At 42.8% G+C, this 72,089-nt stretch overlaps 2 protein-coding genes across 5 annotated transcripts; both read right to left on the reverse strand.

Annotated features, from left to right (window-relative positions):
- Nucleotides 1-29,997: 29,997 nt before the first annotated feature.
- On the reverse strand, nt 29,998-42,584 carry LOC112218725 (bromodomain-containing protein 1). 4 transcript variants are annotated; one of them, XM_024380084.2, is made up of 13 exons: nt 41,000-41,147; nt 39,301-40,673; nt 39,054-39,210; nt 38,419-38,550; nt 37,242-37,370; nt 36,791-37,103; nt 36,355-36,624; nt 35,703-36,200; nt 35,490-35,616; nt 35,145-35,275; nt 32,311-32,405; nt 31,823-31,971; nt 29,998-31,665 (listed from the first exon to the last, which is right to left on the reverse strand). In XM_024380084.2, the coding sequence occupies exons 1-13, from the start codon at nt 41,027-41,029 to the stop codon at nt 31,482-31,484; spliced, it is 3,588 nt and encodes a 1,195-aa protein (XP_024235852.1). In that variant the 5' UTR covers nt 41,030-41,147; the 3' UTR covers nt 29,998-31,481. The 4 variants fall into 4 exon arrangements, with proteins under 4 accessions (XP_024235852.1, XP_024235770.1, XP_024235680.1 ...); XM_024380002.2 differs by lacking the exons at nt 32,311-32,405; nt 41,000-41,147 and adding an exon at nt 42,052-42,584 and having other exon boundaries at nt 31,501-31,665; nt 39,042-39,210; XM_024379912.2 differs by lacking the exon at nt 32,311-32,405 and having other exon boundaries at nt 31,501-31,665; nt 41,000-41,145.
- A 24,868-nt stretch (nt 42,585-67,452) lies between these two features.
- Nucleotides 67,453-71,493, reverse strand: LOC112218921 (serine/threonine-protein kinase pim-3). Its single transcript, XM_024380197.2, has 6 exons — nt 71,107-71,493; nt 70,682-70,791; nt 70,520-70,570; nt 70,046-70,409; nt 68,875-69,051; nt 67,453-68,746 (listed from the first exon to the last, which is right to left on the reverse strand). Exons 1-6 carry the CDS (start codon nt 71,189-71,191, stop codon nt 68,556-68,558), a joined length of 978 nt encoding a protein of 325 aa, XP_024235965.1. The 5' UTR covers nt 71,192-71,493; the 3' UTR covers nt 67,453-68,555.
- Nucleotides 71,494-72,089: the final 596 nt, after the last annotated feature.

Here is a 72,089-nt window from a genome sequence, read left to right on the forward strand (position 1 = left end):
TTTTGATGGACAGAGCGCCAAGCATCAATCTCCCTCTCTCATTTCCATTCCAATCTTAAGCTCTCAATCACAGGGAATAATCTCCATATCACATCTACGATTTATCCGATTTAAATTAAGTTTGGGCTCAGATAAACGACTGGGTAGTTTTATAAAAAGATGGCTGAGTCGTTTGTAATCTTCGACAATGCCTCGGGATATTTGACCTATGTCTGTCTGAGTACGGAGATTGCTTTAAATATCACGCTATTATCTCACTGGCTAATGATCACTATCAATTATTAACAGGTGGATTTTTGAGAAGAATAATTGTGCAGGCTTTATATATTTCAACATGGCGCCATTATATTTCAACAGTGGATTATTTCAGAGTCATGTACTTGGATTACTCAAGAGTGCAAAAGGACAAGTCTTGATGAAGCGGTCATTTGTTCCAAGCACCCTCTCAGGCTTGTCAGATTGAGGGATTTCAGGGAATGGATCTTGGGTAGCCTTCAGTGCTTTGGACAGTTAGCAAGCTTTTATTTAAATCAGCTTGTTTGTCATTGTCGTGGCGACGGCTCCCAGGGTGTTTGGCGGTTTGAGATCTCCATTTTGCTGCCAACAAACCCTCGACACTTTCCAAGACGCCTTCTCTGTGGTAAATAAACGGCATCCGTTTCGTCCCATAAGTCCTGCACTCATTTGGAACACTTACTTTTCCACTGATATACCTTGCTTCACAAGAAGAGACATGTAGAGACACTCTAGTTATTACACACCCAGAGGTGTCAACGATTACAGAAACCTCAAACGTACTGGAGGTCAACCTGCAGTCCTTTAAAAGGCATTGTCCATCTTGAAACTAATCACCAGGTCTCCCTGTCATATTTATTCCATCAGTGATCTGCCCTGTTTGGCTGGTAGCATTCAGTCTATTTCTTCATAATGGAGTAAAGTGGAGTGCAATGCAAAAAGCACAGTGTCCTCCGTGCATCACAGAGGCCCCTGATGAGAGGATAATCAAATTGCTCATTTTCAATTTTTCATTTCTTTCATCATTTAAAAGGCCCTGTCAGGGAGAAGCACTCGGCCAGCTTCGACCTGACCTTTGCTGATTATTTGTGCAACTCTTTCTCTCTCACTCTCTCAATCCCCCTTTCCATCCCTCTATCCCTCCCCCTCCTTTTATTATCTATTTTATTGACCTGTCAAACATTAATCTCTGCACGAAGAAATGAGAAATAACTAACGCCCCACCATTTTGTTGATATAATTCTCCCCGTCATCAGGTATATCAAGCCATATACAATGTGACATCGAGAGTGTCATGAGACAATACAATATACTTTGAAAATAGGTTTGTTTAAAGGATTCCCTCTGATCTGGTGCATTTATATTTGTGAATTTCCCAATAATACGTCTTTGTTGAATTACTTTTACTAACAACAACTCAAACTCTTTCAAATAATATCCTGTCTCGTTTAGTTTAGTGTGCACTCAACATTAAATTGCTTGGCAGTTATTTTTCACAGTAATGTCCTCAGATGTTCTCTCTGTCTCAGTCACAGCTCAGACATAAGCACAGCGCCAATGAATAAATGCTTTTGTAACCCCACTTCTCTGTGTGTGGTGGCCCGCCTGCACTCCTCTCACCTTTCTGCGAAGCCTGGAATCCTAGTGATTTAGCGGAGGGAGGAGAGGTTAGATTGAGAGGGATACAGTTCATCAAACCCCAAAGAGTGATACGAGACAGCAATCTGGCGGAGAGGGTAAGTCTGACATCAGTATGGACCATCAGCCTCTGCTCGCTCCCCGTGGATCAAATTCTATTACAGGCGGGAGATGAGAGGGAGGTAGGGGAGACTGGGGGGTCCAGGATGGTGGGGAAAGTAGTTAGTCTGTTGCTTACGACAGTGGAGAATAAAACAAAGGGTGGGATGAGAGGTTTGGTATTGTTTAGACCTTTTCTTTGGCCCAGATTGTCTACAATTGTGATGATCTGCAGGTATTTGAATGGAGAGCAACTCTCAAAAAATCTACATTGACTGTGAATGACAGATGTGTGTAGTTTTTACAGATAGAAGCTACAGGTGCTGGTTGTCACAAGGGTTGGTTGGTTCTCACATTGCTACCAACTGAAAACCTGCAGAAGGCTTAGCGTTAGGCATAGAAATGTGCAAATTCCTACGTTTAGGTTGTCAAGGCTCACTGAAAAGCATCCAAAATGTAATGGTTCCCAAATAATATAAGTTTGGTGAAATGATACCTTCTCTTTAAAAGGCATTTATTTTCCAAACTATCATTTCTGGATATTTATTCTGCTGCACAGTAAAGCCTAATGACATTTTTAGAAAGCAGAAAATACATTTCCGGTCTGAAGAAAATCCTTGTTTTAAGCCTACTACTTTTATGGCAAGTATTTACAAAAAGCTATTTGTTTTACAGAGAGGTGATTTGGCTTTAATTCAGCAGAACAATACAATATGATTTCAGCATATGTGGCTCTCCACAAAAATATCTTCTTTATTTATCTTCTGGAAGGTTGCTGTTTCAAATTTGTTGACTCCAAATCAAGCATCCTCTGATCTTACAAAAAGTGACCACATTAAAACATTGTACCAGGTTAAAATGTACAGTGGGAGATACAGGGAGAACAAGCAGCAACATGTTTTACAGGTGTTAGCCATTAGTAGAGTTTCTGTATGAAAATGCACAGGGTCAAAGGTGTCACGCCAAACACGTCCCTGACAGGGAGGTTATAGAGAAGAAATGTATCTCTGCCTGTATCTCATGTGCTCTGCCTACCACTCCCCTCTTTCTGTTTTACTCCATCTCTGACAGTTTTCTCGGTTTCTTGACTATTGCTCGTTCTGTCACTTCCATACTGCCTTCTCATCAACAAAACAATTTTATATTTAACTAGGCATGTCATTCAAGAACAAATTCCTATTTACAATGACAGCCTACACTGGCAAAACCCAGAAAACACTGGGTCAATTATGCACTGCCCTATGGGACACCCAATCATGTGCAGTTGTGATACAGGCTGGCTTTGAACCAGGGTGTCTGTAGGGACACCTCAAGTACTGAGATGCAGTGTCTTAGACCACTGCGCCACACTGGAGCCCAGAATCACTCTCTCCTTATTACCAACAATACTGATGAGGCATTGATGACTCAGAATAACTACGCAGATGTCACTCCTTGACATTGACCACTAATTAACAACATGTTGATTCATTTGTCAAAAGATACATGGTTTGGCCAGGAGCAGAATGATGACAACAGTAATTAGTTCTTCATCATAGTCATCTAACAACCACATCGTTACTCCCCTTGAGGTTTTCAATCTGTTGAGTTCCAATAGCGTGTGAGATATTTTCCTTCAAGCAAAGCAAAAACTTTTAGGACAATATCATGCTCTATTTATTTTTGTCTACACACACTGAAACATTTTATTATAATTTTCATTTTTTTGATATTGCGAAATTATGCTAGGCATTTTGTACTTGAACCACAGATGCAAACTCAATGTCTTAGACAACCAAACCAAGCAAAGGTACCTATTGAAAGAACTGCAATTTATGGCCCTGTAAGACTGCATTTAGACAAGCAGACCAATTTTTATATTTTTTTCTCACTAATTGGCCAATCAGATCACTTCTGAAAAAGATCTGATGTGCAAAGATCTGATCACATTGGTCGAAAGACCAATTAGTGGAAAATAGATCAGAATTGCTCTGCCTGTGTAAATGCCGCCTAAATGACTGAGCGTATAATTGGTTCATATATTAGAACACATACAGATCAGATCAACACTCCATCTTTAATTATGGTATAGTAGCACAAACAACCAACCCAGAGCGTAGCGGACGAATAGCCTTATCAATGTTGTCTCTGTGGAAATGGTTCATTTTCTCTCTTGCAGCTCAGCGAAGATGAGGGATTATCAGAAGCGAGTGCTACGTGTCAGGGAAATGCCAGCTGTCTCTGTCACACGTTACCGTTAACAACCGAAGTGAGATTGATGATTCCCTCAACAAGACCTACTCCTCCATGCTCCTCACCGGCTGAGTTCCCTCACAGATAAAGTAATGGAACCTGTCCGTCAATATTCTGCGGACACCTGGGCCTGAGTTGCACCAGGAAGTGTAGATACGGTTGGACGGCGACCAGAAAACAACTAATAAATACAACAGAGAAAATGGTCAGGGAAAGACCATATGAGGGTTGCTCGACCTTGGTCCTCATTGCAGACAAGTGTAATAACAGGCGCTAGAAACTGTGGATATTAGTTTCTTCAGTGTGAAAGGAAGGTTACAGAAGTTATTGTTGAGTGACTGGAGATGTAATGGAACCTGTTGCAGGGGTCTGAGCACATCCAGTTGAATGGAAATGCAAATGTACCAACATGGCAATGATGACAAATGTAGGAGGTCAAAAGAGTAGAGAATCATGACCAAGTAAATACCATAGATACGTTAATTATAAAAGTAATAAATACAACTAACTATAGCAGAGTTCAGAACCTCTAATTGTTTCCTTTACTACTAGACCACAGATCAACTAAAGATCTGGATAGGTGTCCACAGTAATCATTTAACCAAGTCCTGAGTTTTGGGGGTCAGGAAGGAAAGGAAATTAGGAAACGTTAACATTTAAGACAAGAAAATAGCTTAAAAGACTATAAGAGAACACTGTAGAGGCTTTGATTGTCAGGCTGCATCCACATCCACTTCCCTTGACACTTGACTCCCCTGGTCACCAAGACCACCCTTGAGAAAATATCAACTTTGTGTTCCCTTATGAATAAAAGAGTGATGCCCATCTGTGCAGGCTGTCAATGAGAGGGGAACAGGGTGGAAGGATACAACCAATCCCTCAGGGGTTTGGATAGGACATGATGGCTCACTGAAAGAAAGGGCCACGAAAAAACACCCTGGTTTAACAAGAGTAGGGGGTGGATACAATCAAACTCCTCAGGACAATGGAGCCTGCTGTTCACGACACAACAGACAAAAATCATCTACTGGATCAGTAATCTGAGAACAAAAACATGCTGTCAACGTTTGAAAACATATGTTCATTGGCATACTATTCCATTACTACAATACAAGTCTCTTTGTTTGATATCAGTAATGTAAATATCCATCATCTGAAGATTCTACAATATGTTAATATATTAAAGACCATTAGCAGATGCAAATTGTCATGAAAACACATATCCCTACAGTAAAATTATTTTCATGTGGAGGACTATTTGCCTGCTAATACTAAAGTTTTTAAAAATTCAAGCAAAGGTGTATATTACGTACCTGGTTTGAGGAGTTAGCGAGGTAACTTTGGTCACCTTTTAGCCAGGTAAATGTCTATGGAAATGAATCCTTCAGAACTATGCTGCTCCGGGGGCATTCTAACTCAGGACTAACTCCATTGAGGACCAACGAAATGAGATTCCCTCCCTCTCGCAAAGACTCATTTGAGGAAGACGACTGATTCAATATTTTATTAATCAAATATATTTTGACATTTGTGAAAGGCAAACCAACAGTGGCAACCAACCATATATATATATAATCCATAGATAGCAGTTCCCATTCAAGTCAGGACTGGCAGCCATTGCTAGTGTACCCATGAGATTAAACAGTCTAATTCCCAGGGTTAGGGGTTCCCAAACCCTACTATGGATTATTTGTCTATGGCTACAACACAACAAGCAGTTCCACAGATAGAAGAATGAGCGAAAGGAGTGCTTGTGCATTGATAAGCACACCAAAGATGGCATTACGATAAGTCATAAACTAAAGACGGCACTTCTAAAAGCCTATTTCACACCACAGCCTGCTGAATTTGCTATATACCTTTTCTTCCATTTGAATTTTGGCACAAATGAAAACGTGCCACTGATTCGCCCATGGATTGATGTTTCAGCATTGTCTCAATGAAGAGTTTGGTGTTCAACTAGCCACATGCGACATGCACAATCCGTTACAAACCTGCTAGAGTTAGCTATGTGCGGATGGGCAATATCCACTGTTGTTGTACGGATGAAGCCTGAGCTGGATTGTGAAGCTAACTGAAGCTAGCTAGCCTTAGAAAAGCATGAGTACATCTAGCTTGCTTCGCAGTATACCACTGATGTATCGAACATAGCGTGAACTCCATAACAATCTTTTGCCCAAGGCAAAATTATACACAGGTTTGTGTTCTTTTAACAGAGTCATGAAATCACATTATTCAGTCCCTTATATGATTTGTATCTCTTCTAAGATTAAACATAAAGCCCCAGAGTTTAATTGAATAGTTTTTGTTTATCAAAGGATCGATGCTGCTACATAAAGGTATTGATCCAATGACCACTGCAGACTTTATTCAAATTACATTGTTCACATTTTTCTCTAGTATGATCAGCATAATAAATCTGCAAAGTCTCCATGGGATCTTGTTATATTAGAAAACTGGTACACACACACACACACACACACACACACACACACACACACACACACACACACACACACACACACACATTAACTCATGGGCATTTGGGACCTATGTACAAGGTATTCCTCCAGCCATACCCTACCTACAGTATATATGCTCTCCATTATCCCCGGGCAACATTGTGTATAGTGGTTCCATGACAGCCGGAATACATTTTTTTTCAATTGCTAACAAGCATCGGTCAGTACTGAAGCGACTTTTTCAAAACTCTTCAAACAGTCTACATTACCAACATGCATCTTGGCCAAACAGTTGATCTCACCTCCAAAACACTTCATACATGTCTCAAAATAAGCCTGTTCGACCATAACACTGGCAAAAATGAACTCAGAAAGCATACATTGTCATTCATAACACACTGACCTAAAACAAACTAACAGGAAGCATTACATAAATTAACTTTTGAATGATTTTTCACATAAATCAGAATTTCATTATATAATAAGAATAACAGTGTTTCACTTTATTGACTGTACTAAAGTACAGTTGAAGTCGGAAGTTTACATACACTTAGGTTGGAGTCATTAAAACTCGTTTTTCAACCACTCCACAAATTTCTTGTTAACAAACTATAGTTTTGGCAAGTTGGTTGGGACATCTACTTTGTGCATGACACAAGTCATTTTTCCAACAATTGTTTACAGACAGATTATTTCATTTATCATTCACTGTATCACAATTCCAGTGGTTCAGAGGTTAACATACACTAAGTTGACTGTGCATTTAAACAGCTTGGAAAATTCCAGAAAATGATGTCATGACTTTAGAAGCTTCTGATAGGCTAATTGAGATCATTTGAGTCAATTAGAGGTGTACCTGTGGATGTATTTCAAGGCCTACCTTCAAACTCAGTGCCTCTTTGCTTGACATCATGGGAAATTCAGCCAAGACCTCAGAAGAAAATTGTGGACCTCCACAAGTCTGGTTCATCTTTTGGAGTAATTTCCAAATGTCTGAAGGTACCATGTTCATCTGTACAAACAATAGTACGCAAGTGTAAACACCATGGGACCACGCAGCCGTCATACCACTCAGGTAGGAGACACGTTCTGTCTCCTAGAGATGAACGTACTTTGGTGCGAAAAGTGTAAATCAATCCCAGAACAACAGCAAACAGGTACAAAAGGAAACAGGTACAAAAGTATCTATATTCACAGTAAAATGAGTCCTATATCAGTATAACCTGAAAGGCCGCTCAGCAAGGAAGAAGCCACTGCTCCAAAACCACCATAAAAAAGCCAGACTACGGTTTGCAACTGCACATGGGGACAAAGATCGTACTTTTTGGAGAAATGTCCTCTGGTTTGATGAAATAAAAATAGAACTGTCTGGCTGAAAAAGAGAGAGGCTTGCAAGCCTCAGCATCATGTTGTGGGGGTGCTTTGCTGCAGGAGGGACTGCTACACCTCACGAAATAGATGGCTTCATGAGGGAGGAAAATTATGTGAATATGTTGAAGCAACATCTCAAGACATCATTCAGGAAGTTAAAGCTTGGTTGCAAATGGGTCTTCCAAGTGGACAATGACCCCAAGCACACTTCCAAAGTTGTGGCAAGATGGCTTAAGGACAACAAAGACAAGGTATTGGAGTGGCCATCACAAAGCCCTGACCTCAATCTTATTGAAAATATGTGGGCAGAACTGAAAAAGCGTGTGCGAGCAAGGAGGCCTTACAAACCTGATTCAGTTACACCAGCCCTGCCTGGAGGAATGGGCCAAAATTCACCCAACTTATTGTGGGAAGCTTATGGAAGGCTACCCAAAATGTTTGACCCAAGTTAAACAATTTAAAGGCAATGCTACCAATTACAAATTGAGTGTATGTAAACTTCTGACCCACTGGGAATGTGATGAAAGAAATAAAAGCTGAAATAATTAATTTTCTCTACTATTATTCTGAAATGTCACATTCTTAAAATAAAGTGGTGATCCTAACTGACCTAAGACAGGGAATTGTTACTTGGATTAAATGTCAGGAATTGGGAAAAACTGAGTTTAAGTGTATTTGGCTAAGGTGTATGTTAATTTCCAACTTCAACTCCATATGTAACAAGAATGAATCAGAAATGCAGCAATTTGCTTCAATAGCCTTTATTTCTTTCTATATCTTTGCATATAGTAATTTACTTGTGAAAAATAAAAAGTTTAAACAAAAAAACATATTCCAGGCCTGCAATAATAATAAAAAACATAAACAACATGTATAGTATAATCACTCATACTGTACAGTTCTCATCAACATGTATAGTATAATCACTCATACTGTACAGTACTGTGAGGGTTCTAGTTCTCATCAACATGTCTAGTATAATCACTCATACTGTACAGTTCTCATCAACATGTCTAGTATAATCACTCATACTGTACAGTTCTCATCAACATGTCTAGTATAATCACTCATACTGTACAGTACTGTGAGGGTTCTAGTTCTCATCAACATGTCTAGTATAATCACTCATACTGTACAGTACTGTGAGGGTTCTAGTTCTCATCAACATGTATAGTATAATCACTCATACTGTAGAGTACTGTGAGGGTTCTAGTTCTCATCAACATGTATAGTATAATCACTCATACTGTACAGTACTGTGAGGGTTCTAGTTCTCATCAACATGTATAGTATAATCACTCATACTGTACAGTTCTCATCAACATGTCTAGTATAATCACTCATACTGTACAGTTCTCATCAACATGTCTAGTATAATCACTCATACTGTACAGTTCTCATCAACATGTATAGTATAATCACTCATACTGTAGAGTACTGTGAGGGTTCTAGTTCTCATCAACATGTATAGTATAATCACTCATACTGTACAGTACTGTGAGGGTTCTAGTTCTCATCAACATGTCTAGTATAATCACTCATACTGTACAGTTCTCATCAACATGTCTAGTATAATCACTCATACTGTACAGTTCTCATCAACATGTCTAGTATAATCACTCATACTGTACATTACTGTGAGGGGTCTAGTTCTCATCAACATGTATAGTATAATCACTCATACTGTATAGTACTGTGAGGGTTCTAGTTCTCATCAACATGTATAGTATAATCACTCATAATGTACAGTACTGTGAGGGTTCTAGTTCTCATCAACATGTATAGTATAATCACTCATACTGTACAGTACTGTGAGGGTTCTAGTTCTCATCAACATGTCTAGTATAATCACTCATACTGTACAGTACTGTGAGGGTTCTAGTTCTCATCAACATGTCTAGTATAATCACTCATACTGTACAGTACTGTGAGGGTTCTAGTTCTCATCAACATGTATAGTATAACACTCATACTGTACAGTACTGTGAGGGTTCTAGTTCTCATCAACATGTCTAGTATAATCACTCATACTGTACAGTTCTCATCAACATGTCTAGTATAATCACTCATACTGTACAGTTCTCATCAACATGTCTAGTATAATCACTCATACTGTACAGTACTGTGAGGGTTCTAGTTCTCATCAACATGTATAGTATAACACTCATATTGTACAGTACTGTGAGGGTTCTAGTTCTCATCAACATGTATAGTATAATCACTCATACTGTACAGTTCTCATCAACATGTCTAGTATAATCACTCATACTGTACAGTACTGTGAGGGTTCTAGTTCTCATCAACATGTATAGTATAATCACTCATACTGTACAGTACTGTGAGGGTTCTAGTTCTCATCAACATGTATAGTATAATCACTCATACTGTACAGTACTGTGAGGGTTCTAGTTCTCATCAACATGTCTAGTATAATCACTCATACTGTAGAGTACTGTGAGGGTTCTAGTTCTCATCAACATGTCTAGTATAATCACTCATACTGTACAGTACTGTGAGGGTTCTAGTTCTCATCAACATGTATAATATAATCACTCATACTGTACAGTACTGTGAGGGTTCTAGTTCTCATCAACATGTATAGTATAATCACTCATACTGTACAGTACTGTGAGGGTTCTAGTTCTCATCAACATGTCTAGTATAATCACTCATACTGTACAGTACTGTGAGGGTTCTAGTTCTCATCAACATGTCTAGTATAATCACTCATACTGTACAGTTCTCATCAACATGTATAGTATAATCACTCATACTGTACAGTTCTCATCAACATGTATAGTATAACACTCATTTTGTACAGTACTGTGAGGGTTCTAGTTCTCTCTCTCGCCTGCATTTGGCCACAAGTTCTCATCGACATCACATCTTATGTCTTCTCTGGCGATGCATCTTGGAAAGTATCTTCTGGAATGTCTAATCCAACGCTGGCAGTCTTAAGGAGAAGTGTCTCCACACCCTGGCAGTCTTCAGGAGAAGTGTCTCCACACCCTGGCACTTCAGGAGAAGTGTCTCCACACTCCGCATTCATGGCATCCAGTAAGGACATCTGGTCATGTGGATGGTGGTCATTAACCTCCACGCAGAGAAAAACTCCTCTATGGGGTTTAGGAAGGGGGAGTATGGAGGCAGGAATAGTACTGACATCCTGGGATGTGCAGCAAACCAGTCTGTGACTGCAGCAGAGTGGTGGAATGCCACATTATCCCACACAACAACGAAGGTAGGGGAGTTTCTTGCCCCTCTCTCCTCTGCTGGCACAAGTCGATCATGCAGGTCATCCATAAAATAAGTGAGCCTCTCTGTATTGTAGGGGCCAATGAGTGGTTTGTGTAACAGCATACCATAATTGGACAGTGCTGCACACGTTGTGATGTTAGCTCCTCTCTGGCCTGGGACATCCACAGTTGCTCTCTGTCCAATCACATTTCTTCCCCTGCGGTGTGTTTTGCCAGGTTGAATCCAGCTTCATCCACAAAGATGAATGTACTGTATGTGCAGTTTGCCTGGCTTCCATCTCCTTTACTCTCTAACATACAGTAAATCCACAGTTTTATGGTACTTTACATTATGCATAGCTGTGTATGTACCCTGTTTGGTTATTGAACAGACATCTTACATGGACATATTGATACCAGAGTTTTTTCACACGTTCACAGTTTCTCTCAAAGCGTACCGTGTACAACTGCTTCATCCTCATGTTATGTTTCTCTCAAAGCGTACCGTGTACAACTGCTTCATCCTCATGTTATGTTTCTCTCAAAGCGTACCGTGTACAACTGCTTCATCCTCATGTTATGTTTCTCTCAAAGCGTACCGTGTACAACTGCTTCATCCTCATGTTATGTTTCTCTCAAAGCGTACCGTGTACAACTGCTTCATCCTCATGTTATGTTTCTCTCAAAGCGTACCGTGTACAACTGCTTCATCCTCATGTTATGTTTCTCTCAAAGCGTACCGTGTACAACTGCTTCATCCTCATGTTATGTTTCTCTCAAAGCGTACCGTGTACAACTGCTTCATCCTCATGTTATGTTTCTCTCAAAGCGTACCGTGTACAACTGCTTCATCCTCATGTTATGTTTCTCTCAAAGCGTACCGTGTACAACTGCTTCATCATCATGTTATGTTTCTCTAGGACTCTGGCAATTGTTGTGCTGACCGTATTCACATTCCCAAAAGTGATATTGTCTGCCAGCACTCTGTCCCGAATTTCCAGCAGTTTTATTGCATTGTTGCCAATTACCATGTCAACAATGGCAAATTCCTGCGCATCTGATAATATTCTGCCTCTCCCTCCTGTGGGAGGCAACCTTTGGATCCTACTGAAAAACACAAAACAATCAATATATTTCTAAATGTCAGTACATGTAAAAATGTGAAAATGCTGTACTGTACTGTAATATGTAGTTCAATTATCATTGAAGGATGCACATCTCACCTGTTGTTTTGCCGGAACATTCGTGCTATTGATGCAACTGTTGAACACTGCAGATTCGGTTGCACCCTTAAACCGGCCTCTCTCAAAGAGAGACCATGGTTTACAACATGGTCAATAATTGTGGCCCTTATCTCATCAGAGACCACCGCTCTTAGTCTTCCTCTCCATTCTCCTCCACGCATTCTCCCTCTCCCTGCCACTCTTCTTTCCCCACCAAACCTGTCTTCCTTGATCCATCTTTCCAAGCTAAATAATTCCGAAGCCGTCCTCTTTTGGCTGTTTTAGCAAGACTGAAAACAGGACACTTGGGTAAGCTTTCAGCTGAAATTGCAATCAGCTGTGTTTGGAATTATTAATATTCTGCTGAGATTTTCTATATGTTTCTATCTGGTTACTGCAGAAATGCACGACATTTGCCATCATTCTGTTTTGAATGTGTTTTTTACAGTTTTGGAAACAGTGTGTTAGCATTTGAAAACGTGCTGTAAATATATAGTTTTGCAGGTGGTGGAGTATGAATGAGAAAAGAAATCATGGATTTCAGAGAATGTGGTCATTGAATGCCTTTTGTGTGTGAAAGCAATGAAAAATTATTCACAGTTTGGCCCACATACACTTCTGTTTCGCTGACTGTGTGAAGAGTTTTGACACTGTGACTTCAGTTTTGACCAATGCATGTTAGCAATTGAACAAAAACTGTAATAGAAATGCTAAATTAAGGCCGCTATCACGTTCATGGAAGTTGTTGCTTCTTGACACCTTGTGAACTTTGACCTTTGTAAAGGAACTGATTATGAGAGCAAAATATGTTGAAAATACATTGAAAATATGTATTTTTTGGTTAAAAAGACATTGAAAAGATGATGAAAAGACATGGAAAAAACGCTTAAAAGATGTTTTGCTCACTGGGCATGGGTCGTGTCATTGTCAACAATCTACATGTCTTGTAATTGGAGCCGAATGGTCCTTTTAGGTACAAATGCTGTTTATTATTATACAATACATTATGTAGACTGTTAGAGAAACCACAAACCACAAACATGATGTTGTGAAACAAATGCATGGACAGTCCTGCATGGATAAAGATGTGAAAAGTCAAGTTTTGAGGGATAAAGAACATAAACTGGTTGTGCTCCGGTATCAGACTAGTAGAAATATTCACTGTCCAATGTGACATCTCCTCCGGTCGACAGTAAATAAATAGGATTGAGAATGTCACAACTGTCACGAGGGGACATGGAGGATTTGTCAGTGTCATTTCAATCCCTCCTCAGCAAATCAGGTACAACAGCTTCGGAATGACTCCTTATCGTCTTGCTTTTGGGAAGGGAGAGCAGGAATGGGGGAGGGTGTGTGAGGAGGGGGACACATACTGTCAAAACATTCTAGGCTGTGTGTTTGAGAAGGTGTAGGTGGGTGGAGGTGGTGGTGACATATTACCCCTACCACTGCTAAGTCATTCAAGTCATTTTGTCATTGACTCATACAGTCAAGATTACTCTCATACTAGTTCAGTGCTAAGGCCAGAACTGTAGAAATAATTAAGAAATGCATCTTTCTTGTCCTGACAGGGTTTCCATTCTTTGGATTTTTCCAATCATATTCACTAATGATCTCTTTTGAGAAGGGGAAGGATTAATGATGATGAGGAAGAATGTATTTCTGGCTGTGCCCCAATATCTTCCACTAACTTTGCCCCCTCCCATCCTTTCTTTGGAGAATACTGGTAGAAGAACGGATAGATATCACTGTTCTCACCTAACAAACCTTGTCCGATCAGTGAAGGACAGGAAACAAGAAAATGAAACTTTTTAAATCTACTGGAACAAGTAGAGATAGTCCACCAACATTTCCCTCTCCTCCAGTACCATCAGGAAGAGCAGCCACCTCTGCATGCAAACGCCACAAGGAGAGACAGACTGAGGGAGGTCCAGTGATTTTCATTAAGATAGACTCAGAGCGCTTGTCTTATTACTGGGCCATTAGGCTCTCTATCGCTAACAGCTTGGCTCTAATAGGGAGCAGGGGAGGCAGGCAGAAGGTAATTGCGGTTGGACTGACCACACAGGTGTCGAGTCCCCTCACTCCCTGATTGGCTAATTAACACATTGTCAATCAACCCCCCGAAGTGCTTCCGCAGATGAAAAGTAGTTAAAAGGTGAGAGAAGGTTTTAATGAATGCTGAAACTTTTTTTCATTATGCACTATTTTGTCATATTATTGACCAATAAAATAACAGTGACTTGTCTTCTAAAGTATGGTCCATTTTAGGGTAATATTTGCTTGGTATTGAGGCAACTAATTATTTTGTGATTTTACTTCATTTTTGTTGAATATAAGGTGGGAATTCATTCGTTTCAGATTCCACACTGCTCTTTCAGAAGCCACGGGACAATGTGTTTCTAAATCAAGTGTCAACTGGCTCCATCCAGGGGCATGCTGCTGTGCAAATCAAATACATTTCTGAAAGTGTGGTTTATTCTGCTGCTGTATTCCTGCAGGGAGGTGAATGAGAGTGGATGACCAGATGGATCATGGAGGTTGGGCAGTAAACAAGTACTGGGGATGAGGGAAAAGTAGGGAGAGCTCCAGCATAGTGGAGCCTCTAACACGTAAACAAAGAGTTTAAACCCTCATCATGTGTAGGGGAGAGGCGAGCGATCAAAGACAGAGCCCCGCGTGGTGATGAGCCAGCCTCTTATCTATGCTCAGCAAAGTTTCCATCGATCTCTCCCCTCCCCAGCACCCATTCTCAAGTGTGCATCCATCAGCTTGTTGGTCCAAACATTACCATTCTGCCCTAACCCGGGAGCTTCATCGATCCGCCGTGCCATCAGACCAGGGATCAGTCAACGCGAGGCACTTTTGTGTTTCCTAATGAATTAAATAAACAGGGGGTAGGTGGATGAGGGAAGTGCTGCATGGCTGGTGGATGACTGCTAGGGTGAGGGGCTAACAGGAGCATTACGTCTAAGTCACAGGGGATTGGCTGCAGCAGGGGAGTGATTTGAAAGATACCGAATACCATTGGAGTCCAAATTTGGAATAAACTAAATGTACAATATCCATTGTTAAAGGCCCAGTGAGGTCAAAAATGTGATTTCCTGTGTTTTATGTAGATACACTATATTCAGTGGCTTCGGAAGGTACTCAGACATCTTGGCTTTTTCCACATTTTGTTACGTTACAGCTTTATTCTAAAATTGAATAAATCGTATTTTTCTCTAATCAATCTACACGCAGTTGTCCATAATGAAGAAGCAAAGAAACTTTTAGAAACTGAAATATCACATTTACATAAGTATTCAGACCCTTTAGTACTTTGTTGAAGCACCTTTGGCAGTGAGTCTTCTTGGGTACGACGCTACAAGCTTGGCACACCTGTATTTGGGGAGTTTCTTCCATTCTTCTCTGCAGATCCTCTCAAGCTCGGACCTTCAAAGCTGCAGAATTGTTTTGGTACCCTTCCCCATATCTGTGCCTCGACACAATCCTGTCTCTGTGCTCTACGGACAATTCCTTCGACATCATTGCTTGGTTTTTGCTCTGAAATGGACTGTGAACTGTGTAAAAATTACTTGAGAAATTACTCTTTACTAAGAAGCTATTTTTTTGGGGGGGGGGGCATATTAATTGAAAACAATCATGGTAAAGTACTTAATTGTTACACCAGAAATGATTTTGATATTGAGATAAAAACAGATGCATGAGAACTTTAAAAATATATTTATTAGAAATAACAAACATATTTTAAGGCTCGGCAAAGTGCATCCAGAAGTGCAATTTCAAGAAAAGATGTGTGACTGTTTGGCATATTATTTTCTACTTTGATACTGTACACAGATTTCCTTATCTGAAGTTCATTCTATCTACAAAATATACACATTCAAATTCTGTTGTTTGTTAGCTTTGGGATTGTCTCTGCCTTTCCTTCCATTGTTGTTTAGATAAAAAAGAGCTTAAAAAGATTATCTCCGGGGCCCGCATGTCATTATCATTAATCTGCATATTGACTGCTTTGTCCTGGTGGTTTCAAGTTCAGTAGAGGACTTAACAGAGGGATAACGTACATGTTTCCTTACCACTTCCCCCTCAATCTCCCCTCTGGTAAGGACCAATCCCATTTAATGGACCAGTCTCTACTGAAAGAGTTTCAGTAAATACAGTTTAAAGGGTTAACAATGTTTAGCCTGTGTTGTTCCTTCTCAGCACTTTGATGCAAGTCCATGCTGAGATGTGACTGTAGATAACACCCTATCTAACAGATCAAATCCAAACCGCCTACAGCAGAGGACCTTAAAAAACAGACACATTCCCCACACTATAATTATACGAAACACAAACCACCAAAGTCATGTCCTCAACATTTCATCCCCTGAATGGCGAGTGTACCTGCTTTTCAGCATATACCTTTGTGCTCTGACCAATTAAGTGGGCAGCCTCAGTTTGAAAAACAATGTTTTTGTTTCCATTACAAACTGATCATTAGTGTGTAATTACTCCTCCATTGTGGTCTCTCATTGCTAAGAGCAGCGGTGATAATAGTATTAAACCTCAAATCCATGGATGGCTGTGTGTGTGTGATTACTTTCTTCGGGGTATGTTATCACAATATTGCTCTAGCAGTGATTCAGTACATTCTTTGAACTGAGTGTTATAAGTCTGAATGACCCTTGGAGCCCATCAGCTCTGCTCTGGGGTCAGTAGTACTGGTAACCACCTCACAGCGCTCGATCGATAACCCTCGGCAAGGAAAGGCTTAAGAGTATCAACTCTGCCTTGACCAAATCCCAAGCCATGACACTTCTGACACTTGTGAACTGGAAATGTAAACACATAGGCACATAGGTGGCAGCAGGTAGCCTAGCGGTTAAGAGCTGACCAGTTGAAAATCTACTGATGTGCCCTTGAGCAAGGCACTTAACCCTAATTGCTCTTGTAAGTCGCTCTGAATCAGAGTCCCTGCGAAATGACTTAAATGTAAATAGGTTATGACTGACGTGAGGGGGATTTTGTCCATCAATCCACCTCCGTGTCATTTGTTTTCCTGTGCTGTCAAACACAGCAAAGGAAAGAGCGCTGATAATTGATAGTTTTATTTGACTATGAAGATGAAAAACCATACATCTATATAAACTATGACAATGTATACTATATTACTGCTTTGGTTGGTGTATCAACATTGGGTATGTTGTATTGATGATCTGCCTGTTATGTTTGAGCCATAACTCTGAGGTATTCTTCACTCAGTTTTTATGGGTCTTGACAAATGGTTACCATTTTTTTGTCAGGTTAGGCCCTGTTCCCCCTTCTCGTCCACCAAGGCGTCATAAGCTTCTCACTCCCGTCATTTTAATTGAAGCAGACAGAGACAGCTACTGTAATTACACGGAGATAATCTTCCCATCTGACTAATTACATTTCTCATTAGAGTCCAATAATGCTCATTAGATTAACTTTCTCATGGAGAAATTAAGAAATAATCGGACAGAGGCGAGCTCATTGGATTCTTGTGTTGGACAAGCAGGAACAGCACTGCTGGGAGCCTGCTGAATAGTCAATTTATTGACCAGAGAAAAGAGATAGGACATACATTTGATATAAAATCTTAGGATTTTGATACCATTATACTAAAATAGTTAATTTCAGCAGTCTTATTTTTCATCGGGGCTATTCTCACACTAACGTGTCCATCTGGGACCTTCTATATCTACTCTGCGAGACATGACCACCAGTGCTTCAGAGTCCTCTTTGTTTGCTTGGATGAGGGGAAAGAGAACTGCTATTTGGAATCATACTTTAGGAATGGGAAATGTGTTTGCCTGAATAGCAATCCCACTGGGCAGAAACTGGTTGAATCAGCGTTGTTTCCAAGTCATTTCAACCTCAAAAATCTATGCGAAGAAGTTGAATCGACATAGAAAGCTAATAGGATTTGCAAAAAGTCATCAATGTAAGGGCATTTTGTATTTTTTATTAACTTTTAAACTAAATCCAATGACATGATGAAATGTTTTATTGATTTCAAGTTGAATTCACGTTAGTTGACAACTCAACCAAATGTAAATTAAAACTAGATGTTGAACTGACTGAAGTCTGTGGCCAGTGGGATGCATCTGCATTTGGAGGGAAGAAGGTTAATAACATGCAGGCATTGTGGTGACTGAAATGATAGGCAAGGCAAGAACATACTGATCCTGTCCTCTCAACAGTGTGGTGTGATCCAAAGACAGGGTGAAGTGACTTCAGCTGTGTAATGTGGCAGTGATGACATTCTCTCAACACTCGTGCTACGACTGACAACCCCCAAGGCTTAAAATAAGTCTGCTCATCTGTTCGCCTCCTCCCTGGGTACAGCTGCTGCCATTTGTTTGTATGTGTGTTTTTATGTGTGTGTGTATGTTAAGGTGTCAGCATACTTCTGTTCGGCTGGCGCCTAGATGAACCCAACGAGTGTGCCCTTAAAAGACCTTCAGGGCACTGTACTACTGTCCTCAGAAAAACAAGAAAAAGCGGCGATAGTACTGTTTGTCCATTTTGAGACGCCATAGCCAGTATACACTTCCTAAAAATAGTCAGAATTAATCTAAAATAACTGAAGAAATCTCTCGTTAATTCTGGCTTTGTTGCCAAAGAGATCTTAGTCACACTATTTTACATCTAACTAAGATGTTTGGTGCAGTATTTTTCAAAGAAAGAATTTGCATGAAAACAAGTTGTCTCTCGTTGAATGACAACAAAGATCACTCTGTCAAACTGGAGACTGTGCAGAAAAGTTATGAATGATCAATTACAGCCGTATCCCAGTGCTATCCCCAAGTGCCAAACAATGCATGCAGCACTAAGGTATCTTAAAACCACCTTGATGTTTTGTAACTATAAATTGAAGGGTTTGGCATCTCTCTTGTGAATCACACCTTATTTACCTCCTGTCAAACATTTGCTGATCAATCCAGAGATGTCAGTGATTAATCAAAGGACTTGGCCATACAGCATGTTTTCCCCATCCCAGAGGGAACCAATATCCTGCTTCCTGTCCGTTCTGAAAATGCCCAGCACTATCCCCCTAGCTCAGTGGCTGCTTATGGGCCTTTTAGGTGCCCGCTTTGGAGCCAGCGTTGATGGAACAGTGATTGATGCCCCTGGTCTGTGTGGAGCCGATAGGGAACACCATAGCCCCCTGGGGCTGAGTGTTGGGATGGTGAAGAATGCGCAATGGAGGTCTGCTAGGTGGTCTGCTGTCACCTACCACACTGATAGCAATAGACACAGAGGAAATAGTACCTGCTGTGGAGGAACATATACTACGGCAGATGCCAAAGGTGAAAAATTGTGGCCAAATTGTTCCGCAGCTATCCAGGGTGCTCTGAAGACAAAGGCACCACAGATATCTATGTTGTTCGGTCGGTCAGTATCTTTGGTTGCCTGGACAGGTAATATTAACATGTGACAACATTCTAAAAGCTTAGAAGACGTATGACATGCAAGCTGAAAGACTATAAACCACAATGAAAAAATAGACCCATTAGCTTGTCATTTAATTATTTTACTCTTCAGACAATATGTTAGACTTTCAAATCTGATATTTTTACTCACAATGTTATTTGAGTATTCAATAACACATGGTTAAAGCTGCCTAACTGACAAATGTATGGAAGATTGTTTCTTAGTGAACCCTTCTAGAGGGAATCACCATAAGAAAAATATACTTAAAGGGTATTCTATTTCAAGCTACATTTGTCTTGTAATGCTATGGAAATAATCTTCTCTCAGCATGTGATGCACCACTCCAACCGTTACTGTCAACACAGGCCATCAGATTAGATATGCCTACCCCCCTTCGGTTTGGCCTGGAAAGGAACTTGTTTCTGATAGATCTAACCGTTATGGAATGGTTCACCAACCCCTATTTTTATGAGGCGTGGTACCTTTTCAAAACGCCAAGTAACACCAGCCCTGTTTTAAACTTTTGTGAGGTCAGATGTTTCCTACTGAGACACCTGCTGGATCCTGTTGTGTCTTCACTGATATTTTCAACCTCTCCCTGACCCAGTCTGTAATAACTACAAGTTTCAAGCAGGCCACCATAGTCCCTGTGCCCAAGAATGCCAAGGTAACCTGTCTAAATGACCATCGCCCTGTAGCACTCACGTCTGTAGCCATGAAATACTTTGGAATGCTGGTCATGGCTCACAGATCCACATATGATGCAATCTCTATTGCACTCCACATTGGACAAAAGGAACACCTACATGAGAATGCTGTTTATTGACTACAGCTCAGCGTTCAACATCATATTGTCCTCCAAGCTCATCACTAAGCTAAGGACCCTGGGACTGAACACCTCCCTCTGCAACTGTAGCCGACTTCCTGGCAGGCCACCCCCAGGTGGTGAGGGTAGGCAACAACATATCACACCCCTCAGTGGTGCATGCTTACTGCCTTCCTGTACTCCCTGTTCACCCACGACTGTGTGGCCAAGCACAACTCCAACACCATCATTAAGTTTGCTGACAAAACAACAGTGGTAGGCCTGAACACTGACGACGATGACACAGCCTATAGGGAGGAGGTCAGAGACCTGGTCGTGTGGTGCCAGGACAACAACCTCTATCTCAACGTCAGCAAGACAAAGGAGATGATCGTGGACTACAGGAAATGAAGGGCCGAGCACGCCCCCATTTACATCGATGGGGCTGGAGTGGAGTGGGTCAAGAGCTTCAAGTTCCTCAGTGTCCACATCACTAAGTATCTATCACGGGCCAAACACACCAACACAGTCTTGAAGAGGTCACGACAACGCCTCTTCCCCCTAAGGAGGCTGAAAAGATTTGGCATGGCATTCAGATCCTCTAAATGTTCTACAGCTGCACCATTGAGAGCATCTTGACTGGCTGCATCACCGCTTGGTATGGCAACTGCTTGGCATCCGACCGCAAGACGCTAGAGGGTAGTACAGTGCCATGCAAAAGTCTTCACACCCTTGGCGTTTTTCCTATTTTGTTTCATTACAACCTGTAATTTAAATAGATTTGTATGTGGATTTCATGTAATGGACATATACAAAATAGTCTAAATTGGTGAAGTGAAAAAAATTACTTGTTTAAAAAAAAACAAGGGCCACCCACCAAAACTCATGGACCAGGCAAGGAGGGCATTAATCAGAGAGCCAACAAAGAGAACAAAGATAACCATGAAGGAGCTGAAAAGCTCCACAGCAGATATCGGAGTATCTGTCCATAGGACCACTTTCAGCCATACACTCCACAGAGCTGGGCTTTACGGAAGAGTGGCCAGAAAAAAAGCCATTAATTAAAGAAAAAAATGAGCAAACACGTTTGGTGTTCACCTAAAGGCATGTGGGAGACTCCCCAAACATATGGAAGACGGTACCCGGGTCAGATGAGACTAAAATTGAGCATTTTAGCCATCAAGAAAAATGCTATGTCTGGCGCAAACCCAACACCTCTCATTCCCCCGAGAACACCATCCCCACAGTGAAGCATGGTGGTGGCGGCATCATGTTGTGGGAATGTTTTTCATCAGCAGGGACTGGGAAACTGGTCAGAATTGAAGGAATGATGGATGGCTCTAAATACAGGGAAATTCTTGAGGGAAACATGTTTCAGCCTTCCAGAGATTTGAGACTGGGACGGGGGTTCACCTTCCAGCAGGACAATGACCCAAAGAATACTGCTAAAGCAACCCTTGAGTGGTTTAAGGGTAAACATTTAAATGTCTTGGAATGGCCTAGTCAAAGCCCAGACCTCAATCCAATTGAGAATCTGTGGTATGACTTGCTGTACAACAGCGGAACCCATCCAACTTGAAGGAGCTGGAACAGTTTTGCCTTGAAGACTGGGCAAAAATCACAGTGGCTAGATGTTCCAAGCTTATAGACAACCCCAAGATACTTGCAGCTGTAATTGCTGCAAAAGGTGGCTCTACAAAGTATTGACTTTGGGGGTGGTGAATAGTTATGCACGCTCAACTTTTCTGTTTTTTGTCTTATTTCCTTTTTGTTTCACAATAAAAAATATTGGGCATCTTCAAAGTGGTAAGCATGTTGTGTAAATCAAATTATACAAACCCCCCAAAATATATTTTAATTCCAGGTTGTATGGCAATAAAATAGGAAAAATGCCACCGGGGGTGAATACTTTCGCAAACCACTATAAGTACGGCCCAGTACATCACTGGGGCCGAGCTCCCTGCCATCCAGGACCTCTATATCAGGCGGTATCAGAGGAAGGCCCTAAAAATGTTCAGAATCCAACCACCCAAGTCATAGACTGTTCTCCCTGCTACCGCACGGCATGCACTACCGACCCACCAAGTTTGGAACCAACAGGACCCTGAACAGCTTCTACCCCCAAGTTTTAAGACTGCTAAATAGTTAGTGAAATAGTTAACCAAATGCTACCCGGCCTATCTGCATTGACCCTTTTTGCACTAACTGTTCTGACTCATCACAGACACAGCTGCTACTGTTTATTATCTGTCACTTTATTCCTAGTTATATGTACATATCTACCTCAATTACCTCGTACCCCTGCACATTGACTCAGTACTGGTACTCCTTGTATATAGACAAGTTATTACCTCGTACCACTGCACATTGACTCAGTACTGGTACTCCTTGTATATAGACAAGTTATTACCTCGTACCACTGCACATTGACTCAGTACTGGTACTCCTTGTATAAAGCCATGTTATTACCTCGTACCACTGCACATTGACTCAGTACTGGTACCCCTTGTATATAGACATGTTATTACCTCGTACCACTGCACATTGACTCAGTACTGGTACTCCTTGTATAAAGCCAAGTTATTACCTCGTACCACTGCACATTGACTCAGTACTGGTACCCCTTGTATATAGACATGTTATTACCTCGTACCACTGCACATTGACTCAGTACTGGTACTCCTTGTATAAAGCCAAGTTATTACCTCGTACCACTGCACATTGACTCAGTACTGGTACTCCTTGTATATAGACATGTTATTACCTCGTACCACTGCACATTGACTCAGTACTGGTACCCCTTGTATATAGACAAGTTATTACCTCGTACCACTGCACATTGACTCAGTACTGGTACTCCTTGTATAAAGCCAAGTTATTACCTCGTACCACTGCACATTGACTCAGTACTGGTACCCCTTGTATATAGCCAAGTTATTACCTCGTACCACTGCACATTGACTCAGTACTGGTACTCCTTGTATAAAGCCAAGTTATCATTACTCATTATGTATCCACTATTACTTTTATTATTATGTGTTTTACTTTTCTATTATTTCTCTATTTTCTTTCTCTCTGCATTGTTGGGAAGGTCCATAAGCAAGCATTTCACTGTTAGTCAACACGTTATTTTACAAAGCATGTGACGAATAACATTTTATTTCATTATATTTAAAGTAATTGCTGATGATTTGTAAAAAGTTCAATTTTCTCAACTGTTTTGTGTCTTTCCACAACCAGAATCGTTTAAACTATGGCCAAATTACTCACATTGCCTCAAATTGCTCTCCTTCCATTGAAAATGAATTACTTCCAGCACTTCATAGCCTTCTATTACTTCTGATGAAAATGGAGGGTCGGACACATCATGCCAGATAAACATGCACAGTGAACCATTTCAAATGGCACCCCACGGATTCTTCTGATTTGCTCATTTAAAGAGGAAAACACCATTTTCAACCCCAAAAAAACATAATGGAGTATGTTACATCTGTCTCAGCGCATCTCATTGCCATTACAGATAAAGTGATGGAGATTAGAAAAAGGCAGGAGAGTGCCAGTATTTACCTACATAAACCTGTACTCAAACACTCCATCACAGATAAGAGGGACATCGTCATAAAATACTCAGTAGTTATATCGCAACTGCTGATTTATATGAGCACACATTGGGAATGCAGATAACGTTGTCTTTGCAGCGGATCAAGGGCTGTCAAGGTAATGCCCTGTCCACTGAGAGCAGACTGTTGGTGACACTATTTTATCACACTCTTTCTTTATTCCCCAATTGCAATGTTGCTTAACACTGCAAATGAATCTACACACTGTCTTCTCTTTCTGTTGCATAGGGTAAGCAATGTGAAACAGAATACTAGGGAGGAGTGCCTATACTTGCTGCATGGCTTTTACATGAAGGTGAGCTCCAGGTTTTCTTGTCAGATATCTCCTTCCTCACCTCACCACATCTTACCTTTTCTCCCTGATTTCTCTGGAAGACATGAGTGCATGGTGAAAGATGAAGGCTGAACAAAAGTGTATGTGAGAAAATTTGAAGCCGAGTCGTATTACCTCGTAATCCTCCCAAAATGAGTTGTTCATGACGAAGGGTGTTACACCGTTAATCTTCCCCCTAAATCCTTAACCCCGATGTCTCCTCAACTTAATCCGCGTCTAACCTCACCATTCCTTATCTTTACCTGGACACTTGTTACCTTTCGTTGCAACACATATCCCCCCACAATGCACCAAATAATGCGGCACTCAGAGAGGCGAGTGTCTGTTGGAGAGATAAGATTTTTTTTAAACGAAGTGTTATTCCAGCTATTCTTACTGAGCAGGTGCCTCCTGTTATAGAGCCCCCGTTATAGAGCACCCGTTATAGAGCCCCGAGTATCAAATCTAATTCAGCGGAGAAACACACTAAGCCCTGTCACTCAACACTGGCTGCCCTTGAAGGAGAGGAATGGTGATGAGAGCTAAAAGTATCTCAGGACTAAGGATGAAGCCTTGTCTACCAAATCACGCAGGACCACAGCACTCCCTCTATTCCCACAACAGGATAATTATGCTAACAATAGCAAGGAGTACACAATATAGAAAATGAATGACTTAGACAGCAATGCTAATATACATCCACATATGCATGCGATTAGTTCACACATCCGTTTACAGACACAGGCATGCATGTGCGACTTCCACATACATAAACGTATTAAAACTCATTACACACACACTCACATGCTCACACACACAAAGTAGAGTCTACACCCTGTTGGCATTAAGACTTCTCTGTGTGTTTGCCATGAGCACAGAGTTCTGTGCTTTGCTACTCAAGGGACTAGCTGCTCCAGAGGCGTCAGAGGCATAATTGTGTGCAATGAAAATAGTGTTTATTTATGAGCCGGACATTGCTAATTATCTTCATTGCATAACTAATTATTTCTTACTTCAAAGGCATTTCCAGTGAGACTGAGTCTCTTGGTCGCTGAGGCGGACTGACTCATGACTCTGAAGATATTTATGGCTAATTGGTAGATAATGATGCTCCTTTCGGGAGGGGGTTTGTTCAGCGGTCTCCCAAAAAAGTTAGATAAAACAAGTACACATCTACACACACAGACACACACACACACACATTCATAGTAAGGAATAAATAAACATTCTAATTGGGGTTGGGGTCAATGAAAATGTTCCTCGTTGTTGAATTGAAATGAATAGACCTAATTCACGCCGCGGTCATGGTCATAATCCAGACTAGTGAGGGTTAGTGAAGCGGAAGTACTCCATTAAAGACAACGGAAAATCATGTCCAAACTTTTTATGTTATTTGCCTGCCAACCTAAACAGAGTATGATTAAGCTGATTAGCATAGGAGAAGGTACATCAAAGACGAAGCAGTTGTCGATTAACTCACAGACACAGTCATAAATCACATTTAAAAGATATACTATGCAGGAATTGCTCCGCCATTTCCAGGTTGCTCAAATTCTAATTCTAATTTCAGTTGATGTGACTAAACAAACAGGTATAGTGTAGAGAATATTTGTACCATCAAAACTGCTGTGAAATATATTTTCCATAACCAAAGATATTGTATTTTCAGTTGTCTGAAGCTGGTGCACAAAACCAAGAGTAAAATACACAAACATAAAACTTAAGAACGGGAAGCACAGAAATAGTGCACACAGAACAGATCTATCGCTTCTTAGACCTGCTTTCAATGAGAATGACAGATCTATAACACACTTTTCTATGTTCATTTGGTTGCGGCTTTAAAAGATAAATATTATAGATAAATATAGTTTGGCTTTTTAACTTTTCGGATTACTCTGGTGCAGTATTTATAAAACCAAATTGAGTGAAAAAGATAAATTATCAAATTATCATGTGCCTCAATGTAGTTGTACATTTTAAAAGCATGTTACATTGACAATATGAAAGCATATTGTACATTCTAAATTCATTATTTAGTTGATTTTAACTTAGAAACCTAACATTTGGCAAGGGACTAGCCCTACATCATAAATGTGTGCTATAAATTAATTTATTCATGCTATTTTCTGCTCCTCCATCTCAAGAGAATGTGTCTACTGAGGTTAAACAAGGAATTATAAATGTACTAATTTAGTAACTTATTTCAGTGATTTTGAACACGTTAAGTCAAAACTTTATTTCCCTATGCATGTGCTCCCACCATTGGCCTCTGCACTTGGCTACAATTTTCTTGTATAGCACTGCCCCTCAGCTGACATTAAGGAACACTGCATGTTCAATCCCTGAAAGTAGTTTTTTGACAGCTTTTGACCTATTCAACGATGGGGGTACAAAATCCATTTTAGGACATGCTCAGTTGTAAGCCATGGGTTTCAGTATCACCTGAAAAAGTGTCCTCCTGATCCCTAAAGGCAATTAGCTGGAACAGACTCATCTCTGCCCAAACAACCTTGTGTCCCGAACCTTTGCTTGACGCTATAGGGAATCAGTCAAATAGTAGTCACTCATCAGATCAAATTGCTTCTCATAGCAACTGTAATTACATGCAAAGCTCTACCTACCTCAGTAGAAGCACATAGCACTCCTACACTCACTCTAGGCTTACACATCACATTCCTTCGACTCATTTAACAGTAGCCTTGTTTGAGGCTGTTTAGCAGTATGCGGCATTGTTTTGTTTGTTGTTTAAAACATCAGCTAATGAAATATGTAAGTAGGCTTGGCTTGTGCGAGCCAGAACTGCTCCTAGGGAAGGAGCCTATCTCCTGTTTCTGTAGCGTGAGGCAGCTAGATGTACAAGTACACCCCCTGGACAGGACACTAGTGTATGACAGGGCCATACCCCCCCAATCTATATCTTTATTGCTGAGTGGTAAGCAGAGACAGATCAGCCCCCATTTTTACAGTCTTTGGTATGAGTCAGCCAGGGATTGAACTCACAACATTGCAATCTCAGGGCAGACACTCTAACCATAAGGTCACTGAGTTGGTAAACTCTAATGATGAAATATTGCACCTGATCAACTCTAAATATTCATTTAATCCTTAAAATACATTTGTTTTATAATCCAGGATTTACTTGAAACTTGTCTTTATGTTTCTGAGTTGTCCAGGACCGTGTGGTGGTAGTGAGCTGCAGCACAGCGATAGAGGACGCAATATTGGACAGGGCCATTGAGGTCATCTTCATTTTGAAGTAGTCAATGTTCTTCTTCTACTACTTCTATGAGTTGGTAAACAATCTGAAAGGGAGCATACTGCCACCGGGGAGGTATAAAGCCAAGGTTGGCGATTTACAGCCACCTACAGTTATGGAATGTTTGCTCAAGAATATAATTAATTGGCTGATTGGTGACCTGGATGTAATTATGTGATCCTTCCTTAACGCATAGGAAGTCTCATCCATTTGACTACTTCAAAATGGTGAAAGTCCTCAATGGAGCTACACATGCTAAAACGGGCTTTTGGGCACTAGAGTCATCTATCTATCTCTATGAGTTGTAGGTGCTAGGCAGCTTTTCTGAGAATTTTATGTGCCTGATTGAATGCCTTTTTACTGTGCAGGCGTTACTTTGTACTTGGAAGGTGGTGGTATAGGCTTATTTTTGTTTTGCCAGTGATAAAAGTGCTAGTGGTAAAATCTCATAATTTCTATATTGAATAATGAATATGAAATATATATTTAAAATGTAAAAGATCATTAAAGATTAATTCTGTAAATGTTCATGTTTAAAAGATGTAGTGGTGCAGCTAATGCTGCGTTCGTCACCACGTGGGAGGTGGGAATTTACTAGTTGTGAAGTGGTAAATATCCGTTGGATGCATTCACGTGCTTTGAACTTATTGAGAGATGCCGATTGGCTAATGGCGAACAAGCTGCTTAAACAATAAACAAAAAATATAGCTAGGATGAATGTAAACAAATGATAATGTTCAAAAACTATATTAATAGATTCCTTTATATAAAGAATATTTTGTGGTTGCATTTAACTGCAGAAAATACTGCTATTAAAGTCACTTCCTTGGCATGTGGGAGAAGTGGGAGAAGTGGGAGCTCACGATGATAGTTTCCCACTAGGAATTACCAGTTGGAGGGCCATCAAGTGGAGTTATGTGTTCATTTCCCACTTCCCACTTGGTTACGAACACAGCATTATTACCTGCCTTTGGTATCTTCCAGGTATGGGCGGGGCTATCTGGCAAGATTATGAAAGTCAGTTTGGGCCAGTGTTATCTTCTCACTATCTGGTGAGTTAGCCTTTCGTTATTTAAAGCAGCTGTCGATGTAGCTTTGCTTTTAGTTAATCACTTAATTTTGTTTTACAATGTTTTTGTATTTCGGTCTTTGGGAGCCTTGCAAGCAATTACATAACTTGCCACGACTCCTTCCACTCGACCAACACCTTCTAGCCTCCAGTGCCATACTTTCAAGATTGTGGCCTCTTTCTTACACAACTATCCAACCTTCACATATCTGTTTCATATGTCACTTTTGCAGCATGTCTTTTTGAGACATATTTTTGGTGGTTCTCTGAAGAACTGTTTGACATCTTTGACCAAGTCTTGTGGAGATGTGCCATAAGTGTTTATTAGGCTTGTTGCCCATGACTCAGGGGTCATGACCTGCCTGTCCCACCCATGACCTGCAGTGTCACTGAATTTCATCAAATACAATGTGGTGCAACTGCATCAGTCGATCGATGTGGGCCTTGGGAGAACATTTCCCTTACCATAGTGATAGGCTAATGATCAACATACTGTTACAGTCTGACATTGCAGGCCTAGCACTCTCCCTCTGCACTGCAGGCATCGCCTTCCTTCCCCAAGCAACAAGGTGGCATGCAGAAATAACGCCTTCTCAGACTCACCTGCTGGGGTTCTCTCACGTAATTTCACAGCCGTTTGCCCCACACACACACACACACACATGAGAGGGACTGCTGCCGAACTAGCAGATAATTAGTTCAGTCAAAAGTTCTCTGATGAGGCTGATGCTGGGAGATTGATCTTCACGGTTAGTTGACTTTCTCCGGCTCATGCCGCTGCAGCCTTCCTCCCCAAACAATTAGCATCCGATTGAGGGAGATGTAGGCGGTGAGAAGCCCACTGTTTCTGCATGGACTGTGCTTCCCTGACATACAGTCCTGGAGAAAATCATTATTTTTGCTATGTTCAGCCATTAAAATAAACATACAAGGTCAATGTCAAAGTTTATTATAACACTTATTGTTTTGTAAGGCAATTATCAAGAAAATGTGCATTTAGGCTATTTGATAGCATTGGACAGAAACTTCTAATCTAGATCATGGTTGTACTATCATGTATTAGATGGTGGCAGTAGACATGAGGTCCCTTGGTAAACGTAATTAAAGTATCTCATGCAGTAGACTTTTGCCATGCCATAGCTCCACCTTGTGGTAGTCTATGTAATTGTCTGTTTCATTTCATCAAACACAAAATCCATACAACACAGAAAATCAGTGATTCAATTTTTATTTTTATTTTCAGTGTTTTATAAAAATACTGGACTTTGCCAGCATCTACTCCATTGGCTATAATGTGGTTTTCCCAGAGAATAAGACTAGTACAGTCTATTTATAGAACATCCATACAAAACTGTATTTTGGGATACAGAAAAAAATAATTCTACCCACTGCTCCCCAGATCCTCCCAACTGAATAAAATGCCATGGATTATATTCCCACCTTTAAGATTAGTGCCTCTGGTAAAAAAATAAAAAAAAAATGTAAAAAGGACCTCTACAGCTGGCTCCTAGTGAGCCATTAGTATCTCTTACGATTCTTTCTATATAAAGTAATGCATATACATTTCTCCTTTACAATAAATTACTACAGGCACATTCACCCATGGTCATGGTCCCTGTAACACAGTCAAAACCATTGTGTATGAAGACAAAGGTTTGCAGGTTGTTATTCCCCGATCACTCACACACACACACACCACAAAAGGCAACAAAAAAATAAATGTTTAAATGTATGAAAATCTGGGCAGCTGATTTTTGGTTGTGTGTGAATGATGCCCTTTCAGCTTTTTAAACACTGAAAGCATCTGATGCATACAAGTATAAAGATGTATAAATATGTACAAAAAAAACCTAAAAACAAACACCAAGTCCGGTAAAAACATTGTTTTTAAAAACACATTAATGCCAAGAGAAGCTTTCCATAAACTTCGATAACTTAAGAAACCGTAAAAAAAGTAGCTCAAATAAAAATTAAAAATAAAACGTTCAATCAATACAGTATATATTTTTTCCCCTGGTTAAGTGTTGTAGCCTAGACTTGCACAGGTTGTAGCACCAGCAAATATTTAATATGCACCATAGTGCTGCCATGAATCACCCCTGCAGTATAAATAGCAAGAATGTGAACACGCAGTACCAATAATACATGAAAACAGAATAAATTAGTGTCAGGCCTTGTGAAAGGTATTTTCAGGGTTAAATCCAGGGTTGCTGTAGAGAGTAGATTGGAGTGAGGGTGAGAATCATGATGGCAGTGAAGGTTGCAGCAGTCTTACAGCACATTACAAGACAGACTCAACTCTGGCACATTCATCACATTAGACCAGTGATTTTCACAAGTCAGTCCTTAGACGCCGTATGAAGGTTTTTGTAGCCGCCAATCCAATTACTTGAGTTTAGTTGCATAGCTCATAGATTCATTTGAATATACTGCAAGCTACAGTATTTAGAATGGAATAGATTAAAATGGAGCATACGCAGCGTGGAGTCATACCATTTACCCATGAGCAGCTCAGTTAATATAATCAAGAGACGAGGTGTAATGAAAACCTGCAACAAGAGACCGTTGGGCTGCTCCTTCAATACAGAGGAGACAGTAAACAATGATGGGTGTGAGGAATACCAGGGGTGCTGTGGAATATCAAGTAAACAGAGTTAAGGACTCCCTCTAGAGGTGAAGAGGTTGCATGACCAGATTCAGTCCACATCGCAGGGCTCGCTGCTAGGCCTGTCCTCGACCTGGCTCCAGTGGCTCATGGCGCGCTGGAAGGCGGTCTGCACAGCTTTACGGATGCCAGAGGAGCGGCCCTCCTTCAGTTTGAGCTTGTCCACGGTCTTATTGATGCCAAAGGCAACCATCTTGGATCTAGGAAGCCATTGCCTGTCAAATAAAGTGACATAGCGTTAGCATTATGCTACATCATATTACCTCTGACTACTACTGGTCCTCAAGAAAACTTGAACCTGGACATTTAAACTGTTGGCCACGTTAGATCATAATACAAGTGGCGAACCATTGAAGGGGAGCATCATCTCACCAGCTGTGCTTGTTGTCGAAGAAGTGGACGAGGAAGAGTTTCTCTTCGGACTTGTACTGCATCAGCTCTCCGACTCTGAGGACGTCCAGAGGGGGCAGGGAGACCCCGTGGTGGTGACGCCCCGCCCTCGGCAGCGTCGGGTCTATGATCTGCATTGGGGGGGTGAGAAAAGTGATTGACTCTAGTGGTCTGAAAACAAGAGGACGCAGTGAATCCTGGTGGTGCAGCAGTGGTTCAGATTGGTGGACCGGAACTGACAAACAATCACACTAACAAACCATGCTACCCGAGTCACCCGGAAAGCTCTAAGCGATCTGTATTACTCCTCAGCGACTCCTAACACACTCATACCATCCACAACACATTGCAGCTGAGCAGCTTGCTGCATGGGTGAGCACAAACACGAGCTACACCACTTACGATGAGACAAATGGATGGGAAATGAGACATATAGATGGCCAGTCTCTGGGACACAGGCTCTCACTCACCAACGCAGGGTAGGAGGGATATCCACTACATTTTGCCCAAACTAGTTTAAGGGGTTCAGCACTAGAGGACATCCAAATATTTCCGCTGACAACTTCTACGGAAGCAGGAATAACGACAAGCAAGTTATGGGGGGGTGTTCCACTGCAAACAGACGAGAATACTACTCGAAAAGCCATGCTCACACGGATAGGGAAAGACAACAGTAGCAAACAAAAACAAGAATGTACGTTCACACACAGGGAAATATTACAGGGCATCAAAACATTGAAATACAGTGAATCGTATGAATTATGAAACACCACAAGGTCGATGTAGAGGGTAACCATTCTGCAGTTTGAGACCAAGGAGAAGACAACCGAAAACTTCTGAATTATGTATAGGAAGTGGGATTGATTAGTCTGGACAGGGAGACCATTGCTGCCTTAGGGCATGTCAGCTCAGGCCACTGGGACATTAAAAAAAATCCCAACCATGGCCCCAGTGTGCGAAGAGCCTCAGCTGTCTGCTGTCAAACGAGCTCATGTTCCATGCTCAGACGCAGTCTTGCCAAGAACACAAACTCCTGTCTAAATCAAAATATGTACAGTACCAGTCAAAAGTTTGGACACAAACTCATGCCAGGGTTTCTTTATTTTTACAATTTTATACATTGTAGAATAATAGTGAAGACAACAAAACTATGAAATAACACATGGAATCATGTAGTAACCAAAATAAAGTGTTCAACAAATCAAAATATATTTTATATTTGAGATTCTTCAAAGTAGTCACCCTTTGCCTTGACAGCTTTGCACACTTTTGGCATTCTCTCAACCAGCATCATGAGGTAGTCACCTGGAAAGCATTTTAGTTAACAGGTATTCCTTGTTAAACGTTTATATGTGGAATTTCTTTCCTTCTTAATGCGTTTGAGCAAATAAGTTGTGTTGTGACATGATAGGGTTGGTATACAGAAGATAGCCCTATTTGGTAAAATACCAAGTCCATATTATGGCAAGAACAGCACAAATAAGCAAAGATAAATGACAGTCCATCACTACTTTAAGACATGAAGGTCAGTCAATCCGGAACATTTCAAAAACTTTGAAAGTTTCTTCAAGTGCAGTCGCAAAAACCATCAAGCGCTATGATGAAACTGGCTCTCATGATGACCACCACAGGAAAGGAAGACCCAGAGTTACCTGCTGCAGAGGATAAGTTCATTAGAGTTACCAGCCTCAGAAATTGCAGCCCAAATAAATGCTTCACAGAGTTCAAGTAACAGACACATTGCAACATCAACTGTTCAGAGAAGACTGAATCAGGCCATGGTTGAATTGCTGCAAAGAAGCCACTTTTTACTTTATTTAACTAGGCAAGACAGTTAAGAACAAATGATTATTTACAACGACGGCCTACCCCAGCCAAACCCGGACGACGCTGGGCCAATTGTGCATCGCCCTAAGGGACTCCCAATCACGGCCGGCTGTGATACAGCCTGGAATCGAACCAGGGTCTGTAGTGACGCCTCTAGCACTAGATGCAGTGCCTTAGACCGCTGTGCCACTCGGGAGTCCAAAATTCTATTAAAGGACACCAATAAGAAGAGACTTCCTTGGGACAAGAAACATGAGCAATGGACATTAGACCGGTGGAAATCTGTCCTTTGGTCTGACGAGTCCAAATGTGAGATTTTTTGTTCCAACCGCCGTGTCTTTGAGACGCAGAGTAGGTGAACGGATGATCTCTGCATGTGTGGTTCCCATCATGAAGCATGGAGGTGGTGTGATGGTGACAACGTGATTTATTTAGAATTCAAAGCACACTTAACCAGCATGGCCACCACAGCATTCTGCAGCGATACGCCATCCCATCTGGTTTGGCCTTAGTGGGACTATTATTTGTTTTTCAACAGGACAATGACAACACACCTCCAGGCTGTCTAAGGTCTATTTTACCAAGAAGGAGAGTGATGGAGTGCTGCATCAGATGACCCGGTCTCCACAATCACCCAACCTCAACCCAATTGAGATAGTTTGGGATGAGTTGGCCTGCAGAGTGAAGGAAAAGAATCCAACAAGTGCTCAGCATATGTGGGAACTCCTTTAAGACTGTTGGAAAAGCATACCAGGTGAAGCAGGTCGAGAAAATGCCAAGTGTGCAAAGCTGTCAAAGGGTGCCTACTTTGAAGAATCTCAAATATTTTTTTAAATATGTTTAACACTTACTTTCTTGGTTACTACATGATTCCATGTGTTATTTCATAGTTGAGGTCTTCACTATTATTCTACAATGTAGAAAATAGTCAAAAGAAAAGAAACCCTGGAATGAGTAGGTGTGTCCAAACCTTTGACTGGTACTGTATGTTGTACCAAACTTGCTAACCAGTCAAGACAAAAAAATCCCCTCTACTTAACCTGGGTACCAGTCTGTGTTAATATTCCAATTATTGCCACTCCTTGTCATGCTAAACAAATGTTTAGTATATGGACACAGAGTACATGGAGTGGAATGGTAGCACAAAACTAGTCTGGATTTCAGGCTACCCTCTACTTGCCTAAGCTGAGACTTGCAGTCCATTGGAAGCCAATACATGCACAGGATTCCTTGAGGTTTACTGGCCAATTCGTTTTGGGAAAATTGTAGAATTCCAAATTTCTCAGAATAAAGTTTAAAAAAGAAACTAATACGAATACACTTTTGTGACAGGGCAATGGCAAATGACTGTTAGCTATTCCAGAAAGAAATGATAAACCACTACCACAAAAATGGATACATGTATCATTCATAATGTAAGACCCATCCTGGCTTTAATCTCCTGAAAGTGTGTTTGTGCTAAGAACCAGTGTCTCACCTGCTGCATTCTTAGCGGCTTTGGTGAAGTCCCCATTTCCGATACAGGTGACGAGTGCGTTTTTGTCGTCCACTGTGCTCCTACGTGCCATGGATGGCCTTCCTTTCCCACTTTTTGGCACGCTGACCGTGCTGCAGGAAACAAAGGGAAACTAATGTGCCAAAAGTGGAGTACAACATCCTGCCTTTGACCACAGACGGCTCTTAGAGCAGACACTGGATATAAATGCTAACTTGGCACTGTGATGCAGGCCCACTGCCTATCCTGTACCTGGTACTACACAGTAGAGTGCTGCAGGCAGAGAGGCTGAAATATTTTGCTAATGTGCTGAGGTGACAGTCATACCTGGTGCTACACAGCACGCTGCCGCTAGGGGAGATGCTGGACTCGGAGGTGCAGCGCCTGCGAGGCTCCATCGGCCTAATGGGGCTGGTTTCAAGCTCCGGCTCAACAACAAATCCATTAGCTAGTCCTGGAGACAAGAAAAAAAATCTCCATTAGATTTTGCATGCCAAAAAAATTGAAATAATCAAAAAATCATTTAACACTGGGCTTTACCTGTGTCAAGACGCTTGATGGGGGATTCCTCCTCATCCTGGTCACAGCCTCCACAGGCACTGTGGGTCCTCTTCCTGGGTAGGAGGAGAGTCTCCAGGCGAGGAATAACCACAGAGAGGAAGGTTTTGGTGCCCAGCAGCGGGGAGCCGAGCTGATGTTCAGCTGTCCTTGGGGGCTTCTGCGGGCTGGCATTCTTGGACTTGCGAAAGAGCACATTGGTCCGCCTGTTGCCCGTGCTAGAGGGCTCTGCGAGCGTGGAGGTGGCCCCAACACTAAGGTGACTGTCGGAGACCAGCGGGTTAGAGATGTGCCCGTTGAGGGTATCCCGGGGTACTGAGGTAGTGGTCTTGACACCGTTGCACTTGAAAGTCTTCTGGCTCTTGTCCCCATTGGATTTGATGAGCTTGAGCATGGGAGGTTCTGAATGACTGTCTGAGTTCACAAGTGGCGGCGACGAGTTCAACGGCTCTAGTTTCGGTGGGAGCAAAGACTCCCCTTCTATACAACCAAGACAGAATCACAGAAGGAAATGAAAGAATCCTGACATGTAGAACAGGCAAGCTAATAGCCTACAGTTCATCAAATAAGACATCAAAGCAAGGAGAAAGCATTATTGAACCAATTATTTGCTTTTAGACCACCTGGTACGTACCCTCTTCCTGTGTGCTGTGTCGAGTGGGGGGCAGTGGTTTCTCCTCAGTCTCTGCTGGTTTCGGTTCAGAGGGGGCGGCAGCGGGGTGTTGCGTCTTTAGGTATATCTCGCTGCGAACATCTGTAATGGTCTTTTTAAGCAGCTTCAGTCGCTTGCTGCGAGACGGACTGGACTTCATGGCACTGCTCAGGTCCAGCTTCTCCAGCAGCTCTTTCAGTTGCCCTTCTAAAGACATGTGCTGCCGGTTGGCTGGGTTTAGTATCTGGTCCACTGCAAGACACACAAACAACAACTTGATTGGCTGAGCTCAGTTGTGGCCCCATTCCAAAATGCAATAGTATCATAAATCAATAGTTAGATTCAGCAAAGGGTATTTAGTTGATTTGGCTGTGGACCGATTAATATAGAAGTAAACATATGTAGAACATGTTCTTACCATCGTCCCAGGAGAAAGGGGAAGGAGCCTCCACCTTTGGCTGCTCAGGAAGGTGCATCCCGCTGGCAAAGTCAAAGCCGATTCGCTCAGCCTCCCGACAAGTCTTCCTGAGGATGGCCCCGCCTCGGTCTTGCAGACGCAGACCGGCCTTGTAGAAGAATGTGTCCTTGGCGTTGTACTTCATGCAGTTGAATATGATCTGATCGAAGTCAGCCTCAAACTCCACCAGGCTCCTGTAGCCGTGGGCATCAATGCGCTTCCTCATGGTGGAGAAGTCCATTGGCTTCTTGATGTGGTCCAAGTAGTCAGGCACCTGAGAAGAATGGGGAGATGCAAAATAAAACATGATGCTGATAGAAAGGGTACCCAAATAATGAATTAGAACCATATGGTACCATTTGTTTTCAATCTGTGGAAGTAACATTCTATTGTGGGGTGTGGGGGACCTTACCTCTTTAACGCTGACAGGCTGGGCAAAGATTTTGGCTGGGTCCTTCTCCTGAAGCTGGTCCAATACGGCCCGAAGTAGAATATTTAAAGGTGTGAGCTGTACCTCTAGAACGGACTGTTGGAGCTTCATCTGAATGGGGACAGGACAAAACAAAGCTGTAGCAGTATACTAATATTTACTAAGGATTCCAACAACCAATCCTAAAGCCGTTTCAACAACAAGCTAGGTTTCCATCCAATTGACGACAGACTCATGCAAATATTCTAAAATATGCATGAAGAAAATATGCACATTTTCCCACCAGTGGTGTGTTTTCACCAAACGGACTAGTTGAGGATAACAATCAGCGCGTGATGTAGTGCACACAAAATTAACCTTTTCACAAAGTTTTCATGTACCAAATAAAAATCTAAAGTTTGTGTTTCCATCGCATTTAACTCTAGCGATGGTTTTGTCACAAAAACTGTTGCGTTATATAGCAAATGTGCCTTCTCTGGTCTTGGAACATGCGCTCTAGCCAAGAGCTTGCCAATACAGTGCAGGAAGGCTGTGCAGGTAGGCTATGCATAAAGAATGCATACATAATGATATTAGTATGATATGAGCGAGAATGTTTTATTTGTCAAACAGCAGTCAAGCATCATGTCACCAGAATTAGACCCTCAATACTTATTGGAAAGGAGCATCAAGACCACTGTGCACTTTCACCACCCTATGAATTTCATCTGTAGCCTAATAAACCGCATGCTTTCCGGAGTTGTAGTGGGGGGACCACACACACCATATCATCTTGTGACTCCAAGTTTACTTCGATATGGTGGTTTTTATATCAACATTTGTGCATAAAAAGGCATTTCCATCACCATTTCTCATAATTAATTTTAAAGACACAAAAAGATCCTACCATGTCGAACAAACAAACGATCTGTCGGAATTTCTAAAATTGTACTGAAACGTCCGGTTTCCATTACAGCTGTCATGATTTTTATTTGTTGGTACTCAGTAGGACTTGACTCTCATAAAAACTTTACATGCAAACATGGTTACAGATTATTTCAAAAGGAGAGGAAATTCAGGACCGGAAATTTACAGGAGGGCTCACAACTATCCATTGATATGCTGTAACAAACGTTCTAATTTCACTACCGTGGAAAATAAGAAAATCAATTCTCTGTACCTCCGCTCTCTTTAGCTTCTCCCTCTTCCTGATCAGTTCTAGCAGTAGGCGAGCTCTCTCCAGGTCTTGGCGTAGGCGGTGCCATTCCTTTAGCTGCTCCTTCATCGCTTGATTATCCTCCACCCGGCTGTCCTGTAACATCAGAGTCCAAAAGGGCATTTTAATGTACATTCACAAGACATACATGTCAGGTAAAGGGGGGCAGAAAGTTACATGGCGCTACCTTCAATGGACACTGGTGGAGAGCCGATTTGAATATGGCTCTGACTAAAATAAACGGGGCTAATTTTAATTACATTTCTTCTCTTTTTTTATAGTCTATATTGAAATGAATGGCCGATCTCAATTTACATGTGTAATATTATGTAGTGTCATGTATATTATGCATTTGTTGTGTTTTGTTTCCTCTTTGGACCACAAAAAAAAAAACATAATCCCAAAACTTTTGAGAAAATGGTGCAAACACAGGAAACTGCTCCATATTTATCAAATCAGCTATTAGCCTGCTTTATTTTGTATTTCCGAGCGTCTGAGAATGATTTTAAAACACAAGAAAAGTACATTTTAAAGCAGACACGATTCTCTATCTCGAGGATTTGGATGCCATGAACAATTAGACTGACCACTGGACTGACCAGCTGCTCTGGTTTGGGGACCTGGGTGTTAGCCTGAAGCCGCCTGATCAGCGGAACACCCTTCCTTGACTGTCTCTTCAGCATCCAGTAGCTCAGGACCCGCTCCACAAACACCTTCTTCTTCTGGACAGACACTTGATTGAGGATTGTGTCAAAACTGGGGGGGCATATGTTAGCATTGGTCATTTAGGAAAATATTTAGAAACATTTGGTTGGTAGACAAATTAAGTAAAAAGAATATGCCTACCTGCTAGGGGTTATACTAGGCCCAGGTGCAGCAGGAGCCTCTTCCTCTACCACAGGCACCACCACCACTATCTTACTCTTCTTCAGCCACCCTTTTAACCTCCTCCTACCTCTTTTGTCACCCCTCTTGTGACAGACACCGTTGTTAGCGTGGCCTTCCTCGTAGATGGCAAGGGGTCGCCGGGTGCACCCTTTAGGAGTGTGAGCGCAGCAGAAGGCTGTCTTCTTCACAGAAAAAGTGGGCAAACCGGTCTCTGTGAATTCCTTGACAGGCTCCATTTTCATGTAGAGGCCGGCCTTTTGGGCACAGCTGACATGAAAGGCTGTGTAACAGTTAACCTTGTGGCACTGGATGCAGGCCCCAGCACCCTTCTCCTTGCAGAGGTAGCAGGTGAGTTTCCAGCGGGCGGGCGGTATATTGCTGACACCGTCGATGGGCTCGATGAAGACCGTGTCAGAGAAGCCCACCTCTGGTACCCACAGGGCACACACCACGTGGCCCCAGCGGTCATCGTCCGTCTTCTTCAGGGCGCCGCCCTTGTTGGGGCAGAAGACACACTCAGCGGGCCGTGAGGGGCACTGGAGGCAGTGGCGACACAACCACTGGCCCTCTGGGATGTAGGGAACACCGTAGCACTCCTGGTGCACAGCCATGTTGCAGGAGTCACAGAAGAGAATAACATTGCTGTCCTGACCGTCTCCGTCCATGCAGATGCAGCAGACAGCGTCCTCGTCGATGAGGGACTGGGGGTCACTCCGGCCCTGGCTGTCAAAGAAGGACTCCTTCTCAAAGCGGTCCATAAGAAACTCAAAGAGGTTCTGGGACACCTGGCTGACACCCTCACTTTTCCTCTTGTCGTTGAGCAGATCCAGCCAGGCGTAATCCTCCTCATCCATGTCGTATTCCACCTCCTCATCCAGCTCTTCAGCCGTCTTCTCACAATACATATAATAGATGGAGGGCCTCCGAGACACTGCGGGAAGGTTGTACTCCACAGTGCGGAACTTGGGTTCCAAAAGGGCGCTTACTTGAGGGTCAGCGCCATGTGTGGTGGTGAGGGCTGTGCTCCTCTTCTGCTGGTTGTCTTTGAGTCTCACAGAGCGCACCAGGACTAGCTGGGGCTTCTCGTTGTTCTCCTTGTTGCTGTTGCACTCCATGATCTCTTGGGCCGTGGGGTCATCGTCGGTGATGACATCCAACTTGTCATATATGCTGATCCTGTGCACACGGCCATCTATCTCCAGGTCCACCATGCGCTGGGCCTGGGCGTAGGTCATGGTCTCCTTGTTCGGTGAGGGTTTGATGGGAGAGGGGGGCCTCTGGGGCGTGGACATGCGATTATGATGCCGTACTTTTTTCTTCATCTTGAAGACCTAAAGAGCCAGCAAAAAAAAAACGATTTAATTGAAATTTCACTTGGGGCAATACCAACCAAGATTGTAATAAATCATTAGCCAGCCACAATTTCAATTTCTTGGTTTCAGTTATGTCTACCATTCTGACATAAAATAAGGCTCTTACTTAGTTAACAAGACAATGCCTAGTCCTGAATGTGGCGATGCTTTGCATTGTGCAGCATTGTTAGTCCCGAATGTTGCGATGTTTTCCATTGTGTACAGCATAACTATGTACATTTACATGGATGTAGAACAAACGTTCCCTGTCTGTCACGCATGTTTAATCACATATTTTAACTTACTGACGATTTATTGTCCGTGGGGTTGCTCATTCAGCTGGTCGACATTCGACGAAATATCCACAGGGAAGTATTATTAAGCAGACTACAACATGTGGGTCTCTGTGTGCGGAAATAATGATGTTTGCTCATGACCTAAGGCACGTGCACAAGACGGAAGTACATGCAAGTGATGCATTTATACTAACCCAAGTCTAGCAGGTGTTTACATGGTTTTACGAATGTGCCAGAAATGTCAATGGTAATACCTGCGCTATTAAAAGTCGGGTAAATAATACTTTCCCTCAAATTTCGACCAGCTGAATGACCAATCACACAAACAACCGGTAGAGTAATATCAAATATAATGGTAGTCAACATTCTTCTGGCTTGTAAGAAAACGTGTCAAGTTTGATCTTTTTTCAGACTATACCAATAACTTGTATCAGTCTGATTAATTAGGCAACCATTTAGCTAGCCTGGGTAACGTTAGTCAACTGTCAAAAAACAACATATAGCTAGCTAATGTTAGCTAACTTACTAACTTGGCAATGCTAAGTTGTGCTAGTTAGCATTAGCTAGCTAACTGCTTTAAACAAGTCGCAATTAGATAACTACTTTAAAGTAATGGTAGGTGATGTTGTAGCTATTAGGCTAGCTGGCTAGAAGTTAATTAGTTAACGTTCGCTAGGCTAACTTAGCGTAAAGCCAGTTTGTGGCTAGCAAATTAGCTAGATTCTGAGCTAACACGGTAACTACTGAGCAAACTAACGTTAGCTTCAATTTGTTGAACGTTGAGCAAGGCATAAATATAATATGTATATGAAGCCAGGAGAGGGAGATCCCGTAAAAGCACAGCGCCAGCAGTCTCACTTACTAGAAAGAGTTAGCTAGCTAAGACAGTTCGTTCACAATACGCCAAGAGGGAAATATGGCGTCGGACTAAACAAGAATCCGAGTCCATTCGTTAAAGTTAGAATTTTCCCCACTAGCATGTATAATTAATTTATATAAATGATTTTAGGTCGGTCTAAAAAGCACGTGTGTGTGTGGATGGGACATTTGGCTATACCTACCTTTGTATTTTCAGTAATTCTGCTTTTGAAAACAGCAGCGCTTGCAAGCAATGGCGCCGAAGTAGCCTGCGCAGAGCAGCAGCAGTAAATCCACACACAATCCTCTCATCCAACGGGCACCGCTCGAGCAGCTTTGAATTATAAATTTGAAAGATACCGAGAGGTATCCACGACGAGTGTCTAAATTCCAAATTCGATTCTATTTCAAACATAAATATTTCGGAAAAGCCACCAAATACTAGCTAATGTCCTTTTCCAACAGGGTAATAATCAGTAACTAGCAAGCTGCCCCTGGTTTCTTTTTCCCAACAACAATGCGGTTGTGCAATGTGCAGCGACTCCATAGAGATGGATAGAGCATGCTAGTGCCCAAAATCTAGTGTTAGCATGGGCAGCGCCTTCTACTTTAAGTTTTATTGGCGAATCGCAACCAACTGACAGGTGCATACGGCGCCACATACTGTACTGGATTTTGAGTCCGGTCACGATCTATCTATACCACTATATTCTCCTAACTAACCCTTAATTTCTAATAATATAAAATAATCCCCCTCAAGCCTCACTACTCCCATCACCCCCACCACAAATACTTCCCATCACCCCCACCACAAATACTTCCCATCACCCCCACCCAAAATACCACCCACTCCACATTCCTTTCCAACCTCTCTGATCATATCAAACAACCTCTCCATTTCTATGTCGTACATTTCACAAAATAATACATGTTAAACCGTTTCCTCTACCATACATCCATTACACATTCCAGTACCAATTTCAAAGATTAGTTAAATCCCGAATTCCCTTCTCATTATATGACACTATCTCCCATACAGATTTCCTTGAACTATAAAAATGTCTGGCCTTGCTACTTTCATCCCATTGTCTCTGCCAGCAATCTAACACATTTTTTCAGGATCAATGTTTCCATTTCCCTTCTACCCAACTGCACATGTATATGCACAATATCATTTTTCACTGCTCTTTTTGCTATTATATTTACAATATCATTTCCATAAACACCTGTATGAGCCAGAATCCAACAGAACAGAATTTCAATACCATTTCTTTGTAACCCAAACAGCATCATCATTCTTTCTAACCATAAATCCTCACGTTCTGAATTTCCAGATCTTAAAACTACACTAAACTGATGCAGAGTCCCAACATATTACTAGTCTTCTTGGTTGCACCTCCTCTGTCCATTGCAATCCAACAATTATCGCAACCATTGCTGTTGAATATACAGATAACTCATTATTCTCTTGCAAAGATTATCATCAAACTCAGGAATAAGTACTACTGCTCTTTGAACCTACTTTATACACTGCAAGACAATAATAAAACTGATTACTAATATATTGATACACTATTGTTTCTACATTATCTTCTTCACACCATTGTTTATTTTCTTCTGTCATGCTAAGATCAACATGTGGTCTTGTATAAAACCATTGTGGCACATTTCCTATTGCCACAGAGTCCATAGTGGCATTTCCCCAGTATCTAATATGCATATCCTTGCTTCAGGTCCTGAGGTACAGGCAGTTAGATTTGGGTCAAATCAAATTTTATTTGTCACATACACATGGTTAGCAGATGTTAGTGCGAGTGTAGCGAAATGCTTGTGCTTCTAGTTCCGACAATGCAGTAATAACCAACAAGTAATCTAGCTAACAATTCCAAAACTACTACCTTATAGACGCAAGTGTAAGGGGATAAAGAATATGTACATAAGATATATGAATGAGTGATGGTACAGAGTGGCATAGGCAAGATACAGTAGATGGTATTGAGTGCAGTATATACATATGAGATGAGTATGTAAACAAAGTGGCATAGTTAAAGTGGCTAGTGATACATGTATTACATAAGGATGCAGTAGATGATATAGAGTACAGTATATACGTATACATATGAGATGAATGATGTAGGGTATGTAAACATTATATTAGGTAGCATTGTTTAAAGTGGCTAGTGATATATTTTACATCGTTTCCCATCAATTCCCATTATTAAAGTGGCTGGAGTGGGGGGTGATATCCTTAAGAGTCTATCCTTACGGGATAGTGGCATTTCCCCAGTATCTACGTGTAAAGCCTCAACTGGTGCAATTTTAAATGCACATCCTGAGTGGCAAGATTGTAAAGCCTCAACTGGTGCAATTTTAAATGCACATCCTGAGTGGCAAGATTTAGCATTCCTCTACTGCTTCCATTTTCTCTATTACATATGGTGTATTCCTTCCCCTTTTCCAAATGGCACCATCATCTGCATATAACGCTGCCCCTATACCCTGTCCAATATTCCCAAAGATATCATCAATGTGAATAAGATAGGACTAAACTTGTGGAGTTCCATTTTCCACCTCATATTCTCTTAACTATGGGCAATGTCATTGAGGACAATTTGAAGTAGTCAACTGGGTGGGACTTCCTGTGTTGGGGAAGTATCACATTATAGGAGGTTGGTGGCACCTTAATTGGGAAGGACAGGCTTGTGGTAAATGAATGGAATCAAACACATGGTTTCCATGTGTTTGATGCCATTCAATTTGTACCATTCCAGACATTATTATGCACCGTCCTCCCCTCAGCAGGATCACAATTCCATCCAAGTCATCAGCCAATTAGTTATAATTATGAGCAAACATTCCATAACTGCAGGTGGCAGTATGTCACCAATCATTTTGTTTAACTAGACAAGTCAGTTAAGAATAAATTCTTATTTACAATGACAGCCTACCAGAGAACAGTGGGTACTGTACTTTTTGGTCTTAATTTAAGCGAAAATCATGAAGTTGTGAGGGTGAAGAAAATGGTCTGTTCGACAGTTCAAGCGACTCCCGACTGACTGATCCACAAATCACCTTGCTTCATAAATAACTGCTGGCTATTATTTGTAGATCAGTCAAGCAGTCACTATCTACCCACAATGCATCATGGATTTGATGCTCTCGAAAATGGTAATTGAGAACGTCCCAGTTGTGGTGGTGGGGTGGAGTCGTCACTAGTTACCACAGCCACAAAGTCACAAACCCAGCCTAATTCTTACATTTCTCTTCTCCAAAATGTTATTTTAAACCTAACCTAATACCAAAAAGCACAATTTTACGATACAGCCCATATTTACTTTGTGGCTGTGGTAACTGGTGACAACCAGTAGGGAGCGCTTTCTTCTTGGGAGTAGGCCACTGTGCTTGGTATGTCGATCATGGAAAAACCAAGCCCCACGTGGCTCACAAGAATTTCCCACAGCCTTGGGTGGCAGGTCGCCTATCCCAGGGTTTGAATCCCAAATACGATAGGAAAATCAAAAGCCCTCTCCCTATAGTTTTTGACAACTGAATTGCTTGTTGCAGATATTATCCCCAATAATGTAAATCTAAATGTCATGATGTATATCTATAGTTTAACTGTCCTCAAACAACAAATCAAGCAAAATTGCTTTTTGTCCCCTGTAGTAGTCACGCAAACACACAGTTGATATTGGTGTTGCAAATGCCTGTACGGCAAGAATTAAGATTCGTATTATTTTATTATTCCAAAAAATAAATGATGAACGTTTGTCTTTTTGGACTCGTCTCCTTCGATCCTTCTGTGCTGCACCGTGCACCTTCCCACTCCCACACAGACACCAAGCCCCTCCCCCCTGCAACAACAAAGACGAAAGATCTCTTCTTCCTCTCTGACAGCAAGCAGTTTCAACTCGCTATTTACATTTGATGTTTGGTCCAACAGAATCAGTCGAATCCTCTTTTATCTATACCCTTTTTATGTCTCAACTGCCAAAATGTAGAATAGAGCAGAACCTACTAAAACAGGATTAGCCTATCAATGAACATGATTGTAGAAATGAAGGTTCAGTTTCTTTCGCGCGCAGAAAACGTAAACAAACCAAATAAATAGATATATATCGTGAATGGCCATAAATGGGAAAAAACATAGAGGTATGACATTTAATATATATCGCCCCGCCCTACGGATATTCAGTATTTGCACCCCAGTATTTCTACTTGCACATCATCTGCACGTCTATCACTCCATGTGTTAATTTGCTCAATTGTAACTACTTCGCTACTATGGCCTATCTATTGCCTTACCTCCTCACGCCATTTGCACACACTGTATATATACCTTTTATATTGTGTTATTGACTGTACGTTTGTTTATTCCTTGTGTAACTCTTTATTGTTGTTTGTGTCGCACTGCTTTGCTTTATCTTGGCCAGGTCGCAGTTGTAAATGAGAACCTACCTGGTTAAATAAAGGTGAAATGAAGAAGAAAAATAAATCCTCCGATGCAAAGAATTGTAAAATAATATATTAATTCCCAATGATGGCCACCATGTGGCAGTATAACAAAATGAAAAGGTTCATTCTCTTTGAAATTAACCATCCCATTGTAAACTAGGACCAGAGTTGGCATTTATCAAAGAACCAGAACAAGGAATTTTTCAATGTGGACAAATTGACAGATGCTACCTTTAACATAATCTTAACTCCAATCCACCTGGTGATGATGCATTTTGTGAAATACCTGCTAGTTTCACAGTGCTCTGATTCGTCACCAACGTAATCTAAATGGAATTCATTCAGGTTACAACAAGTTCCTCTGCACTATTCATAAAAGAAAGATGACACCTGCTCAACAGAGATAATGTTCACAAAAGGAGGTATTGAAAGGGCAAGGAACAACATGTTCCCTGATTCTGGGACAGAGCACAGGGTTTGTGTGTGTATTCTATGGTCTGACTGCCAGTGCCGTTGTGGTGCAGGTGGTCAATTAAAGTCAGGATGACCATGAAAATAACACTGGCTTACCAAGACCAAGGACATTTACATGACATTCTTTCCCGTTCCAATTTTACAAGCTGTTTCATTCATCTTTTCAATAAGTAGGTAACCGGCTCGAAATAGAAACATTGTCGAAGCAGAACAGGAACAAAGGAAAGAACATTTATTAATGCAGACCCAGAGTTTATTTGTAGGTTTTAATGTTGTTTTTATTGGCAACTGGGAAATTGCATCAACGTGATTAAAAGGGTTTAAAATAGAAACAAATGTATGTAAACAGAAGAAGATGGAAATGTTGTTCTGACTGGGGGTGTGTCAGGCTTGTTGCCATGGTGTGTCTGGATGTTTCAGGAGGAGAACTGCTCATTTTCCTTGTTTGTTTTGAAGGAGCAGAGTGATTCGAGAGGTAGTGCTGATGCATACCAAAGAATCTCCTGGCGTGAATGAAACTCCTGAGTTGAGAGAGGGGCTGGGGGTCAGGATGGGGGCAACCTGAGATGAACTCCCCAACTCTCGTTGGCCTTAGCTGGTGATGATGGTAGCGGGACAGAGGCCAGGAAAACAGCAGGCCCTGTGCTTCCAGTTAGCCTCCTTGACCTGTGATGATCACAAACACACAGCCCCTTCCGCTCTAATGTGCTCTCTCCCTTCTTCCACCTCCATCAGCATTATTCAACTCTAAATCACTGTCAATAAAGGCTAACAAAGTAAAGCTCTTTCAAAGTCTTAGGTGGAGAAAATAACAGCTATGGTTTACTTTGATGAAAGAAAAGCATGGTTTTGTATGTCAAGGGGTTTCCATACTTCCTCAGCTGAAAAGTGTCACTGTCGGATATAAAACCACCCAATGTTTATGTTAGAGGTACCTAGATTGGAAGATCTAAAGCAGATCTAATTGGATCGAGAATCTGTTGGGCAATGTTTGTTCAGTCGACTTTCATCTTGTCTTTGAACTACGAATTCTCATTGATCAACAGGTGCACGAAGGATCGGTAGCAATGTGAACCCGATGCTGTCGTTTGTCTTGGATATCCTTGCTTGGTTGTTTTCCTTGAGGTCTGTTTACAATAAACCTTGTACCCACAAAACAGAGAGGGACAACCACTGTACTTAGGCAGAGGGTAGGGTAGAGAGATAATTGTATTACTTTTCTTACAAGCATTGGGTAGACCAGTACTCTTTTCCACAGTACTTTTCTGTGTGATCTCGGTAACTCTATTTCCAGGCCAATATTGATTCATCTGGTTTTTGTTTAATTGGGAAGGAAGATCTGACATAATAGGTTTTCCTATTTGAGAACATAATGGGCTCACACAGCAGAAGAATTTGACATGCACAACCACACCAACCTGGCTTCTCAGTGGGTGCTCACCAGTGGAGGCTGCTGTGGGGAGGACGACGTAATAATGGATGGAACGGAGCGAATGGAATGGCATCAAACCATGTTTGATGTAGTTGATACCATTCCGCTCCAGCCATTACCACGAGCCCGTCCTCCCTAATTAATGTGCCACCAACCTCCTGTGGTGCTCATTATAGCAGAGAAATGACTGTTTTCATAGATTATGACCATTTTTGTTTTTATTTAGACTGCTCTGTGAAACATTCAGTGTGATTTCAATGTTCTTTTAAGATGAAATGTAATAACAACATGTTTTTCACTCAACTGCACAACCTGTTTTTCATCAAAACTTTTTGACAAAACAGACACTGTGATATACAGAGGCACTAATGAAGGCATTAAAGCACTCCTTATACCATGAGAAACAAACCCGTTTTAGTGCTTGATCCCCACTAGTTGGCGCAGTGTTACAGTTCTTAAGGCAGTGTAAGTGAGGTGTGATTGTCTTGAATGGGAGCAATAAATGGTTTGCCAAACACACTTGGCCCCGAGAGTCCAGCCACCTGAAGCTGATATTCCTCTCTAGAACATGTTACTGCAGTAAAAAAGAACATAAAGCAATAACATTTGACAATGATACATCAGTGCTAACACTCAACTGCAACAAGTGCTCAACATCCTACGACAATTGATCCTACACATCCAAAGTCATTGTCATTGTCATAATCCCCTGCAGGGGCAGATTGGCTATCTGGCAATTCTGGAAAATTCCAGGTGGGCTGAACCTTTTTTTGGGGGGGGGGGGGCTGGTCGAAATTGACACACACACACAAATGTGTATTTTATATATATAAAAATAAAACAATGAAAAAGGTGACTGGTGGCTCATGGGCCTGTTAAGATTTTTTTGTTATTTGTTATTTCTCTGTTATACTTATCTATGATGGGCCTTTGGCTGATCAGTCACAGTTTCCATGCCCTAGCTCAAGACCAAACATTTTAAAAGTAGCCTACATAAAAGTAGACTAAAATTCCAATCTCAATCAAAATGCAACAGCTGTTTAGCGTATTGGTTGGCTGCCTTTAGAACCATGTGGAGCATCGCTCGGAAAGAAATCATTCATTAAAATCATTCAAAATACTACACCAGAGAGCGTGATTTGGCCACAGAGGATCATTAGCTTCTTTTAAAAAGGAGCTGTGGATTGTCTTAAACTCGCAATTTGGGCTGTGCACGCGGCAAATAGCTGATTGTTGAGTTGTAGTGAAAATCAGTTAAATAGGCCTATCGCAATATTTCAAAATACTACAATCATAGGAAAAACATAGTTTAGAAAGAAAATGGCTATTCCTGAAAAGAAAAGACCAATCTGCCTAAAGTTATAAAAAATACTCAACTCCCAATTGAGCAAGGAGAGCGGCCATATCGATATCCCCGGTGAGTGCGTTCATATTCACTGTCTTTATCATTGGATCAGTACCACTGTCTTGGATCAGAACCACTGGAACGTTTCTTTTCTCCTCCAGGCTAGATGGGCGTCATATTGTACAATTTGTGTTTCCCCTTTTCATAAGCCTAGATTAGATGGTTACATTCAAGACAAGCTTGTTTTTACTGATCAGTTTGTCAGTGTTAGCTGAGTAGGCTACTATTTTTTGTTGTATTAAAAAATATGTTGCTTACGTCACCAGTCATATAGTGTAGTAGAATTGCATGAAATGTGTTTATAAAAGACCACAATTTTTCACAGTGCAAAGAAAGGAGAAAAAACATCTCTGATTAGGCCATGGCCGAACTACCACATTCGGGCTCCATAGCTTTAACTTCCCACCACTGATGGGCCGGCCTGGTTTTCTGACAGGCTGAGCTGAAGTCATGCAAACTCACATTCAAAGTCAAATTCGGTCATCAGCAAAGAGATCTGCTTCGATGCTGTCATCACGGATCGTAAAACAATGGAAACGGTGCCTATAAACATAGAAAGAGCATATTCTGTATTGTCAGATCACTCAAAACAAAACTAAATGTGGCCAGATAAAAGCATGATTTGGTCAAATGGTAAAGTGCATTATCAAATTAAATCAAATTGTATTTGTCACATGCACCGAATACAACAGGTGTAGGTAGACCTTACAGTGAAATGCTTAAGCCCTTAACCAACAATGCAGTTTAAAAAAAATACATGCAAAAGAGTAAGAGATAAGAATAACAAATAACAATAGCGTGGCTATATACAGGGGGTACCGGTACAGAGTCGATGTGCGGGGGCACCGGTGTCAAGGTAATTGAGGTAATATGTACATGTAGGTAGAGTTATTAAAGTGACTATGCATAGATAATAAACAGAGAGTAGCAGCAGCGTAGAAGGGGGGTGGGGGCAATGCAAATAGTCTGGGTAGACATTTAATTAGCTGTTCAGAAGTCTTATGACTTGGGGTAGAAGCTGTTTAGAAGCCTCTTGGACCTAAACTTGGTGCTCCGGTACCGCTCGCCGTGTGGTAGCGGAGAGAAAAGTCTATGACTAGGGTGTTGGAGTCTGTTACAAATTTTTAAGGCCTTCCTCTGACATCGCCTGGTATAGAGGTCCTGGATTGCAGGAAGCTTGGTGATGCACTGGGCCGTACGCACTACCCTCTGTAGTACCTTGCAGTCGGAGGCTGAGCAGTTGCCATACCAGGCAGTGATGCAACCAGTCAGGATGCTCTCGATGGTGCAGCTGTAAAACATTTTGAGGATCTGAGGACCCTTGCAAAATCTTTTCAGTCTCCTGAGAAGAAATAGGTTTTGTTGTGCCCTCCTCACGACTGTCTTGGTGTGCTTGGACCATGTTAGTTTGTTGGTGATGTGGACACCAAGGAACTTGAAGCTCTCAACCTGCTCCACTACAGCCCCGTCGATGAGAATGGGGGCGTGCTCGGTCCTCCTTTTCCTGTAGTCCACAATAATCTCTTTTGTCTTGATCACATTGAGGGAGAGGTTGTTGTCCTGGCATCACATGGTCAGGTCCTCATGTAATCAAAGTGTCTGCCCTGTACTTGTGCCGTCGCTGGGACCTGCTGCTGTGATGAGCGTGCCACTCTCCTCTCCCCCATGCGCTCAAGGGGAAAAAAGGCACTCTGATCATATAACATTTGAAATGCAATTGCACAAAAGAATACGCCTTTTCAAGTTTGTCCCCTTGTCCCTGTCGAATAGATGAGGGTTTCACCTTTCTGTAGGTTTACTTTTTATTTCTCAACTATCATTATATACAACCAATGTTATATTATATTGCTTTGCGATATGGAGCGGCGCGCGTGCCAAATGTGCACTGGCCATTCCAAGGGCATAGCCCTGTAGGTCTCATGGGTAGTAGCCTACAACTGCAAAGTGTCTTTAGGACATTTCATTTACTGTTGGATGAATACATGGCTACTAGCAGTGGGTATTATATCTAGCGTCATCTACTTAATAACTCAAAATATTCTGGTGGGCTGGTGTGGATAAAATGCCAGGGCTGAATTATTGTCCTAGTCCTCCCCTGTTCCCATGTCTACTCTAAATGCATGACTGAATGCCTACTCAAACTGGGGAGGATGTTTTTTGGATGAAATGCTGCCTGCCAAGTTCTTGTTCTTGGCCATGGATTAATTTACGCATGTAATGTAGTGGGTGTCTTTGGCACCTTGGACCCACTTACTATCCCCCTCTGCCCACACACACACACACACACACACACACACACACACACACACACACACACACACACACACACACACACACACACACACACACACACACACACACACACACACACAAACAAGCAAAAAGACCGGAGGAAATGACAATTCCATTCTTTCCAAATTGATGTTACGCAACCATTCTTGTGTGCTGAAATCTCTAGAACAACTAAAACAAAAAAGAGAACCAGTGATGGTTAGATTTAGAGTTAGTGTTAGAGAACCAGTGATGGCTAGTTACATTTAGGGTTAGAGAACCAGTGATGGCTAGTTACGATTAGGGTTAGAGAAGGAATGATGGCTAGTTAGGGTTAGAGAAGCAGTGATGGCTAGTTAGGGTTAGAGAAGCAGTGATGGCTAGTTAGGGTTAGAGAAGCAGTGATGGCTAGTTAGGGTTAGAGAAGCAGTGATGGCTAGTTAGGGTTAGAGAAGCAGTGAGGGCTAGTTTTTAGTTAGTGCACCATTTGTAGACTACATGTATGGACATGTCTTCTGGGTCTTGCAGGGTTTAGGTCCACCTTCTCTCTTGTTCATTACATTTCTACTGGGTCTTGCAAGGTTTGGGTCCACCTTCTCTCTTGTTCATTACATTTCTACTGGGTCTTGCAGGGTTTGGGTCCACCTTCTCTCTTGTTCATTCAAATTCTCCTTGCTTATACACATGAACAGAACAAGGATTTGTCCAAAGTAAACATGACTAAAGGGATCCTAGAATCCCATGTTCAATGTCAACGTGTTGAGATGATGACATACCGACGAGGCAAATCACAAGCCTAGTGATGACGGGTAGAGACCAGTTTTTATTGATAGAGATTGACTCAAGGCTGTGGCCTCTTACACAGCTTGGAAACCGAAATCCGAGTTGGGTGTATTACTCATTGATGCTAAAACGTCACTGCCCTGAAAGCTGAGGATGACTCACAGTTTCCAGCCTGTTTCCAAAACAGAGCATAAAGCAAAACAATGATGAGATCACCTCTCCTTGACCATGCTTAAGGTCAATACACTTCTGTTTTATGCCCATTGAACCTTCTCCTTAGACTTTCCAACACACACACAAACACACATATCACAAAAAGCCTGATATTCTGTATCTGCTGGACAGCGACGCTGTTGGTGGAACATGACAGAGAAGATGCTGGCTCTACTGATCTCAAGAAATGAGGGAGAATGGTAGTCACCTGCTCAGGGTGACATCGTGCTTTTTATACCCACATGGTGCCTCCTAATGCCACAGAAATAAACACTAGTATCAGCTCTGGCTGTATTCCTATTCATGAAATCTCACCAAGGATATAAATTCAGATTAGGAACAGAGTGCTGGAGAGAACACAGAATTACCATGAGTAACTGGAAATATCAAATCAAATGTTATTTGTCACATGCGCCGAATAAACCAGGTGTAGACTTTACTGTGAAATGCTTACTTACAAGCACTTTCCAAACAACGGAGAGTTAAAAAGTATGAATAAAAAATGTGCTAATAAATAGTCTGGGTAGCCATTTGATTAACTGTTCAGCAGTCTTATGGCTTTGGGGAAGGAGCTGTTCAGGAGCCTTTTGGTCCCAGACTTGGCGCTCCGGTACCACCTGCTGTGCGGTAGCAGAGAGCACAGTCTATGACCTGGGTGGCTGGAGTCTTTGACATTTTTTTAGGGCCTTCCTCTGACACCACCTAGTATAGAGGTCCTGGATGGCATGGAACTCAGCCCCAGTGATGTACTGGACCGTGCGCACCATCCTCTGTAGTGCCTTGCAGTCAGATGCCAAGTAGTGTCACGCCCTGCCCTTAGTTATCTTTGTTTTCTTTATTATTTGGTTAGGTCAGGGTGTGACAAGGGTGGTTTGTTTAGTTTTTGTATTTTCTAGGGATTTTTGTATGTCTAGGGTTTTTCTAGTCTAGGTGTTTATATGTCTATGGTTGCCTAGATTGGTTCTTGTCACGCCCTGGTCGAAGTATTTTGTGTTTATCTTCATTTATTTGGTCAGGCCAGGGTGTGGCATGGGTTTTTGTATGTGGTGTGTATGTATTGGGATTGTAGCTTAGTGGGGTGTTCTAGTTAAGTCTATGGCTGTCTGAAGTGGTTCTCAATCAGAGGCAGGTGTTTATCGTTGTCTCTGATTGGGAACCATATTTAGGCAGCCATATTCTTTGAGTGTTTCGTGGGTGATTGTCCTTAGTGTCTTGATGTCCTTGGTCTGTGTGTATGTGCACCAGTATTAGGCTGTTTCGGTTTTCGTTACGTTTATTGTTTTGTAGTGTTTGTATTTAGATTCGTGTTACTTAAGTTTAATAAACATGGATCGCAATCTACACGCCGCATTTTGGTCCGACTCTCCTTCACCACAAGAGAACCGTTACAGAATCACCCACCACAACAGGACCAAGCGGCGTGGTAACAGGCAACAGCAGCAGCAGGAGCAGCGTGACAAGAATTTCTGGACTTGGGAGGAAATCCTCGACGGGAGAGGACCCTGGGCTAAACCAGGGGAGTGTAGCCGCCCCAAGGTGCAGCAAGAGAAGGAATGGACATGGGAGGACGAACTGGACGGTGAAGGACCCTGGGCTCAGCCTGGAGAATATCGCCGCCCCAAAGAAGAACTGGAGGCGGCGAAAGCTGAGAGGTGCAGGTATGAGGAGGCAGCATGGCGAAGCGGATGGAAGCCCGAGAGTCAGCCCCAAAAATTTCTTGGGGGGGGGCTCACAGGGAGCATGGCGACGCTAGGTAGGAGACCTACGCCAACTTCCTGTGGTTACCGGGGGGCTAGAGAGACCGGGCAGGCACCGTGTTATGCAGTGGTGCGCACGGTGTCCCCAGTGCGGGTGCATAGCCCGGTGCGGTATATTCCAGCTCCTTGTATCGGCCGGGCTAGAGTGGGCATCGAGCCAGGTAAGGTTGGGCAGGCTCGGTGCTCAAGAGCTCCAGTGCGCCTGCACGGTCTGGTCTATCCAGTACCACCTCCACACCCCAGCCCTCCGGTAGCAGCTCCCCGCACCAGGCTTCCTGTGCTTGTCCTCGGTCCAGTACCACCAGTGCCAGCACCACGCATCAGGCCTACAGTGCGCCTCGCCTCTCCAGCGCTGCCGGAGTCTCCCGCCTATCTAGCGCTGTCAGAGCTTTCCTCATCTCCAGCGCTGCCGGAGTCTCCCGCCTGTTCAGCGCTGCCAGAGCCTTCCTCCTCTACAGCGCTGCTGGAGTCTCCTGCCTGTTCAGCGCAGCCAGAGCTGCCAGCCTGCGTGGAGCAGCCAGAGCTGCCAGCCTGCATGGAGCAGCCAGAGCTGCCAGCCTGCATGGAGCAGCCAGAGCTGCCAGCCTGCATGGAGCAGCCAGAGCTGTCAGTCTGCATGAAGCAGCCAGAGCTGCCAGCCTATATGGAGCAGCCAGAGCTGTCAGTCTGCATGGAGCAGCCAGAGCTGCCAGTCTGCAAGGAGCTGCCAGTCTGCAAGGAGCTGCCAGTCTGCACGGAGCTGCCAGTCTGCACGGAGCTGCCAGTCTGCAAGGAGCTGCCAGTCTGCATGGAGCAGCCAGAGCTGTCAGTCTGCATGAAGCAGCCAGAGCTGCCAGCCTATATGGAGCAGCCAGAGCTGTCAGTCTGCATGGAGCAGCCAGAGCTGCCAGTCTGCAAGGAGCTGCCAGTCTGCAAGGAGCTGCCAGTCTGCACGGAGCTGCCAGTCTGCAAGGAGCTGCCAGTCTGCACGGAGCCGCCAGAGCTGCAAGTCTGTAAGAAGCCGCCAGAGCTGTTAGCCTATATGGAGCAGCCAGAGCCGGCAGTCAGCGTGGAGCAGCCAGAGCCGCCAGTCAGCATGGAGCAGCCAGATCCGTCAGTCTGCCAGGATCCGCCAGTCAGCCAGACTCTTCCAGATCTGCCAGTCAGCCAGACTCTTCCAGATCTGCCAGACTCTTCCAGATCTGCCAGTCAGCCAGACTCTTCCAGATCTGCCAGTCAACCAGACTCTTCCAGATCTGCCAGACTCTTCCAGATCCGCCAGTCAACCAGACTCTTCCAGATCCGCCAGTCAACCAGACTCTTCCAGATCCGCCAGTCAACCAGACTCTTCCAGATCTGCCAGTCAACCAGACTCTTCCAGATCCGCCAGTCAACCAGACTCTTCCAGATCCGCCAGTCAACCAGACTCTTCCAGATCCGCCAGTCAACCAGACTCTTCCAGATCTGCCAGTCGGCCGGGATCTGCCAGTCGGCCAGGATCCGCCAGTCAGCCAGGATCTGCCGAAACCACCAGCCAGCCAGGATCTGGTAGATCCATCAACCTGCCTGAGCTTCCCCTCAGTCCCGAGCTTCCCCTCAGTCCCGAGCTTCCCCTCAGTCCCGAGCTTCCCCTCAGTCCCGAGCTTCCTCTCAGTCCCGAGCTTCCCCTCAGTCCCGATCTGCTCCTCAGTCCAGTGGGGTTCTGGGTGAGGACTACTAGGCCATGGTCGGCGGCGAGGGTGGACTATCCAGGGACGCGAGGAGGGACTAAGACATTGATTGAGTGGGGTCCACATCCCGCGCCGGAGCCGCCACCATGGACAGACGCCCACCCGGACCCTCCCTATTGTTTTGAGGTGCGTTCGGGAGTCCGCACCTTAGGGGGGGGGGGGGTTCTGTCACGCCCTGGTCGACGTATTTTGTGTTTATCTTCATTTATTTGGTCAGGCCAGGGTGTGGCATGGGTTTTTGTATGTGGTGTGTATATATTGGGTTTGTAGCTTAGTGGGGTGTTCTAGTTAAGTCTGGCTGTCTGAAGTGGTTCTCAATCAGAGGCAGGTGTTTATCGTTGTCTCTGATTGGGAACCATATTTAGGCAGCCATATTCTTTGAGTGTTTCGTGGGTGATTGTCCTTAGTGTCTTGATGTCCTTGTTCTGTGTGTATGTGCACCAGTATTAGGCTGTTTCGGTTTTCGTTACGTTTATTGTTTTGTAGTGTTTGTATTTAGATTCGTGTTACTTAAGTTTAATAAACATGGATCGCAATCTACACGCCGCATTTTGGTCCGACTCTCCTTCACCACAAGAGAACCGTTACAGTTCTCAATCAGAGGCAGCTGTTTATCGTTGGGAACCATATTTAGGTAGCCATATTCCTTGGTTATTTTGTGGGTTGTTATTGTTTAGTTACCTGTTCTGGACTAGCCATAGTGCATCACGGTGCGTTCTGTTTTGTTTAGTTCTGTTCAGTGTTCTCTCTTTTATTAAAGGGTTAGACCACGCTGCGCCTTGGTCTCCTCACTATGACGAACATGACAAGTAGTTGCCATACCAAGCGCTGATGCAGCCAGTCAGCATGCTGTCGATGGTGCAGCTGTATAACTTATTTTTTATTTTTTATTTTACCCCCTTTTCTCCCCAATTTCATGGTATCCAATTGTTTGTAGTTACTATCTTGTCTCATCGCTACAACTCCCGTACGGGCTCGGGAGAGACGAAGGTCGAAAGCCATGCGTCCTCCGAAACACAACCCAACCAATTTTAACACAGCGCGCATCCAACCTGGAAGCCTGCTGCACCAATGTGTCCGAGGAAACACCGTGCACCTGGCGACCTGGTTAGCGTGCAGTGCGCGATGAGACAAGGATATCCCTACCGGCCTAACCCGGACGACGCTAGGCCAATTGTGCGTCGCCCTATTGAACTCCCTGCCGCGGCCGGCTGTGACAGAGCCTGGGCTCGAACCCAGAGTCTCTGGTGGCACAGCTGGCACTGTGATGCAGTGTACGTCACCCGGGAGGCACCTACTGTATAACTTCTTGAGTATCTGAGTGCCCATGCCAAATATTTTCAGCCTTCTAAGGTGGAAGAGGTGTTGTTGTGCCCTCTTCATGACTGTGTTGATATGTTTGGACCATGACAGGTCCTTAGGGATGCGGACACCAAGAAACTTGAAGCTTTCGACCCACTCCACTACAGCCCCCGTCGACGTGAATGGGGATGTGCATCCACATCAGCTCATTTGTCTTGCTGACAATGAGGGATAGGTTGTTGTCCTGGCCCCACTGCTAGGTCTCTGACCTCATCCCTGTAGGCCCTCTCATCAAAGTCGGTGATCAGGTCTACCACCACTGTGTCATTGGCAAACTTAATGATGGTGTTGGAGTCATAAATGGACACGCAGTCGTGGGTGACCAAGGAGTACAGGTGGGGACTAAGCACGCACCCCTCCGGGGCCCCTGTGTTAAGGGTCAGTGTGGCGTATGTGTTGTCTACCCACACCACCTGGGGAGAGGTCTTTAATCCCAGGGTCCATAGCTTAGTGATGAGTTTTGGAGGTCACTATGATGTTTAACACTGAGCTGTAGTCAATGAACAGCATTGTCCAGATGGGTAAGGGCAGTTTGGAGTGCAAATTGGAGTGGGATCAAGATGTCTGGGATGATGGTGATGATGTGAGCCATGACCGGCTTTTCAAAGCATTGCATGGCTACAGATGTGAGTGCAACAGGGCGATAGTTATTTATACAGGTTACCTTGGTGTTCTTGGGCACAGGGACTATGGTGGTCTACTTGAAACATGTAGGTATTACAGACTGGGTCAGGGAGCGGTTGAAAATATCAGTGAAGACATTAGGTAGTCAATTGAATGATTTGAGGTCATTGGAATAGGATATGATAATGGTACTGCATGCCAACACAGTTATGGTGAAGGATCCTTTTTTTTCTCAAGACATTTACATATTGTGACATGACTAAGTTTGTTCTGCCTGTTTTGAAGGGTGATACTTGGGACATTGAGATGGGGACATTGTGTTTATGTGTCAGTGTGCTGTGTTGTGAGCTGGCTGACAGTTCCGGATAGCCATGCAAAAACATCTCCGCAATAACAGGAAGCAAGGAGACAGCTTTGGAAAAGACAACCCATTTGTGTTGAATTAAAGGCAATTACATAGTGCTGATTGATCTGTTGCTCAAGGTATATGCCTTGATGTAATTTATTTAGTCATCAATATGCTTCTGAAGTGTTCTGTTCTCTTTCAATTCTTGCCAGCCTTGAGTCATGTTGCACCTACTCACAACACCCTCGTAGCGTTCTTGTGGAATGTGCTGTCCATCAACAGGCTCTCTATATGGCAGGACCAGCTTTCCCCCACTTCCTCAGAGGTTTGGGCCTTGTGGCATCATGTGACATCAGACTTTTGCCCTTCTAAACATGACAGAGACTGCTTGTTTCTTTGGAACAAAAAAAAAATCATAGAATGTGTAATGCATGTAAATAATACGACAGTATACTTCATTCCCTGTATGCTACACATTATTATATAAAATTGTGTGTATTAATGTATTATTAAGTAATTCCATTATAGATACTCTGGAATAATGGTAATCTTTTATGTTGGTGTTTTGAGCTGCTGGAATGCCCATGCAAGTTGAGGCAGACACTACCCTCAACATCCAAGATGGCATAGCAGTTCAGACGTCTTTTTTCCTCGTCTTGTCGTGTCCCGTATATATATATATATATATATTTACAACTTTTTTCACATACATTTATAAAAATTTTCCATCAACTCATCTTCAAAACACTCTCCTGCAACCCGCCTCACCAATTTATATTTATAAAAAAGTATTATTTACCTCAAATCTGTAATCCTCCAAGAAGCTAGCCAGAAACTCCAAGAAGCTATCCAGAAACTAGCCAGAAGCTAGCCAGGAGCTAGCCAGAAGCTAGCGCAGAAGCTAATCCAGAAGCTAGTTCAGAAGCTAGTTCAGAAGCTAGTTAGCTTCATTGCTGTTCTGCTTAGTATTTATTGGCTTACTTCACTGAGCCTCTAGTCCTACTCACTATACCTTATCCAACCTATTAGTTCCACCACCTACACATGCAATGACATCTCCTGGTTTCAGTGATGTTTCTAGAGACAATATCTCTCTCTTCATCACTAAATACCTAGGTTTACCTCCACTGTATTCACATCCTACCATACCTTTGTCTGTACATTATACCTTGATGCTATTTTATCGCCCCCAGAAACCTCCTTTTACTCTCTGTTCCAGACGTTCTAGACGACCAATTCTTATTGCTTTTAGCCACACCCTTATTCTACTCCTCCTATGAGGAGTACTCTGGCGATGTAGAGGTGAATCCAGGCCCTGCAGTGCCTAGCTCCACTCCTATTCCCCAGGCGCTCTCTTTTGACGACTTCTGTAACCGTAATAGCCTTGGTTTCATGCATGTTAACATTAGAAGCCTCCTCCCTAAGTTTGTTCTATTCACTGCTTTAGCACACTCTGCCAACCCGGATGTTCTAGCTGTGTCTGAATCCTGGCTTAGGAAGACCACCAAAAATTCTGAAATTTTAATTCCAAACTACAACATTTTCAGACAAGATAGAACTGCCAAAGGGGGCGGTGTTGCAATCTACTGCAAAGATAGCCTGCAGAGTTCTGTCCTACTATCCAGGTCTGTACCCAAACAATTTGAACTTCTACTTTTAAAAATCCACCTCTCTAAAAACAAGTACTCACCGTTGCCGCCTGCTATAGACCACCCTCTGCCCCCAGCTGTGCTCTGGACACCATATGTGAACTGATTGCCCCCATCTATCTTCAGAGCTCGTGCTGCTAGGCGACCTAAACTGGAACATGCTTAACACCCCAGCCATCCTACAATCTAAACTTGATGCCCTCAATCTCACACAAATTATCAATGAACCTACCAGGTACCTCCCCAAAGCCTTAAACGCGGGCACCCTCATAGATATCATCCTAACCAACTTGCCCTCTAAATACACCTCTGCTGTCTTCAACCAAGATCTCAGCGATCACTGCCTCATTGCCTGCATCTGTAATGGGTCAGCGGTCAAACGACCTCCACTCATCACTGTAAAACGCTCCCTGAAACACTTCAGCGAGCAGGCCTTTCTAATCGACCTAGCCGGGGTATCCTGGAAGGATATTGATCTCATCCCGTCAGTAGAGGATGCCTGGATATTCTTTAAAAATGCCTTACTAACCATCTTAAATAAACATGCCCCATTCAAGAAATGTAGAACCAGGAACAGATATAGCCCTTGGTTCTCCCCAGACCTGACTGCCCTTAACCAACACAAAAACATCCTATGGCGTTCTGCATTAGCATCGAACAGCCCCCGTGATATGCAGCTGTTCAGGGAAGCTAGAAACCATTATACACAGGCAGTTAGAAAAGCCAAGGCTAGCTTTTTCAAGCAGAAATTTGCTTCCTGCAACACTAACTCAAAAAAGTTCTGGGACACTGTAAAGTCCATGGAGAATAAGAACACCTCCTCCCAGCTGCCCACTGCACTGAAGATAGGAAACACTGTCACCACTGATAAATCCACCATAATTGAGAATTTCAATAAGCATTTTTCTACGGCTGGCCATGCTTTCCACCTGGCTACTCCTACCCCGGTCAACAGCACTGCACCCCCAACAGCAACTTGCCCAAGCCTTCCCCATTTCTCCTTCTCCCAAATCCGTTCAGCTGATGTTCTGAAAGAGCTGCAAAATCTGGACCCCTACAAATCAGCCGGGCTAGACAATCTGGACCCTTTCTTTCTAAGATTATCTGCCGAAATTGTTGCCACCCCTATTACTAGCCTGTTCAACCTCTCTTTCGTGTCGTCTGAGATTCCCAAAGATTGGAAAGCAGCTGCGGTCATCCCCCTCTTCAAAGGGGGGGAACACTCTTGACCCAAACTGCTACAGACCTATATCTCTCCTACCATGCCTTTCTAAGGTCTTCGAAAGCCAAGTCAACAAACAGATTACCGACCATTTCTAATCTCACCATACCTTCTCTGCTATGCAATCTGGTTTCAGAGTTGGTCATGGTTGCACCTCAGCCACGCTCAAGGTCCTAAACGATATCTTAACCGCCATCGATAAGAAACATTACTGTGCAGCTGTATTCATGGATCTGGCCAAGGCTTTCGACTCTGTCAATCACCACATCCTCATCGGCAGACTCGACAGCCTTGGTTTCTCAAATGATTGCCTCGCCTGGTTCACCAACTACTTCTCTGATAGAGTTCAGTGTGTCAAATCGGAGGGTCTCCTGTCCGGACCTCTGGCAGTCTCTATGGGGGTGCCACAGGGTTCAATTCTTGGACCGACTCTTTTCTCTGTATACATCAATGAGGTCGCTCTTGCTGCTGGTGAGTCTCTGATCCACCTCTACGCAGACGACACCATTCTGTATACTTCTGGCCCTTCTTTGGACACTGTGTTAACAACCCTCCAGGCAAGCTTCAATGCCATACAACTCTCCTTCCGTGGCCTCCAATTGCTCTTAAATACAAGTAAAACTAAATGCATGCTCTTCAACCGATCGCTACCTGCACCTACCCGCCTGTCCAACATCACTACTCTGGACGGCTCTGACTTAGAATACGTGGACAACTACAAATACTTAGGTGTCTGGTTAGACTGTTATCTCTCCTTCCAGACCCATATCAAACATCTCCAATCCAAAGTTAAATCTAGAATTGGCTTCCTATTTCGCAACAAAGCATCCTTCACTCATGCTGCCAAACATACCCTTGTAAAACTGACCATCCTACCAATCCTCGACTTTGGCGATGTCATTTATAAAATAGCCTCCAATACCCTACTCAACAAATTGGATGCAGTCTATCACAGTGCAATCCGTTTTGTCACCAAAGCCCCATATACTACCCACCATTGCGACCTGTACGCTCTCGTTGGCTGGCCCTCGCTTCATACTCGTCGCCAAACCCACTGGCTCCATGTCATCTATAAGACCCTGCTAGGTAAAGTCCCCCCTTATCTCAGCTCGCTGGTCACCATAGCATCTCCCACCTGTAGCACACGCTCCAGCAGGTATATCTCTCTAGTCACCCCCAAAACCAATTCTTTCTTTGGCCGCCTCTCCTTCCAGTTCTCTGCTGCCAATGACTGGAACGAACTCCAAAAATCTCTGAAACTGGAAACACTTATCTCCCTCACTAGCTTTAAGCACCAACTGTCAGAGCAGCTCACAGATTACTGCACCTGTACATAGCCCACCTATAATTTAGCCCAAACAACTACCTCTTTCCCTACTGTATTTAATTTATTTATTTATTTTGCTCCTTTGCACCCCATTATTTTTATTTCTACTTTGCACATTCTTCCATTGCAAATCTACCATTCCAGTGTTTTACTTGCTATATTGTATTTACTTTGCCACCATGGCCTTTTTTTGCCTTTACCTCCCTTCTCACCTCATTTGCTCACATCGTATATAGACTTGTTTATACTGTATTATTGACTGTATGTTTGTTTTACTCCATGTGTAACTCTGTGTCGTTGTATATGTCGAACTGCTTTGCTTTATCTTGGCCAGGTCGCAATTGTAAATGAGAACTTGTTCTCAACTTGCCTACCTGGTTAAATAAAGGTGAAATAAAATAAATAAATAAAATGACATGATGATTGATTAGCGGTGATCAGCTGTCTTAGTCCTTAGAAAGGAATTATACTTTGAGGAGGTCCTGATTGATCATATGGAGAGGGAATGATAGGATGCTTCTCCTTCACTGATTCGCCTCCCCTTATTGAACGCATCACTAGATATGGTTATGACTGATTTTGACAACTGTCATATCATGCTTCTGATGGTGTGACTGTGGCTATTATTACACATGGTTAAACTTTTTAACTACATCTGAGGATCAAAAATCCGTAATACTCTATAATCACCTAGTTTATTTTAGTGTTGATTGGTCATTGAATAGGCCTAAGTGACTTTCTTTGCTAAAGAAAAAACGTGCTGAAAAAAGACAAGCAAGGCACTGTTTGCTAACTTAAGCTTTACAAGGGCTTGATTTTCTGGGTGTGTTAATGTTTGCCTATAGCATATAGACGGAAGGCCTCTTGATGAAGCTGTGGGACATTTACATGTCAGGGCAGAGAGACAATGCCCTATTACCCAAGGCACTCAGCAGACTTGCCTAATTAAATAGGTTAAATCAAATAAATATAGACACAGTTGTCAAGCCACATATGGTGGGAATGCTACATTGAGCTGCTTATACACATTCTGTTTAATGTTAGAGACTTTTCCCCCCAGAGAAAACCATTCCTGGTTTAGCATCCAACAAAGCAATAATAATAAATATTTGTATTTATTTTATTTTTATTTCACCTTTATTTAACCAGGTAGGCTAGTTGAGAACAAGTTCTCATTTACAACTGCGACCTGGCCAAGATAAAGCATTGCAGTGTGAACAGACAACAGAGTTACACATGGAGTAAACAATTAACAAGTCAATAACACAGTAGAAAAAAAGAGAGTCTATATACATTGTGTGCAAAAGGCATGAGGAGGTAGGCGAATAATTACAATTTTTCAGATTAACACTGGAGTGATAAATGATCAGATGGTCATGTACAGGTAGAGATACTGGTGTGCAAAAGAGCAGAAAAGTAAATAAATATAAACAGTATGGGGATGAGGTAGGTAAAATTGGGTGGGCTATTTACCGATAGACTATGTACAGCTGCAGCGATCGGTTAGCTGCTCAGATAGGAGATGTTTGAAGTTGGTGAGGGAGATAAAAGTCTCCAACTTCAGCGATTTTTGCAATTCGTTCCAGTCACAGGCAGCAGAGAACGGGAAGGAAAGTTGGCCAAATGAGGTGTTGGCTTTAGGGATGATCAGTGAGATACACCTGCTGGAGTGCATAGTACGGGTGGGTGTTGCCATCGTGACCAGTGAACTGAGATAAGGCGGAGCTTTACCTAGCATGGACTTGTAGATGACCTGGAGCCAGTGGGTCTGGCGACGAATATGTAGCGAGGGCCAGCCGACTAGAGCATACAGGTCGCAGTGGTGGGTGGTATAAGGTGCTTTAGTAACAAAACGGATGGCACTGTGATAAACTGCATCCAGTTTGCTGAGTAGAGTATTGGAAGCTATTTTGTAGATGACATCGCCGAAGTCGAGGATCGGTAGGATAGTCAGTTTTACTAGGGTAAGTTTGACGGCGTGAGTGAAGGAGGCTTTGTTTCGGAATAGAAAGCCAACTCTAGATTTGATTTTAGATTGGAGATGTTTGATATGAGTCTGGAAGGAGAGTTTACAGTCTAGCCAGACACCTAGGTACTTATAGATGTCCACATATTCTAGGTCGGAACCATCCAGGGTGGTGATGCTAGTCGGGCGTGCGGGTGCAGGCAGCGAACGGTTGAAAAGCATGCATTTGGTTTTACTAGCGTTCAAGAGCAGTTGGAGGCCACAGAAGGAGTGTTGTATGGCATTGAAGCTCGTTTGGAGGTTAGATAGCACAGTGTCCAAGCAAGGGCCGGAAGTATACAGAATGGTGTCGTCTGCGTAGAGGTGTATCAGGGAATCGCCCGCAGCAAGAGCAACATCATTGATATATACAGAGAAAAGAGTCGGCCCGAGAATTGAACCCTGTGGCACCCCCATAGAGACTGCCAGAGGACCGGACAACATGCCCTCCGATTTGACACACTGAACTCTGTCTGCAAAGTAGTTGGTGAACCAGGCAAGGCAGTCATTAGAAAAACCGAGGCTACTGAGTCTGCCGATAAGAATATGGTGATTGACAGAGTCGAAAGCCTTGGCCAGGTCGATGAAGACGGCTGCACAGTACTGTCTTTTATCGATGGCGGTTATGATATCGTTTAGTACCTTGAGCGTGGCTGAGGTGCACCCATGACCGGCTCGGAAACCAGATTGCACAGCGGAGAAGGTACGGTGGGATTCGAGATGGTCAGTGACCTGTTTGTTGACTTGGCTTTCGAAGACCTTAGATAGGCAGGGCAGGATGGATATAGGTCTGTAACAGTTTGGGTCCAGGGTGTCTCCCCCTTTGAAGAGGGGGATGACTGCGGCAGATTTCCAATCCTTGGGGATCTCAGACGATATGAAAGAGAGGTTGAACAGGCTGGTAATAGGGGTTGCGACAATGGCGGCGGATAGTTTCAGAAATAGAGGGTCCAGATTGTCAAGCCCAGCTGATTTGTACGGGTCCAGGTTTTGCAGCTCTTTCAGAACATCTGCTATCTGGATTTGGGTAAAGGAGAACCTGGAGAGGCTTGGGCGAGTAGCTGCGGGGGGGTGCGGAGCTGTTGGCCGAGGTTGGAGTAGCCAGGAGGAAGGCATGGCCAGCCGTTGAGAAATGCTTGTTGAAGTTATCGATAATCATGGATTTATCGGTGGTGACCGTTTTACCTAGCCTCAGTGCAGTGGGCAGCTGGGAGGAGATGCTCTTGTTCTCCATGGACTTTACAGTGTCCCAGAACTTTTTGGAGTTAGAGCTACAGGATGCACATTTCTGCCTGAAGAAGCTGGCCTTTGCTTTCCTGACTGACTGCGTGTATTGGTTCCTGACTTCCCTGAACAGTTGCATATCGCGGGGACTATTCGATGCTATTGCAGTCCGCCACAGGATGTTTTTGTGCTGGTCGAGGGCAGTCAGGTCTGGAGTGAACCAAGGGCTATATCTGTTCTTAGTTCTGCATTTTTTGAACGGAGCATGCTTATCTAAAATGGTGAGGAAGTTACTTTTAAAGAATGACCAGGCATCCTCAACTGACGGGATGAGGTCAATATCCTTCCAGGATACCCGGGCCAGGTCGATTAGAAAGGCCTGCTCGCAGAAGTGTTTTAGGTAGCGTTTGACAGTGATGAGGGGTGGTCGTTTGACTGCGGATCCGTAGCAGATACAGGCAATGAGACAGTGATTGCTGAGATCCTGGTTGAAGACAGCGGAGGTGCCCTTTAGCAGACACTTTTATCCAAAGTGATTTCCAGTCATCTGCTCATACATTTTACGTATAGGTGGTCCCAGGAATCAAAACCCACTACCCTGGCATTACAAGCACCATGCTCTACCAACTGAGCTACAGAAGATGTATCAGCAAGGTGATAAAACTCAGGTTACCCAGTTGACATGTTGATTGACAAATTATTTTTGTTCGGAGCTCACGCCCACGAATAAAACAAGTTATCTATTCTCTGCTGGAGCTGAATCCTGAGCATAGCGCATTGGTTTCTTTTTTAAAATGTTTATTTGTATGCTTTATTTAACGAGGCATGTCAGTAAAGAAAAAGTTATTATTTACAATGATGGCCTACACCAGCTAAACTCAGACGATGCTGGGTCAATTGTGCGACGCCCTACGGGACTCCCAATCATGGCCATTTGTGATAGTTTGGATTTGAACCAGGTTGTCTGTAGTGATGCCTCTACACTGAGATGCAGTGTCTTAGACCACTGCACCACTTGGGAGCCCACAAGGGCAGCATCGCTGCACCACTTATCCCATAGGGGGCAGCATTAGATCACTGGGACATTTGGTGTCAATGCTATTCCTGGGATCTTGTGACTCAGATGTTTGTCATTCTTGTAGTCAGTGCTTCATCATATGAAAGTGACTCAGCGATCGCAATACTCAAGAGTATGATTGCTGTGCATGTGGTAGCAGGTAAATGGCCATGGCCAGCTAACATTATTCCAAAACATGAGTATGGGCTCATGTTATTGTAATGAGTATTGTTTGGAGAGTAGTTTATGTATGACTAGTCAAACTTCACAACACAGACCTCATACAAAGTAATATACAAAAGGTTTATTTGAAATTTTGGTATGAAAAATAATCTCCCACCATTACTTCACCCATTTGAATTTAAACTCACATTTCAGTCTCATTGAAGGGATTAATGAGATTTAAAATTGAATCAACCACAAGTTCATTTGTTTTCATATTTTTCAATAGATAGCCAAAACAGAACAATTGTGATATTTTCTAAAAGAGAAATTACCGGAATGCAAAAAAGGCCATGTAGAATTTTATTTCTGGGATTTCCATGAATTGATAAAATAAATAAATAGCCACAGTGTGGAATGTCTAGTACAAATAAATAATTTTACATGGGAGAATGTACATAAATATACATACTAATAGTAAGAAGAAAAGAAAGTCGATGAATATTGCATTGATTGTGCATTTCACACACAGGTCCCAGCCAAGCCCGGTGCTGTGTAGTGTCAGCAGAGATGGGGTACAGAAACGCAAGTGTATGAAACCCTACGAAGCCATTGAGGGAGAGAGGTTTTGATGCTTTCAGTACACATTCAGAGAAACAGATAATAAACCCCATTTCCACACAGCTGTGCAGGCATTTACAGTGAAAGAGCAGCAGAAAGTTTGTGGTGTGGATGAGTGTGCGTTTCAAGTATTCCACCATGTCGGTGGGCGGGATCCTGCGTCACATGGTCCTGTCATGGGATTGGCTCTTAGCGAGACGGGGTTACTCTGGTTAGGTATTTCTCAAGCAACAGACAACCCAACACAAGTTTCATATGACTACAGCCACACCAAAGCAGCAAAAAAATAAAGGCACTCCAAATCAATGAAAATACAAAAACAGAGTTCATACTCTATAAGAGCAGCCAGGAGATCTGATATAAGGGGGTTACAGAACATGAACCAGCTAAAAATAAATCTTGAAATAAAAGAATGCTGGTCAAACCACCCAAGTAACAAGTTCCCAGGTGAGGAAACATTTCCTCAAAACAACAATGACAAAGTTAGAGGGAAAACCTTAAATTATAGTTGCCAACGAAAAGTCCTGTTAACTCGCTCTATTCGAGACTGAGGACCCACAAGTCCACAGGTCTGCAAAAATGTCCCCTTCACACAACAAGGTTGCCCAATCAGAGGCTCTCTTTGCTTGAGTTTGTGCTTGATGAGGAGTCGGGTGTAATTGCATGCAGGGTGATGTCACACCCCTCTGTTTTTGAGTCGTCGATTGGGACACGCATCCATGGGTGGTCAAAGATCTGCTCCAGTGTGGGTCTGTCAGAGGGCCTGAGGCAGAGGCACAACTTGATCAGTTGCTGACACTCTGGAGAGAGAGAAGGAGAGGTTAAACACCCGAAACACACTGGAGAGGACCAACACAGGCAGGCAGTTTGACAGACATAAACTGTAAACTAAAGGATAGACAGCAGCAGGACATAGTGAGACACGTACCGGTAGACACTTTCCTCCTGAAGAACAGGCATCCCCCGAGGATCTCCTCATCTTGTTCAAAGGGTATGTCACCACACACCATGTCATACAGCAGCACGCCAAGTGACCAGACCGTTGCAGACCGCCCGTGATACCTATGGAATCGGATCCACTCTGGCGGACTGTATACTCTCGTGCCTGAAAAGGGGAGAAAATACAAATACAATTTAACATTTCAGAAAGTGGTACTAATATTTGAATCTTAAACTTAAAGATATAGGCTGACAGTGTACTTGTGTGTAATAAGCTCACCCTTGGATGCGAATCAGACTGCAACGCCATAAAGGAGCTGTCAGCTGACAGCCCTTGGGAAGATCTCAATTGCATACGCCTCATCTCCTTCTCAAAACCCATTGGATGAGAAAGCCAGAGGTCCCTCCCCCCTGACCTTCTCCTCCAATGGGGTTGAGAAGGAGAGAGGATGGGAGTGGAGAGAGGACCGGAGTATGCAATTGAGATCTTGCCATAGAAACCCCCCAGTGTCTACACTGTCTGCGTGGTGCCAGAGGCTGACTGAACCAAAAATACAGACCAGAAAATACTAGGGGGAAGACCAAATACTGCACTATAGCATCCTACACTTCCACCCCATAACAAAGAAACCCTTTCCTCCTTAGTGTGACCCCCGCAAGGGCTCAAGTACCTTGGACACAAAACAAAAAGTGGAATGCGTGATGTGGGCCTTCAGGTGCATCCAAGTATCAGGTTTCACAACAAACAGATGTTACATGGCAGCTGGCCATTTTTAAAGCAGCCAATCATTAAAAAGAGCTAAAATGTTTCTAATCCCATTCTAGGAATCTACAGGCAATGTTACACATTGTTATTAACATTTAGTTTAACAAAGTATGAAATTCGATTGAACTAGGATTTACAATTGATATTTCCATAGCCTTACAAAAAAGATACGGGGCCATTAATAACGTTAAATGTGGCCTCAATAGACGGATAGACTATAAGCATGGTGTGAGGAATAGCTGCATCACTATCCAGGTTGCTTTGGGCGCGAGTTAAGGTAATTCCAATGTCCTATATTCGTCAAATGAGTACATTATCCGCCAGCGGTGGAAACAAAGTAGCCTGTGTATGTGCTAAACTGCAGCAAGTCAAACAACACAAGTCATGGACCTACCGTCAAAGTCTGTATAAACGGTGTCCTTGAGAATCGCCCCCGAACCAAAGTCAATGAGTTTGAGTTCTCCGCTACGTAGATCCACGAGCAGGTTCTCATCTTTGATGTCCCTATGGACCACGCCACAATTGTAGCAATGTCGTACCGCTTCCAAGACCTGACGGAAAAATCCACGCGCTGAGTCTTCGTCCAAAGCCCCTTTCTCGGTTATATAGTCAAACAAATCCTTGACAGTCTCCGGTCGTTCCATGATTATTAACCAGCCATCGGGTCGCTCGTACCAATCAATCAGCTTTATAACGCCTCGGAAAGTGGTTCCCACCTTTTTCAAGAGCAGAATCTCCAGAGGCACCAATGAACCGTTCTTAAAAATGAAACAATAGTATATGGTTACAATGTAAACCCAAACAATTTGCAGGAATAACCTAAAATAAATAGCACATACTACAAAAACGTGTAGGCTATAATACTTACAAGGGTACCCCATTCCGTAACTCTCTCTTTAGCTACATGTTTTACAGCAACCTGGAATAGAAAGGGAATAGTGATCATGAGAACCGCATCAGTGTGGACGCAGCGAACATTGCTGCCATGTGGTGCGATCAAAACAAAGCAGTTTAAAAATGTTCCAATTACCGGCAAACAGTCTGAAATCCGACTACCAGCGTAGACCGTACCGAATCCCCCGCTTCCTAGTACAGATCCCACCTGGTATATTTTATCGAATGGCTCCTTCTCCACCTTCACTGTTAATTAAATTAAAAGAAGAAAAAAATGTAGTTGCAATCTCAAACAACCTTCAGGCACAAAATGCGCTCCAGCACGAGGGTTTCAAAATGGCTCCAGATTTAAGGTCAGACTTGCCGGCAAATCCTCCAATGCCTGACATCAAATAATCACAAAACTATTTTGGGAAAACATTCCATGTAATAGCCTACATTATTAGCTACCACTAATGCCCAATTATTGACGCAGTCGGTTCATATCATGTGGGTCCAACTGCGCTGTAACGTTTTAGGAAATAACCTAATATCACATAATTACGTAGGGAAGTCCCATACCTTGCTGAAGCTGTATTTTCACTGGCAAATCCATGTTGGACGTGCTGCAAATATGGGAAAATGAGCCAAATTTGGACAGTAACATTATTACTCGTTGCCAAAAAGAAACTCCCAATTCAGGTTCTGAAAATGATGTCCAATTGAGCACGAGGACACCGAAATGCCAAAGATAAAACGCAGATCAGTCTTTAATTTCACAGGGAGAATAACGTTGAAAAGTAGTATTCCAACAAATAATATGTTGTTCTTTCCTTCAGATCAAAATCCCGAAAATGCTTCCTTCTGCGCACATGTGTTATTGTGAGCGTTAATAAAGTACCAGTCGGCCACTTCGAGATGTACCGGATGATTCTCCCCGCGCACTCTGTAATCTCTGGCTGTAACGAGGTCGAAGCTACTCTTTAAACCAATATTATTACACGTAAAGGGAGTAGCGTAGATCCCTCCGCCTCCTTGTTTTTTTCTTCAAATTAGAGTATTAATTTATCCGATTTCAAAGACCTCACGATTGTTTCAACACATCTGAACCTTGATGAATTGACATATATAGACTCAAACTCAATTCTAAAATGTATTTAAAAGACATGCACTATTTTCATGTAGTAGGCCCACGATACGCCCAAGGATCTTGTGACTGAGTAGTGCATTGTTCCATGAGAAATGGTTCATTCTATCCGGGTTCCTTGGGACGTCCCTACCCTAAATCCTACCCTAAACCTTAACCATAAACCCTTTACCTAACCCTAACCTTAACCATTATCTTAACCATTTTAAATTTCAACTTCATTGGGGTAAGGAAATAGAGGACTGATTTGCGTCCCGTCCAATTTAGCCAATCCTATTTCCGGTACAGAAACCATAATATGTTGGTGACCAAGAATAGAATACACAGGAATATTAATTTAACTGCAGGCCTATGTGGCGGGAATGTATTTTTCCCACCTCACTTGAACTTTGGAAATAGATAATAATAAAGCATATGT

The sequence above is a fragment of the Oncorhynchus tshawytscha genome, linkage group LG01 (genome assembly GCF_018296145.1).
Source record: "Oncorhynchus tshawytscha isolate Ot180627B linkage group LG01, Otsh_v2.0, whole genome shotgun sequence".
Taxonomy (NCBI): Eukaryota; Metazoa; Chordata; class Actinopteri; order Salmoniformes; family Salmonidae; genus Oncorhynchus; species Oncorhynchus tshawytscha.

Bases quoted from the DNA above. Each gene is read 5' to 3' on its own strand.
- LOC112218725 (XM_024380084.2), bottom strand. From the start codon at position 41,029: ATGAGCAACCCCACGGACAATAAATCGTCA. The intron at 38,551-39,053 runs GTCAGTCCAGTG...CTGATGTTACAG, and splicing joins TCCCCAAACCAGAGCAGCTG to GACAGCCGGGTGGAGGATAA. The intron at 36,625-36,790 runs GTAAGAACATGT...TGTGTCTTGCAG, and splicing joins CCCTTTCTCCTGGGACGATG to TGGACCAGATACTAAACCCA.
- LOC112218921 (XM_024380197.2), bottom strand. From the start codon at position 71,191: ATGTTACTGTCCAAATTTGGCTCATTTTCCCATATTTGCAGCACGTCC. The intron at 70,571-70,681 runs GTAATTGGAACA...TTTCTATTCCAG, and splicing joins GGATTTCAGACTGTTTGCCG to GTTGCTGTAAAACATGTAGC. The intron at 68,747-68,874 runs GTACGTGTCTCA...CTCTCTCTCCAG, and splicing joins CAGGAGGAAAGTGTCTACCG to AGTGTCAGCAACTGATCAAG.